Source organism: Neofelis nebulosa, chromosome 10 (assembly GCF_028018385.1).
Source record: "Neofelis nebulosa isolate mNeoNeb1 chromosome 10, mNeoNeb1.pri, whole genome shotgun sequence".
NCBI lineage: Eukaryota > Metazoa > Chordata > Mammalia > Carnivora > Felidae > Neofelis > Neofelis nebulosa.
In genome coordinates, this window is record NC_080791.1 from 71,894,949 (window position 1) to 71,966,820 (window position 71,872).

At 45.8% G+C, this 71,872-nt stretch overlaps 4 long non-coding RNA genes across 5 annotated transcripts in view; all 4 read right to left on the reverse strand.

Annotated features, from left to right (window-relative positions):
• Window positions 1–6,545, reverse strand: part of LOC131487535 (uncharacterized) — a 12,393-nt gene extending 5,848 nt beyond the window's left edge. Inside the window, exon 1 of the long non-coding RNA XR_009249808.1 lies at window positions 6,364–6,545. This is a non-coding gene — a long non-coding RNA (uncharacterized LOC131487535). The remainder of the gene's footprint in view (window positions 1–6,363) is intronic.
• A 12,500-nt stretch (window positions 6,546–19,045) lies between these two features.
• On the reverse strand, window positions 19,046–28,685 carry LOC131488730 (uncharacterized). Its single transcript, XR_009250270.1, has 3 exons — window positions 28,397–28,685; window positions 27,095–27,200; window positions 19,046–19,852 (listed from the first exon to the last, which is right to left on the reverse strand). It is a non-coding gene; the product is annotated as an uncharacterized LOC131488730 (long non-coding RNA).
• Window positions 28,686–30,723: 2,038 nt separating this feature from the next.
• Window positions 30,724–35,208, reverse strand: LOC131487536 (uncharacterized). Its single transcript, XR_009249809.1, has 2 exons — window positions 34,729–35,208; window positions 30,724–32,919 (listed from the first exon to the last, which is right to left on the reverse strand). It is a non-coding gene; the product is annotated as an uncharacterized LOC131487536 (long non-coding RNA).
• Window positions 35,209–43,300: 8,092 nt separating this feature from the next.
• Window positions 43,301–60,432, reverse strand: LOC131487537 (uncharacterized). 2 transcript variants are annotated; one of them, XR_009249811.1, is made up of 3 exons: window positions 59,581–60,432; window positions 52,285–52,512; window positions 43,301–45,719 (listed from the first exon to the last, which is right to left on the reverse strand). It is a non-coding gene; the product is annotated as an uncharacterized LOC131487537 (long non-coding RNA). The 2 variants fall into 2 exon arrangements; XR_009249810.1 differs by lacking the exon at window positions 59,581–60,432 and adding an exon at window positions 56,980–57,137.
• Between the last annotated feature and the right edge of the window lie 11,440 nt (window positions 60,433–71,872).

Sequence of the window (71,872 nt, forward strand, 5' to 3'; positions counted from 1 at the left end):
TTGCCTGAAGGAAAGGGGTGATATTCCAGCATCTGTTTGATAAGCACATCAGACAAGCCCACGGATCATGGGAACCAAGAGAAAATGGCACTGCGGGGTTACGTGAGCCTCGGATGCATTCCCAGACACAGCAAGTGTTACTGTGGGATGACACAGACCAGAGCTCAAAGCAGATGCTGGTTTGTCCTGTTCTCAGAGAAAATGCCTGCTGGAAATCGATCTTTGAGACAGGGTCAAAAGCAGCAATGCTCTTTCTGGCTGGTAGCCCTCTCATCCAAGCCTTGTCTCCACAGAATTTCACTGGGAAAAAGACAGACCCCAGAAAAATCTATGTGACTATCTTTAGAATTAATCGTGATTGATGCTCATCCAAGCTAGTGACTGGATCCAGGACAGGGAGAGAGATGTCTGACCACAAGCCTGCGTAGGATATTTCCCAACTTTGCTTTCTGTCCCATTAAAATCTCATCAGGACAAACCCTTTGGGAGACCTAAGACAGTCCCCCCGGAAGCATTTGGAAAAGCAGATATCTGGGCAAGAAAGAGGGCGTCGATTTAGATGTTCACCACTGGACGGGGATAATAACAAGAATGGGGCAAACAATCATCAGAACTGATGAGAACCTTGGAGATCCTCAAATCCTGATTTTGGAAAGGAAGAAAGTGGGGCTCAGAGAGAAATGAGGACACGTCCAAGGTCACACAGTCACGAGGTGTAGGGGGAAGGTGAGCTAGGACGCGGACTCAGTTCTGCGGACACCCAGCCCAGGCCTTTTTCCTTTGCACTGAGCCTTGAAGGACAGCCTAGGAATTGGCGAGGACGCTGCTTCCCTTTTCTGCTGCTCTGGGGCTAGGGAGAAATGGTCCAGGGCCTAAATGCAGCTCTCAGGGAAGTCTCTAGCAGGTTGTCAAGTGCTCCTGCCAGTGCTGAGCTGGCAAAGGAGGGTGGGGAGAAGTGCTTAGAAATCCTGAGCACTGCAAGGTGGCCTGTAATTGTAAAATTCCATTTCCTTTCAATTAGCAGCTGATTGCATTTGATGAGCTGCAACATTGTTTCCTCCGTGTAGATTAGGAGTCAGAGCAGTCAATGAGCTGTGAAATTCTCTCCCTGCTGAAACAATAGACAGTGATTAAAGCGCAGCTAATCCGATCATTATAGCTAGAGCCCACTGATCATTAGCTGCTAACCAGATCCCAGAGAGCAGCTCCAGCCCAGCCGGCCAAGGCAGACGGGATGCTGCAGGTAAGTGGTACTGATGTGCTGGCTTCCCTCCTCTCCATTCCCAGAAGTCTCTGGTGGGCCCAAGGGCCAGGTGAAAACCAGGATGCCACCGTGGAGGCGGGGAATGGGCCTGACAAGGACAGGGAGGCAGATGTAACAGATATGGGATAGAATTCCAGCCACCCCCCTCCTCCCCCCCCCACCCCCGTACACACACTCTGTTGTTTGTTGTTTAACCTCTGAGCCTGATAAGTTATTTGCCCCAAATCCTCAATAATACCTTCCTTGTGTGGTTGTTCTAAGGATTAATATCACAGCCTAGGTAAGATCCCTGGCATAATGCTAAAAGTCAGTAATAACACTAACTAGCATTTCGAGTGTTTGCTACGTGCCCAGCACTGTTCTAAGGGCTTTATATGGATTAACTTGTTTAATCCTCATAACAGCCCTGATAAAGTAGATGCTATTATTATCCCCATTTTTTTTTCCCCCAGTGAGGAACACAGAAGTTCGGTAATGTGCTGGAAATCACTGAGTGACAGAGCTGGGATTTGACTCAGGCCAGGGCAGAGGCCCAGCTATTAACTACCCCACTTTGCTGCTTCTCAGAAAACGTTAACACTCATTGTCTCCTTTTGCTGGGCCTTCAGTTTTGAAACTTTGTTGTGTGGATTAGCCAGAGAAGGTGTTAAAAATGCTGATCCTCAGCCCCAAGCCCCAGAGATTCTGATTCGGTATGTTAAGGACCAGAAACAGGAGCCTGGGCGTTACTAATCTCCATCCGCCATGCTGGTGCAGTGGCCCAGGACCTCCCCGGAGAAGGTTCTGGTGAGGAGCGATGTATCTGCATCTCCTAGCCTGATGAGAAAAGCCTCACTGCACTTATAGAGGACTAGACAGAGGCAGAAAGCATAGGCTCTCGGCTTTGCAGCTGTTCCTTTCCTTACAAGACTGGCCATATAAATCCTCCAGAGCAGGACACCTTTAAGAGTAAAAGGGGGAATGCTTATAATTATTTCCAGACAACAAGCACAAGGTGGGATTTCCAGGCAGACTGGGCATGGGGCACTGCTGTGCCCTGCCCCCCTCCCTTGGTTCTCGCCTCCAGTGCTGAGGTTCTGTGACAGCGAGCACCTGTGGAGCAGGACCAGCCTCGAGCACTGGACAAGCGGGAACAGTAGAGTTGATGTCCCCAAAGCAGCATCAACCAATGACAGATAAGGAGGCTGTGGATAAATGCCCCAGCATCCTGGCCTTCTTGACTGGAATAATCACTCTGAAAATGTTCTGCTCCGTTTTCCAGAGTTCCCCCTCAGGGCTGAACTCCGGCTGTCCACCATCATAAATCAGTTAGAACTTAAATGTTGTTGTCTTCCTTCCCTTCGCTATTTTATGTTTCACATCTTTGCCGGTTACTTCCTGGAATCAGCTCCCGAATGAGTTACGTATCCCCCATATCCCTTCCCCAGAGTCTTCTTCTGAGCTCAGAAACGGTCACTGTTTCTGTTTCCTCAAGAATAAACTGGAAATAGGGGCGCCTGGGTGGCTCAGTCGGTTAAGCGTCTAACTTCGGCTCAGGTCATGATCTCGTGGTTTGTGAGTTAACCCTCCGCGTCGGGTTCTGTGCTGACAGCTCAGAGCTTGGAGCCTGCTTCAGATTCTGTGTGTTTCTCTCTCTGCCCCTTCCCCACTTGTGCTCTACCTGTATCTCTCTCTCAAAAGTAAATAATAAAAAAAAAATTTTTTTTAAAGAATAAACTGAAAATAACAATTGTTGACACATGTAAATCATAGGACATGGCAAGCACTCAACGGAGGAAAATGCACAGTTCTCTTGTGACTGTAAACGGTGAGAATACAGGTCACTGCTCTGGTTCGCATCTGGAAGCATCTTTACTTCCGATGCTGCCATTGCCTCTTGTTCCTCCTCTGGATTGTTGCAACACTCCCCCGCGAGGACACCTGCTCCTCTCGCATTCAAGGTGGCCTCGAGGCCACGCCAGGGTGCTGTTCCCCTTTTCATCACTACCTGCTGTATTCCAGGCAGAGTGCTAGGCTCTGAGAAAGTGTAATGTAGTGTTTTTAAATCTGTTTTGAGAAATGACTCAGGATGACCACTTCTGAAGGAGAACACAAAACTTACATACTGAATGCAGAAATCTAACACTTCCATGAACATCAGTACACATTTCTAAAGTCCCGAGTTTATCATCACTCTCTGAAATACCTTTCATCACTGCCACTGAACAAAGTCCGCATGTAGCTTTCAAGGTCACTTCGTAACCTCTCAGCCACCCAAAAGCTTCGCTGACACTGTTTCTGCTCAGAGGCCTCTCCTCGCAGAGAAAATGCCGCAGAAAACCCCCTCTGCAAGGCTAGCCCTTCTTCCCACTCTTCGTTCAAGTGAGACCAATGCGAGGTATGCTCGCCTACTCCTTTTAATTTTTTGCCAAGCACAGTTGAACAGCTGATTTCAGTCATTTCTACCTATGGTTTCCTCCTTAAAGCTAATTAGTTTCTTTTCAAGTAATTGCAAATAGTACATTTTCCAGGCCCTTGGAGTCAAGGCTGACAACTAGCTGGTTGGAGTGGGCTCTTATCAATAGCTCACGGAAATTAGACGCGCAAACATCACACTGGGTCCCCAAGGGTTGCTCTGAGTTGTTGAGAATAAATAGCTCATGGAAGTCCCAGGGCTCTTTTATGAATGGTCCCGCTGATGCAAAAGCTCTGGGATGGTGTGGGCAACGGGGTAGTCGGGACATTCCCTAAGCGTCAACAAGATCAGCTCCCCATGCACAGGATTTGCTGTGCCCTAGACACTGTCCTTGAGGCTGACTGTGGTCCCGGAGACAGGTGCTGCAGGGTGGGGGCTGGGGGTGGAAGAGAAGAGATTGGGAAGGTTTCAAGAGGTGGGCAATGATGTTCCCTGGAGAAGGAGGGACAGACAGGCTTCATGGGCTAGTAACAGACCAGTGAGCCTGATTGGCCATTCCCAGTACCTCTAGCAGGTACCCTCCAGGAATCAAACATGGGTTCAGGCCTATGAAGTTCTAGTTCAGTCTTTGGGACATGATGAGAGCTCATTCCCAGATCTGCTGTTCCCGTCCCATCTGGTGTTATGTATTGAAGGGATTTCTTTTATTCTTCTTTCCCTTCAATTTTAACAGCGGTGTCTTAGACCTTGGACGAGGAGGGCAGACTTTTTCAGACTCCACAGTTCAATGCATGTTGCGTATCATCACAAGCCCATGCAAGCCCCTTTACCCTTGGGTTCATTTCCTAAGGCTGCCATAACAAATTGCTACAATCAGGCTTAAAGCAACACACATATACTGTTTTATAGTTCTGCACACTACAAGTCTGACTTGGATCTCCCCGGATAAGATGAAGGTGTTGACAGGGTGCCTTCCCTTCTGGAACTCTCTAGAAGAGAATCTGTTTCCTCCCCTTTTCTAGCTTCTAGAGGCCTTCCACCTCCATCAGCTCTTGGTCCCCTCTCTCCATCTTCAACGCTGGTAACTTTGGGCCTAATCCTTACTTGTGCTGTCATCACTCATAAATAGTCACATCTCTCTCCGACCCACATTCCTGCCTCCCTCTTCCACTCTTAGGGACCCTGGAGGTTACACTGGGCTCACCTGGATAATCTAGGCTAATCTCCCTACATGCTGATTAGCAATGTGAATTCCATCTGCAACCTTAATTCCCCCTTGTCACATAATAAAACAGATCCACAGTTCTGGGGATTAAGTTGTGGGCATTTCTGGGGGTGGGGGCATTATTCTGCCTTCCACAATCCCCAGTCTTACTCCCGTTCCTTGTCCTTGTCAGCATCTACTCTAATGTGCACATGTATTTAATACGTGCCCTGAAACACACGTTTCCTTGTAAACATACCATCAGTGTAGTTTTTTGAGAGAGAGAGAGAGAGAGAGAGAGAGAGAGAGAGAATCCCAAGTAGGATCCATGCTCAACTTAGAGCTAATCATGGGACTCGATCTCACGACCTGAACCAAAATCAAAAGTCAGAAGTTCAACCAACTGAGCCACCCAGGCGTCCCTATGTACATGTTTTTAATTGGCATATATGGTATTGTTCTATGTTCTGTGTGTGGTATTGTTCTTCCATTTGTCACTGAACACAATTTATTTTTAGAGAGAGACAGAGAGAGAGCACAGGAGTGTGTGTGCACAAGTGGGGGAGGGGCAGACAGGTAGAGAGAGAGACTCTCAAGCAGGCTCCACATCTGACCATGAGATAATGATCTAAGCTGAAATCAAGAGTCAGGAGGTAAACCAACTGAGCCACCCAAGCGCCCCATGGACACCACATTTTTAAGGTCTCCCGCGTCATTCTGGACGCACTGAGTTTGAGGCTGCTAATGACTGCATGCCGGTTCATAGTTTGCGTTGGCCTTGGTTTACTCATCCACTCTTCCATGAGTGACTCCTAGCCCGCCATTACCCACTCCACACAATGTCATGACAGACATCCTTGCTTGGGTCACTGTGGACCTATGTAAGCATTTCTCTGCAAAACACATCGAGGCTAGGATTGCTGGGTCCCAGGCTATATATCCCTACTTAATGTCACCAGTGAATATTTGATTCTTTTGGTGCTGTGCTAGCTAGACAGGGACCAGTATAGGCTCAACTCCTCTTTACCATGATAGTGGTGCAGTGTCTTCCCATATCAAGCCTCTTGCCCGGGAGCAGAATGCCCGCTTTGCATGTCTCTGATGTGGATTTTTGTGTCTTGCACAGGTTTCAGAGTCACTAAATTGTCTGTCCTCTGGTAACGTTTGGAGTCTCCGTCTGCTCTCCTTCTTCATGTGTGAAGCACTGTGCCCAACCCTGGGCTTCATTAGAGAGGTTTGTTCTGTGGCTCTGTAAGTTCAGTTTTATTTCCAACCCTTCTCCTACATCTTCATGCCTCTGGACTCTGGCAATTCAACAAATATTTCTTGAGCACCTATTGGCTGGAGTATGTTACCCCCACTCCCCACGCTGGACACTGAGGATGTGGAAGGAACAATTAAAGGGCTACTGTGTGGTGTCCTGTCAAGCTCCAAAACTCAGCTTACATCCATTTACCTCTCCCCAAAACCAACTTAGACCAAGCCAACATCACTGGTCACCTGGACAATTGCTTTTGTCTCCTACTTGGTCTTTCCATTCCTACTCTTTGCCCCATCTAGTTCTTTCTCCAACCAGCAGCCAGAGTTAGCACTTGAAAATGTAAATCAGAGCCCATCATTCCTCCATGTCTGTTGACATCCTATTGCTTATACAATAAAATCCATATTCCATGGCCTTGTTTACAAAGCTCCATGACAAGTGGTAGAACATTTGACAGCAAAGTTCCATGACGGCTCCCTGCTGCCTGTCTCTCTGACCTCCTCCATGTTGCTCTCTTCTTCATTCACCAAATCTCAGCCACATTGGCCTTCTTTCTCTTTCTGGAATAGGTCAATCTGTTCCTGCCTCTTAGCCTTTGCATTAGCTGTCCCCTCTGCCTCAAATGTTCTTCCTCCCGAGATGCTAATGGCTTGCTTCTTCTCATTACCCATACTCTGGTCTTGTTTTTGTTCTCTGGATAGTGCTTATTTATTTATTAGCACTATTTATTTATTCATTTATTAATGGTTTTATTGCCTGCCTTCCTCCATGGAGTGTGAGCTTCACGAGAACGATTTTATCTGCTGGTTCGCGTCTCTATCAGCATGTAATATACTGCGTGGCACAGAGCGGGCACTCCAGATTGACTTTTGAAGAATAAATGAAGGAGTCTCAAGCAGTAGTCAGGCTTGGCTATTGTCATCTGCAGAAAACTGTTAAAAATACTGGCATCCAGGTCCCACCAGACCAAATGAATCAGAATCTCTGGGCGTAGGGCTGACACTTTGAAAAGCATCCCAGACAAATGTGCATCTGGAGTTGTAAGCCACCCATTTGAAAGGTAAGTGCCCATCTCAAGCAAGGCAATTTAGGAACTTTTCCCGGGATGTTGTATCTAAACTCAGGAGAGTGATTTCTCTTGATTTCTGGCATTAAGTGGAGGTGCCATAAGCCTGGAACTGTCTGCAGCCACATCAGCCAGGACTCTGCCATCATCCCTGGCTACAAGGAGGAAACCCAGTTGTGGGAGGAAAGACAAGGATCAACTCACAGAGAAGTTGAGCCATTTCAAGAGGGAGGGCGGGCATGGCAGGGAGAAGTCAGAAAAACACTGGCGATGTCGTGGAAGTCCCCACTGAAATGTTTTTTGTTTTTTGTTTTTTGGTTTTTTTCTGCTCAAGCTGGTGGGGGCCGGGTTTCCGTCCCTTGCAACTAAAAGAATCCTGACCAACACTCCATCCAAGCAAATAATTGTGGGCCAGAGAAAGACGATTTAAATGGAATCCAGAAGACAGAATATTACGGCAGTGCCTTTATCAATAAATCCACAATGCCAAAGACAGTCTCTTGCGAAACTAGAAATAATCCTTCACTTCTCTCATTTCAGCCCATGTTAGTGTGTTTACAAAGTGTCAGCGTTAAGCACTTCCACAGCCGAATGAAAGGTATTAGATCACTCACTGTTCTTAATAAAGGGAACAGATCGGCGGTGGGGCTGCTCTGTATATTCATCACACGGCCCTGCATCGCCCAGCTTTCTGTCCTCGGGGGCTCCTCTCCCAGCGTGGCACACAGACAGAACTCAGCACACGTGGTCGAATGCTGAGCCCTCTCTTATTTCCCTGTCCTCCGTGATCTGAATCGCGTCTACAGAAGGATGCTGAAAGGGTTGAAGCTGTGGCTCCTACAGGCTCTGATGAGCCTGCACGGTCCTACCTCAAGCAGGGGAGGGGTAGTTCGGTGAGATGCCAATGTCCAACGGGCGCCAAAAGGTTTAGAGAAATGGAAGAAGATGGAAAAGATTTTATTTAAGGGTGCTCCTCTCAAAGAGAATACCGTATGTGATTGAAAGGTACTAGGCTGTCCAGAGCAAATGTGAGGTCTCACATGCACTTTGGGAAGTAAATGCCTAAACTCCTTAAGCCTTGGGCTGCCAAGCCCCACTTCATGAAATCCCACGTGCGCCTTATTCCTGCCCCCTTTTTGCATTGCCCCAAAGATAAGCTACGAGAAAAAGAGAAACAGCACCCCCAAAAGATTTTCTGCCGGGTCTGACTCCCACCCGGAGGCACTGATCAGGAATAGGACACCTAGAATTGCACAGGGAAAGTATGTAAACCAGGTCTCCAAGCTGGAGGCAAGAGCCAGGACATATTGCTAACATTCGGTTAGGCTCCTGTCACAAACAGCCCCTGTGTTGGATAAATAGAGCAAACCCTAGCATTAGCCCAAGTTACCAGGCTATTGTAGTTGATTTCTTGTACTCCTGAGGCTGCTTTTTCTCTCTGGTGATGGGTCAGGGATTGCAGGGAGCTGTAGGGAGCTATTAAATTGGATGGCAACCCGCAGAGGCGCCAGCAAAACAGAGCCGTCGACCTTAGGACACCGTTCAAAACAGAGATATTTCATCAGCCTCTTAGTACAGCACAAGATCCCCCAAACCTGTGCTAAGCAGTGTCCTGCAGGTGATGAATCTGCTTAACTGAGGGGCTTTTGTTTTGTTAAGGGAAGTACGCATGTTTGGGGCCAAGCAGACTATAGTAAAACCTCGGACTGTGAGCAACTTGTTCTGCGAGTGTTGCACAAGACGAACAAACATTTTTAATAAATTTTAACTTGATAAACGAGCCATGTCTTGCAATACGAGTCGGATGGGATGCCGAATGTCATATGACCATAACTGAGTCAATGGTTCTTGAAATTCGCTTTGATATACAAGTGCTTTGGATTACAAGCACGTTTGGGGAATGAATTATGCTCACGAACCAAGGTTTTACTGTAGTGCCTTATGGTAGAGGAGAAGGCAGCCCAGCCCTCGTGGTCTTCACTCCCACACCCCTCATCCTTGTGCTCAGCTTCTCTGGCAAATAGGTATTGAACAAACGAGAGCCACATTCTTACCTGCCTAAGGAAGTGTGTATTACGGTTCTGTCCTGCTCAAGGACATTGGGCAGCCCCCCTGCTTCCTGAGGTTGGTATGGCAGGGAGGGTGGGGTGGAGAGTCACCCCTCCCAGGATAAACACGTTGAAGAAAACTGCTCCAGATTTCAGCCTATAGGCTGTCTCTTTATTGCTTTTATATTTCCAGTTTTTGAACTCAAATTGCCCCTGGTCCATTAGCACTGCCTCTTGGGGGCTTTCTGTGAAAATGATTGTATTTTGATGGGGCTAAAACCTGAGCAGAATTCCCCACCATCAACCAAAGCCCTAAAACCAATGTCATATAAATCCCTCCATTTGACAAGCTCTCTGGGACCGAGACCCACATTACATATTCTGTGACCAACTCTCCAACTGGGATGAATTTCTACATAAACCCCTCCACATGGAGCACCAGCCTTCCAGATTGGAAAGTAGAGGTCTGGTGATTCCATTATCCTTCATAATTTACATATCCTTGCTAATGCAGTCACCGACCTCCTGACACTACATTCTAAGATCACTCCCTTGTTTAATGCCACACCTCTAACATGCACATCCACACACACATACACCCATCATTCAATACAAATAGAGAAAGAATGGAACAAAAAACCCCAGAGCTGTAAAACAGGTCAATAAAACGAGATTATCTTTCTTTTAAATTTTAGGGGTGTAATCTAGTGGAATCTCCCAGTGTGATATATACTTCTAAATATTCTTCTTCTCCCCGGTCAGGATTGGTCTTGGCCGCCCTACTTGCTTTCCAATAAGATCTGAGTGGATGTGGCATGAGCAAAGGCATGAACTAGCTTGTGTGTCTACCATGACCATGAAAATTACATGTCTTAGCCAGCCCACTGATCCAAGGAGGGTGAAGGACACATAGAGCGGAACTGAACCAAGGTATAGCTTAAAGCCAAGCACCATTGTTGTTATTATTATTTTAATGTTTATGTATTTATTTTGAGAGAGAGAGAGAGAGACAGCATGAGCAGGGGAGGGGCAGAGAGAGAGGGGAGGAGAGAGAGAATCCCAAGCAGACTCCACACTGTCAATGCAGAGCCCTACTCAGGGTCAAATCCATGAACCATGAGGTCATGACCTGAGCCAAAATCAAGAGTCATACGCTCAACTAACTGAGCCCCCCAGGCACACCACACACCCTATTTAGATCAGCTAATACTTAATCCATAGATGGAGGAATGATTACACTCTTAAGCCACTACATTTTGGGGTGGTTTGTTATACAGTTTTATTGCGACCATAGCTAAGGTGATAATAAAGATTTTCTAAAGCAAGATAGGAAATGCAGACATCGAAAGAGATGATACTGACAGATTCAACCACGTACATTCCTAAAGCTACGTATGGATTTTTAAGGCGACAATACCATAAATAAGCTTGCAAAATTCATCTGAACCAATAACGAACAAACTCTCTTTAGCAGAGTTGGTGTCGAGAGGTAGGACTATGCAAAGAAGGACAGAATGTGTAAAATACATGCGCAGTGATGGTTCTCATCCCTGTCATCTGCGGCACATCATGCCTCTGATAAAAGGAATGAGGGCAATTATTTGTGAGCCATGTAAGGATGTTCACGATGAATAGAAATTTCAGAACGCATGATTGGTAAGATAATATCTTGAAAGGGGATTTAGAAGGAAAACCACTCTTTTTTGTTTTTCCTAGAGATTGGAATTGGGAGAGGGGAAGTGAGGATGGGGACTTTCAATCTGACCATGATTGTATCTTTAGTCCTCTTCTAATGACGATGCATTAGGTCTGCATTTGGTCTCAGATACCCTTTTGTCCAAGCACTCAATATTATAACTGCACCATTATCGTACAATGGTCCAGCCCTGTGTGGAAGACCTCCTCCAGGGACAGGAAGCCTACTCCCCTTTGACATTGCCTTTTTGGATAAATGCAATTTCCAGAAAGTTCTTCCATGTATCTCCACATATTTAGATAAAATCTGCTTCCCTTTCTCCAGATTTCAGTTTAACTTTCTTCAGACCATCACTACATCTTGTTTGTGCTTTATTTTTCCCAGAGTGAAGTTTAGTTCGTAGCAGGTGCACCTAATATTGGAACATACAGAAATGAGGGTGTGCAATTTCACTCTCCAGTTATAGATTCTGGGAACTGCAAGGGAGATCTCAGATCATCCTGTTAATCTCCGCCCCCCCACCCCATTACTTCCCTTACAGAAAGGAAAATGAGGCCCTAGAGGGACAATGTCTTACCGAGGTCCCAGAGCTGGGAAATCAGATCCAGGACTCAGAGGCAGTGAGGCAACTTCCAGCACAGTCTCCCTGTCCTTCTTCTGCCAGATGCCTCAACAGTCCTCTTCTGAAAACCGGTTTTTCTAGGGGCTGGGAAAGCAGGGAGATAGCCAGATATATTGGAATTGGACAAATGTGGATTCATATTCCAGTTCTGGGATTTGTACAAACTATAACATTGGGCACATTACTTAACATCTCTCAGTCTCTGTGCCCTCACTTGTAAAATGAGGTGGTAATAATCACCAACAGAGTTATTGTGAGAGAAAAACAAGACAAGGTTTATAATGCACGTAGCACAGTGCCTGGCAGAGAGTAGGAGCTAATTAAATGTGAACTCCATTCCCTTTCTCTGTGGAATACCTTGGTAGCTGAAATACTCTTTTATCCATCAAGGAATTAACACCACTGTTATGAGATTAATTCACGGCAATGCACATGAAAACAGTGATTCAGATCGTGGCAAAAAACTATAATTAAAGTATCTGGTATTGTTTGATTACAGGGTTGGCTTCACTCACTTCAGCACTTTGTGGGCAGAGAGCAGGCAGCCTGGGGCAAAGCAGCTTTGTTTTCTGGGAGGTTTCTGACCACTTCTCAGGGCCCTGCTGGGAGGTGATGATTCCTTGGATTCTTGTTTTGCACTGAAGAGCTGGAACCTTAGTGGGACAGAGTAGAGAGGGGACTTCACATTTACTGAACATCTACTATGTATCAGGCCCTTTAAAACACTTACTCTTACTTTATTCACCCAGAAATCCCAAAAGGTCAAAACTTGTAACTGTATTGAACAACCAAGAATGTTGAGGCTCGAAGAAATTCAGTAATGCTCAAGACGTCATTCCCAGTAAGGGATGGAGCTGGGTTCAACTCAAGTCCACTAGACTCCAAAGGCTATGTTCAATTCACCATACAGGCTGCCTCCACCAAACTGACAGCCAACTGAGTAACAGGCACCATTTTTAAGTACTTTAAATGTTACAACCACACTGCTAGTTAGCTATCCAATTGTATTCTCCCCTCTTTACTCATGAAATCCTAAGTTTTTATTCTAAATACCAATATGGCCATCTGCGGATCATTTCCCAGTTTCCTTTGCAGCTAAGGAAGCCCAAAAGACCCAAGAAGTTGTTGGTTGTAACTACCGGGAAATTTCCTAAACAGATTACCAACATCCTTGACACACACAGTTCTATGTCCTCTGTTCCCTCTACCTTTCCTTCTGCTTCCCGTCTAGAATATAGGCTGAGAGTTGGTGCCTGGCAGTCATTTTGAACCATGAGGTTCATGAGGTGACCTTGAGAATGGAAGATAGTGCCAAAGACGGGAGAGCAGAAAGCTAGAGGAAGCCTGGGCCCCTGACAACTATGGAGCTGCCATGCCAATACTAGATGAACAAGTTTTGAATTTCTTTTAAATGAAAAGAAATACACCTCTACTCATTGAAGTCCCTTTATTTTTTGTTATCCCAGCTAAACAGAATCCTAACTTATACACCTATAATACATTGGTCAATCCTCCAACAGGTCTATGAGGTAGGCAACATTCTTGTTTTTCAGGTGATGTAACAGAAACTCAGAGAAGTTAAGTGACTGGCCCTGGATCACTGAGCTAGTAAGTAACAAGAGTGTGGATTTGAACTCAAGCCGACTTATACTCCTAATAATTATATCAGACAGCCGAGTTGGACTTAACATCAAAGACTATTTTTCTAAGCTGAAGAACTTTCATGTCTCAGTGGAATTTTCCTTGAGAATCAAACTTTATTTCTGATGGCTTGAGCCCTATTTGCATCTGGCATGAGGTTAGTTTTTCACTTTGTAAGAAATAACATTCTAATGGGTTTTTAAGGGCCCAGAAGACTTGTTAGCCATTCCCTGGCTGCCGCAGGACAAACTCATTAAAAACATCTGAACAAAACCAACAGAACTTGAAGGGCAACAAGAAAATGAAGAAGACGCTGTGTGCATGGGGTTAGAGAATCTGTACAGCAAATCACGAATGTCAGAGGGCCCACTCACCCGACCGGAGTTGGGACTCTGTCCAGGACATTTAACCTGTTTGCATTCCCAGATCCCATAGCTTGGGGATGAGAATGGCAATCACATATTCATTATACTAGAATTTCTTCCAGTGAAACAATTTGGATGTTCCTGGAGTTTTCTCTTAACAGGATTTTACCTTTGTGGAAAAGAGTTTGCCAAGCAAACAAAGGAAGCAAATAAATTGGAGGAGAACTGTTTAGTGAGCGAAAGAGAACAAATCGTTTTGTGGCACCAGGAAAGTACCCAATTACAGTAAAATATGGTTTATCCAAGGTTCTGTTGATTGGGACTTGCTATTAATTGGTATCTGTAATAAGGGGATAATCACACAGATGTGCCAGGGTGGAGGTGAGGAATACTCGAGTATGCCATGCAGAGGTGACTTAGCACAGTAACTACCACAGAAGAGAAAATACATCTTTTATGGAGCTCTAGGACCTAGAGCTGGCCACCATGTTCCCTCTCCCAGCTTTTGGGAAGCAAGCTATAGATGATACAAAAACAATTTTAAAAATAGTGAGTGGAGAAAAAGCAATAAATTCTCCCTCCAGGACTGATGTCCTTAACAACCCAGGCAGAGAGCAGAAAGCATTAGCCCCAGTAGCTGCAAGTAATTTTGCAGGCTTTCTGGCTACCTGGCTACCTTTTAGAAGCCCACCTGATCAAATATCAAGAGGCAGAACAGCATGTATTGTCTTGGGTTTGAATCCTTGCTCTTCACCTACTTGGCCAAGTTAGTTAGATGTTTGCAAAATGGAGAGAGTAATAACCCCCACAGTTGGCTGCAGTGAGGGTTCAATCGGATAATACACGTAAAGTGTTAGAATATCTAGCACACAGTTAAGGGTCAATAACTCATGGTCAGTGTCAGTGATTAGAGTTATCAGTGCATGGTCTGCCATGATTTTCTTCCTCCCCTTCCTTCCGTGACAGCCCCATAATGGTTGTTCTCACTCTCATGTGGTGGTGGCTAATCAGGCTTCCTAAGAAAATCAGGAGCCCAGCACAGAGGTAGACCAGGGCAGGCCCTTGGTTGGCTTCTGTTAAAATATTAGGGCTTAAAATTTGGGTTTAAAATATGGGTTTTAAAATAGGGCTTAAAATATGGGTTTCGATCCTTAATTTTCTGACGACCTGTTGTCTCTGTGACCTTAAGCAAGATCTCAGGAGCTAGGAATACACATGTTTATCTATGGGTGCCTGTGAACTTTTGCTAATTAAAAAGTGTAGTTAATAACTCTTCCTCTTGTGAGTTTTAAGCCTTGTATCTAGTGCCCTGCTCACTATTAAGACTGGATGGACAGGTTAGTTAGAGGAATGGCCCGTGCACTTTAATTTGGAGGACCTCAGCCTAATAAACCATCCCAAACCTTAGCAGCTTAGAACAGCAACCATTCACTTAGCTGATTATTCTGAGGCTTGCCAATTTGGTTTAGGCTCAGTTGGACAGTTCTTCTGTTAATTGCAAATGGGTTCACTCACCTGCTTACAGTTGACTGCCAGCCAGCTAGGTGACTCTGTTTCTGGGAGTTAGCTGGCTGTTGGGTGGGATGGTGGAAGCAATATGGGCTATATGTCTCATCATTCAGCAGGCTAGCTCTGGCTCAATTACATGGGGGTAGTCGTGGGGTTGCAAGGGAATCAAGAGAGAGTTAGGTCCCAATGCATAGCACTTTTCGAATCTCCATTTGTACCACAGAAGCCAAAGCAAATCACACAACCAAACCCAGAGTAAGTATGTGGGGGAGCTCCCCAAAGGCATGGATGCAGGGTGGTGTGAACCTATCAGGAGCCATTACTGCAACAATCTACCATAAGCACCACGGAACCCGCTCTGGGAGAAGTCGTTCTGAAACAGGCACTTTGTATACATGAGGCCAAAGTGACTTTCCTCTTAATGAATCCCAAGGAGAAATCATTCAGTCCAGTAGTCTGGACAGTTTGAATGATAAAATTCTCTTCCCAACCAATTGAAAGGTTGACTTTTGCACATAGATTCCCTTAATCTGTGAATTAGGGCACCAGAATAGGAGGTTTCTAAATGCTCTTTAAACTCTGACATTCTGTGAATCAATACTTTTCTATTCCAATTAAAGAATAGCTAAAACCTAGCCCAGGAAAGCTCTGTTTTCTCGTCTGATGAAGTAGACAGGAAATTTCAACTAGAAGCAACGGGTCAACTGTTAAGATTGAGTGACCATAGATTCAAATGCCTCAGGAAATAGTGAATTCTGTTTGTTGAAGGTGATCAGGCACAGACTGGATAGCTGTTTATTTGTTTGTTTTGTGTTGTTTTGTTTTAATCATGTGAAGTTGTGGTTTTTATGGTAGGTGTTTGAAGGGACATCGGAATGTTCCTGTTGCTCCTAGCGATTCTGATGCTCACCCCAAAGCAGACCACACGGAGAAGTGGGATTAGTCCTTGCATCAGGTAAAATGTTAGATTAGATTCACTCAGCAATAAGAAGGACAAATGAGCACTTACCGTAAGTAAATCGAGATGCTTTTACATCTTACTTTTCGACTCTTTGAGTACCTGCAACTTTTTTTTACAAAGGGAACAAAAACTCAGAGAGGTAAGAACATTTGCTAAAAGTCATTCCCAACTAGGAAGTGTCTGAGTAGTTCTTTCCCTACGTTCCTGGTGATCTGTTTTCTTCCCTCCTTCCCTTCTATCATTCGTTCATTCGTTCAGTCTGTCCCTCATCTGGAGTTCACGCTTTGTGAAAGTTCTATGAGTTAGGAAAGACAGCCATTCATTATTCCTAGAGCGTGTGTGAACCTCACGTTCCACACCTTAAGATTTGGGTGTGAATGACATTCGATAATACATGTAAACTCAAGCGGTACCTGGTGACTAGAAAACACTCCCTGAAGGCTGGCTAGTAGTATTTTAGGGGAAATGATAGGAAGCTTTTGACACTGAGCCTGAGCTCAGAGAATCTGAGATGTGTGTTCAGAAGGAAACATTTACAAAGGGTTAGAGGACGATGACCAGAGCCCTGGACCCTTGAATCCCGTGGTTGCTGCAGGAACCCTGAGGAGAATGAAGGACACCCTGAGCAGTGGACACCTCCAGGGGGAGCCGGCGGGGCAGGAGCGCAGCCCTGTGTGCTCTCCTCCTCTCACAGTGCAAGCCAGGACCGAGAAGTTCCTTGAAAGGGCTGTTCTTTGGAAGCATGGTGCCTTTCTGGAGATTGCCAGAGAGCATACCGCCGAGACCACACTGGAGACGTCTGCTCTCTTGAGGTGATGCCCAGGGTAAACATGAGATGAAGGAGTTCGTTGTCTCCCTGCTCTGTGCTCCCACAGCCCCTCCCGATAGCCCTCTTGGACAAGACCTAAGACCACACAACTCACAAGGGGCCAACATCTGGTCTCCAGAAAACGCTCAAGAAAGGCTTGCCCTGGCAAACTCCTGGAGTGCTGGTCACACCCAGCAGCTGGCCACCTTCTCCTTCACTCTGAGGACGTGACAGATAGCCAGGTCCCACGTGGGTCCATCATAGGGCAAAAGCATGCCATAGCCTGGCCACCACACAGCAGGAGACTCGTATCAGGCTTTTTGCGGGGTCTCCTGGAAGTCCTCTCCCTTGCCCTGGATGCAGACATCCATGCAAGAATATGCTCTCTGAACAGGGGTGAGGCCAGGTGGGGGTGGGGGGGAAGGACTGAATATTCTCTAGAAAAAGATCCTTTTCTGCAATCGTTTTAAAGGAACATGCCGATAAGGCAATTCTTGGCAGTGTTGAAAAGAGATTAGAGGTAGCCAGAAGACTTACGTAACTGGAACATGAGATGGAAACAGCACAGGTGGTTCACCTTCGAATGTGCTCCCACTGGCCCAGCCCTGCCTCCAGGTCCGCTAGCGCCTCCTGATGTTGACGCCTGACTCTGTAGCCCAGACCTACAGCTCCAAGCTCAGGCCCAGAGGGTCCCCTGAAGGAAGCCTTTCATTCCAGAACGCTTTGCCACCTTGGAGCCATTGCTGTTACAGAAGCAGTTGCAAGGACCCCAGATAAAAGTCTCAGGGGAAGACAACTTCAGCATTCAGTCTGGTTTGTGCTTTCCAGTGTGCTAAGGGCTTTTCGTATGTAATGCCATTTAAATAGAAAAGCCAAAAAAAAAAAAAAAGAAAAGAAAAAAGAAAAGGTAATTCTGTGCCATCCTTGGAGCAGCTTGGGGTATTAATTTCATTTTTTTCTGTTCTCCCTGCATGGTTCTCTGCCCTGAATGCTCTTCTCCAGCATTTCCACATCTGCAAACTCCATCAGTCCTTACAGCCCCAGCTCAGGTCCCACCCTCTCCATCCATGAAGACTTCTGGGATCCCCCTCTCTGCCGCCACCACCACTACCCAGTCAGAACGATTTCATCACATACTAATTCGTTCCGTGCCGTAGTTTCCTCATCCGTGAAATGGGCATCACAATAGTGCCTGCTCCATGCAATTGTGGCGATCAGTAAGAACGCTTAAAATGAGGCTTAGCATATCGACGAAGCTCGGTAATAATAATCGTTGTCGTTGCTGTTACTGGCGGATGTGACTTCTCTCCTTTGTTGTACTGTGAGATTGTGGAGACGGGGCAGGGACCAGGGCTTATCCGTCTCTGAACCCTAGAGGTCAGTAGATGGCCTCGATACCCAACAGCTCTTCAGGCTCTGTAGAATAGCTGTGAGACGTGTGCGTACACGAGTGGCAGGGGCCAAAGGCGAGAGCGACTCGTGAGCCAACAAACACACCGCTCATCACCCTTCCATCTGCCTGGCCATCTTTCTGGGCTACTGTCACTATCTGCTCAAAGCCAGCCAACCCGTCCTGGTGCTGGCTGCCGGCCTCCTTGCCTCCAAACAGCCACCAAAGAGGTGCCGTTACTGTCGTGCAGGTGACAGCATCGCGGAAGCCGCCTTTGGCAATCTGCCTCGTGGGGGCTGGTGCAGGTAGAACCTGGGCCCCTGGCAAAGCGGGGGCTTGGTGTGGCCGCAGCCCCAGCCCTGCCTCGGATACCCATGAAAGCAATGAACGCGGCGCGCCTTTGACTCTTTACCTTGTCTCTTACGCTTCTTGCAAGGCATGGACGGTTCTAATGGATGTCAGACTTTGAATTTCTTATCATGTTGTTTATATCTAATAAGTGACTCGCCCTGTTTTTTTAAAAGTCAGCTTTTAAAAATACTGTGTTTGAACATCTGTCAAGGGCTGGGGATTAGTTGAATAGGCAGTGGATGCCAGGATATTATATTCTCTCTTATCCTTTATACTGTAATTATCTTGATCCTCAAACAACTCAGCGCCAGTTACAACCACTTTCGCAGACTTGTTGTTGCTGCAAATTCAAAAAATTATTTTATTTGAATCTAAATTAAACTGATATGTAACAAGGTTTTTTTTTTTTCATGCGAAGTCTCAAAAAACAGTATCTGCAGATGATTAAAAAACAGTAAAACATGGACAATTTCAAAGTTTATTTCAAGAATAAACTCATGAAAATTCATCTAATTACGCAGCAGTGTACCAAAAATAATCTTTTCCAAACCTAAATGTGTTTAACAAAACACACAGTCAGCTAAGCCAAATGAAAGCAAACGTGTGTTTCTGCCACAGTCACCCCCTCCCCTTGGTGCTCGAGTGGGCAGGAGGGCTTGGCAGGGTTTGGAAGCCTGTTGGCGGCTTCTGTGTCCTGAGCTGCGCTCGTCAACGTTTCCAGCGAGGGGCCGTTGGCATCCACTGGTCACGGAAATAGGCCCTGTTGTGAGTGGTCTCGGTTCCCGGCCATGTGCACAGCTGGGTGTGGAGAACTTCGAGCATTTTGGTCTCAGGAACCGTCTCGGGCAGAAGACACAACCAGACTATCGCGCGCATAAGTAACGCACAGCCGGGCCTTGGCTGCCACTGAGTCACAGTAATAGTGGCAACGTCTACGACGTAATGTGCCCTTGCTGTGAGTCAGGTATTTACTCGAGGGCCTTACATTCATTTTGTCAACTGATTCATAGAGCAAGACTGGGAGGTGGTTGTGGTTACCCTATTTTAAAGGTGCAGAAACTGAGATTCATAGGTAAATACCCTTCCTAAGATCACTCAAACAATTGGTTGAGCTGAGATGGACTCTGCCTGCCTTCCAAAGCCATGTTCACCTCTGCTCTATCACGCTATGTTAGCTTGGTCCTGGGCTGGCTTCTTTGGGGAATCCGTGGGAACCTAGCTTTCCCAACCCAGATAGCAACTTGTCCTTCTCTGCATCTCAGTATGTTCACCTGAAAAATGGAGAATGCAAGCCTTAGGACATAGTAAGAACTCAAAAAGTCATGAAAGATTATTGTTCCATTAGACTATACACTCTCGGAGAGCAGGAAGGTATCTATTTTATTCATAATTGCATCCCTCAGACCTTCCACATAGTAGCTCTTAGAGTGTTGGCCATATACTAGTCATTAATGCATGGGAAGTAAAAAAAAAATAAGAGAAGTGTCCTTCCTATAAATTGTTTGTGGCATATTTGGGAAAAGAAGACTAATCCATGTAAGCAGAGGAGAGACCCACTCCAGTGAACATTCTGTTATAAGAATATTGACTAGGCTCATCAATAATGTCATATTGGAAGCATACCTTGCCATGTATTAGAAATTGGGTTCCGGTGGGGCGCCTGGGTGGCTCAGTTGGTTAAGCGCCCGACTTCGGCTCAGGTCATGATCTCGCAGTTTGTGAGTTCGAGCCCCGCATCGGGCTCTGAGCTGACAGGTTGGAGCCTGGAGCCTGCTTCAGATTCTGTGTCTCCCTCTCTCTCTCTGCCCCTCCCCTGCTCATGCTCTGTCACTTTCTGCCTCAAAAATAAATAAAGCATTAAAAAAAATTAAAAAAAAAAAGAAAGAAAAAGAAATTGGGTTCCGGACCCAGTGCTCCAATTTCCTAGCTGTCCAGCCCAGTCACTTTTTTTTTTTAGGTTTATTTCTTTATTTTGAGAGATAGAAACAGAGAGAGGGAGGTAGGGAGAGAGAGGGAGAGAGAGAATCCCAAGCAGGCTCTGCACTGTCAGCACAGAGTCCAGTGCAGGGCCCCATCTCACGAACCATGAGATCATGACCTGAGCTGAAATCAAGAGTCAGTGTCAGGTGCTCAACTGAGTGAGCCACCCAGGTGCCCCCAGGCAAGTGTTTGAGCCTCTCTGAGCTTCTGTCAGGGAAGAGTCATAATGATCTCACTCTGCTTTTCTCTTTGCATGGTTGTGAGGATCTCCCAAAATACAGTAAGCACTGTCATGTGCTGTATGAAATGTCATGACCATCATCACTTTTTGACAGTGAGAACAGGCAGATGAGGTTGAACTCACTGGAGGAAATGGTTAGAGGTTTGAAACATGAAGGGGGAGCCACATTTCATTGTGGATTATAATGGATTTCCAGGAGAAGAACTAAAATCAAGGATCTATATCAGATTCAAATCCTATGTTTCCAGAAGCCTATATCATCCTGGGGGTTCTCACTCAATCATTTGCCTCCCAGTGGCAATATTAGACACTCCCTAAATGTTTTTCAAATGTAGCTCATTTGTCTTAATTGTGATAAAAGAGTTGGATTGAATTAAAGGAAATAGGGTTGAAACTTAATTACAACCCACCCACCCCCAAACACACAAATAAAATCACCAAATCAACTGTCTTCATGAAGTTCTGTGGTCTGCCCCACCTCTCTACCTTTTCCTTAACTGAAGCAGAGAACAAGAGGAAAGAGCCTGGCTGCTAGAAAGGGTCGTAGGAATGCGTCCTTGGACACCCAGGGGGAAGGAACCTGGGACTTCCAGGAAACAGGAAGTCCCCATCTCCGTTCAACTCCTTGAAACATGCTTTCCAAGATTGGCTTAAAAAGTGAAGGTTTTTATCTCAACATTCAGCTATCGATTCATGGAATATTTCAATTTCTGCTGTGTGCCTGGCACTGTGCTAATCCTTGGGTCTCCAGGCTTTTCTTATTTTGTATCTCTGTGACCTTGGGCAAGTCCCTCAAAGGTTCTGATCCTCAGTTTATTTGGAGAACTGACATCCTTTTTTACATGCCTTCCAAAGTTAGTAGAATGATTGAATTAGGTTAAAATGCTTAGCACACTCTCTGACCTAGAGCGATTACTTTAAAAGAAATAGTAAAGAATTGAAGATTAAAAGGAAAGAAAGAAAGAAAGAAAGAAAGAAAGAAAGAAAGAAAGAAAGAAAGAAAGAAAGAAAGAAAGATTTCTGGATATAATAGTGGGATAAGCCATAGAAAGAACTAATTATAGTTAGCAGTTGGAAGAAACACATGCATGTTTTGCATGCATGTGCAAAACACAGACTGGATTCTGCTAGCCCCTTCTCAAACACCCTCCGTGTCTGCCACACCATTCCGCAGGAGCCCAAACTCCTGAGGCCCTGGCCACCCTCCAGACCCATCTCTCACAACCCCGACCCTAGCCCCCACTCTTTTGCCATGTGTGGGTTCTCTTGGCTGGCTCTTGAAGAGACAGTGTTCTTTCGGGCATCCCCACCTTTGTCCAGGCTGTTCCCTCTACTTGGAAAAGCCCCAGTCATTTACAAGACCCAGCTGAATAGCAGCCCCTCTAGAAGACCCCCGGTCTTGTCCTCCTGTCCAGGCAGAGTTTTGTTCCCTCCTCTTGTCCCCACAGCATTTGGACAGTTGACACAATGTTCTTTTTGTGACCGGTTTTCCAGTAGACCACGGGCTTCCTGACTTAGGAGCCTCCGTCATGGAGGGGTCTGGCCTAGTGCCTGACATGGGGGCGTTTAGTGATGGACGAGGTAGAGAGAGGTAAGCAGAGAGGCAGGAAAAGATCAAGAAATTCTTGACAGTGGTTCCCAGAGGTGGGGGGTGAGTCCAGGGATGGGCTACTAAGGCTCACCTGGAAAAATTCTGAAAACAAAACAAAACAAAGCACACATATATTACGTCCTCCTAGGATTGCTGGTGTGTGGACCCAGGTAAAAATGGATTTACCTGGAAGCTAATGAAGCTTATACTTTAGGAACCTTCACTTGCACACCATTCCAGCACCTGGCGAGGTGCATTTCTTGTTGATAATTTTTTTGTTTTTTTATTTTTCTAAAAGTTTATTTATTTAGGGAGAGAGAGCCCAGGCAGAAGGGCAAAGACAGAGGGAGAGAGAGAATCCCAAGCAGGCTCCATGCTGTCAGCACAGAGCCTGATGCAGGGCTCAATCTCACAAACCGTGAGATCATGACTTGGACCGAAATCAAGAGTTGGATGCTCAACCAATTGAGCCACCCCGATGCCTCTATAATGTTATGTTTCTTTAAAAAGGTCCCTCCATACAGAATGAGCTCAGGCCCCATAAAACCTGGACCACATCTGGCCCCAGGACCTGGAGTTTTAATAACTTGCTAAGTGATTCTGGTACACAGCCAGGGTTGGAGATCACTTGCTACTCAATCAATTTACAGACCAGAAGCATCAGCTTCACGGGTGAGTGTCTTAGGAATTTAGAGTCTCGGGATTCACTTAAGACCTATTATATCTGAGTTCACATTTTTACAAAATCTCTGGGCTGACAAATGTCCATTGACAGATGAATGGATAAAGAAGATGTGGTGTGTGTGTGTGTGTGTGTGTGTGTAATGGAATATTACTCAGCAATAAAAATAATGAAATCTTGCCATTTGCAACAATGTGGATGGAACTAGAGGGTATTATCCTAAGCGAAATGTCAGAGAAAGACAAATACTGTATAATTTCACTCATATGTCGAATTTAAGAAACAAAACAGATGCACATAAGGGAAGGGAAACAAAAAGAAGATGAAAACAGAGAGGTAGACAAACCATAAAAGACTCTTAAATACAGAGAACAAACTGAGGGTTGTTGCAAGGGTATTGGGTAGGGGGATGGGCTAGATGGGTGAGGGGCATTAAGGAAGACACTTGTTGGGAGGAGCACTGGTATTATATGTAAGTGACAAATCACTAGATTCTATTTCTGAAATTATAACTACACTATATGTTAACTAACTTGGATTTAAATTTTTAAAAATTAAAAAAATAAATAAATGACAAAATCTCTGGGCTGGTTCACATGAAGAAATTGCATTCAAAATAAAGTTTGTGAAGTGTGGCTCTCATTTTTTTCTCCGAGAGAAATATTATTTCCAGCCGTGAGATTAAGGAGGCCTTCTTGGAGGAGGTGATCTCCGAACGCGGCCCTAAAGTAGAAGCACTGTTTGGGTGTGTGAAGTATATTCCAGCAGAGGGAGCAGTGTTAGTAGACTCACTGAGGTGGGGAGTATGGGTGTGTACAAGTGGTCCAGGGACTTTGGGCTGGAATTCGGCAAGGGCAATTGCAGGGAAGCTGCCTGGAGTGGAAATGGGAGCGGCAGGCAGGCCATGAAGGCACTCATGTGCTGGGTTAAGGCCCCTGGATTCTAACAGGTAGGAATGTGGAGGTTTGGTGTTTGGTTCCAAAAGATATGAGAGATTAAGCTGCAAAAGCAAGACTTTCCCTGGAAGACGGAAGGGGCCACAGATATTCATGCATGCTCAGGTACAGATCACTTATGCCCCAGCCTTTCCTGAAGAAAGTACTGGAAAGGAAGGGACAGGAGGCCAGAAGAGAGGGCTGAAAGAAATTACTGGAGGCCCTCATATTTATTTCCACCCTGGAGGGCTGCTGAGAGTCTCCACCTTGCTTGCATACTGGAAACTCCATGACCATTGGCTGATGGAGGTGTGCAGAGGGGAAGGAGCTGGTGTGGTCCAGGCTGAGCCCTGTGAATTCCCCATCACTCCCCATTCCTTCCGGCCACCACCTGCAGCTTCTTCTAGTTCACTCATTCCCGTGGCCCCAACTAAACCTCCTGCAAGGTTGGGCCGCCTGGGTGGCTTCCATGGGTTAGGCTTCTGAATTCGGCTCAGGTCATAATCTCACGGTTGGTGAGTTCGAGCCCCGTGTTGGCCTCTGTGCTGACAGCTCAGAGCCTGGAGCCTGCTTCGGATTCTGTGTCTCCTTCTTTCTCTCTGCCCCTCCCCTGCTTGTGCTCTCTGTCTCTCTTTCTCAAAAATAAGTAAATAAATAAATACACATAAAACAAACTAACCTCCTGTAGGTTGTTAGGAAGGTTAAAGAGGAGAATATAGCGCAGTACCAGGAATCTATTAGGACCTGAAAAAGTGCATGAAATCCTTTGAAACTTGGCATCAGAGCTCATGGCCCATGCATTTTTCTACCCTATACCTGGTTCAAATTCTAATACATAGTGGATTTTCAATGAATGACTCCTGGAGAAAGTGGCCAAAATACCAGCTAATGGGAAACTCATTGCCATTTGGCCCCGGAGAAGGTTTTGTTAAGGGCTGTGATATTACACACACTTTAATAATGCACACCAGTCACAATGTAGTCGGCATTTACTGTGCCCATCACTGTGCCAAGCATTTTGCCTCTATCATTTCATTTAGTCCCATCCTACTGATGAGGAAAGGGGGCCTGAGAGATGCTGAGCATCTGGCTCAAAGTCCCGCTGCCATGAAAAGGCAGAGCTGGAGACAGACTGAACATCAGTGGGAGATGAGAGCAGCATTCAAGTGCAAAGCTTCTTTCCAGTGTCCCTATGGGGTCCCATAGGGAAATGCACATTTGGTTTTTCCCCTCCCCCACCTCGCCTTTCTCAGATGTTAGGGAGAGTCAACATCACGCTTCATACTGGTGGACTTTGTACACTCAGTGTCAGAGAAAACACAGAGAAAACATCCCGGATGATCTAGTTCAATGCTGCTGTCTTACAGATACTAAAATGGAGGCCCAGAGAGGTTGCCTGACTTGCTCGAGGTAACACAGCATTGAGAGTGGGAGGGCTGGGCTCCATGTTAGATTTTCGGCTCTCATCATATGGTTCTTACATTAAGATAAAAACAGGGGAGCCTGGGTGGCTTGGTCGGTTAAGCGTCCGACTCCGGCTCAGGTCATGATCTCACGGTCCGTGAGTTCGAGCCCCGCGTCGGGCTCTGTGCTGACAGCTCAGAGCCTGGAGCCTGTTTCGGATTCTGTGTCTCCCTCTCTCTCTGCCCCTCCCCTGTCCATGCTCTGTCTCTCTCTGTCTCAAAAATAAAATAAAAAAACGTTAAAAAAAATTTTAAAAAAAGATAAAAACAAACATTAAAACAAAGGTTATATTTCTCACTCTGCCTTCACTTCTTCACATCTTTCTCCCTTTATTAGCCTTCCTCTTCTCTTTTACTTCATTCAGCTCTTTATTGGTTCAGCAAATATTTAATGAGGCACTGCTCTAAGCATTTTACATGTACTAGGTTATTTAAATCACGCAGAAACCTTGTGATGCAGTCACTATTATTATTCCCATTTTACAGATGAGGCACGTGTGGCTCAGAAACCTTAGATAAATTGCCCAAGGTCAGAGAGTTGGAAGGCGCTGAGGACCTACAGAGATATCTGTGTTGATATGTCCTCCAAGTGCCTGATGGCCACTGGAGGTGAATGCCTCCAGGAGGGACAGGAGGGACAGATGTTCCCATGAGTCTTTTATCATATTTCTCCTTAGTTGTTTTTTGGAGAATAATCCTCACGTGGTTTGCCCCAGGGCATGAAGGGGGGGACTGCACTGCACTTGGGGCTGTGGGTCATGTGGTTTAGAGCCCTGAGAGCTGAACTTAGCTGTGTCTCTGCCACTCACTAGCTATCACATAGGATGAGTCAATTCATCCCAATTTGCCTCATCTGGAAAAGGGCAACAATAGTCAATTCTACCCGATTGTGTGTGCATCAGAGGAGTAAACTGAGGTAAAAGTAATTTATAATACCAAAAGGCAGAACCAAAGAGAAATCAAATAGCCATCAACCTTCTTCTGCTTTTTTTGTATAGATGTTTGTTAAAAAAGGAAGAAGGGAACTCTGCGGGGTGCTTGAGTTTAAGATAAGGATGACCAAGAACCCAAAAAGGAAGGAAGGCTCTGGAGATGATCTCTCTGTGGGTAAGGGTAAGAGGATGGATCATTTTGGAAGAGCCCAGGGGATAGTTAATGGTCTCTGGTTAAATGGATGGTTGTAGTCATTTATTTGTTCAATAAATATTTATTGAGTATCTCCCATGTGCCGGCCACAATGCTAGACAATGGGGTGGAGTGGTTTACAGAATAGACATAACCCAGATCCTCATGAAGCTTACAGTCTACTCAAAGTCGGACACAGAACAAATGCATACAGCATCTAAATGCATTATTTTAAACTGTGACATGTTTTCTATAGGAGAGGAAAGACAGCATTGGAGGACTCAATACCCTACCTCCCCCATTCTCCCCTCTCTAGTACCCCCCGTGCCTCCCAGACGACCCCATCTCCTGCCACCCACCAACTGCTTTTCAAAAGATCATAGGCCTCTGCCTATACAGGTTTATATTTTCTTGATTCAGTGCATATCTTACTTAGTTCGCTCAGGCTGCTATTATAACAAAATTCCCAAAGCAAGGTGACTTATAAACAACAAACCTTTAGTTTTCACATCTCTAGAGGCTGGCAAGTCCAAGATCATAGGGCTGGCAGATTCATGTGGGGCCCCGCTTCCTCACTGATGGCAGTCTCTCTGCACTGTAACCTTGAGTGGCAGAAGGGGCAAGGACTGTCTTTTCTGAGGACACTAATCCCATTCATGAGGGTTCCACCCCCATGACCTCCCAAAGGTCTCACCACTGAATATGGTCACCTCGGGGGTTAGAATTTCAACAGGAGAGCCTGTTAGGGGTGGGGGGGGGGGGTGGACACAAACATCAGCCCAGGGACAATGAACAATCTTTTGAATGCCCAAGAAAAACCTGTACACGTATCTCCAAGGGTTCGGCTGCTTTCACAGTCCGACTTGACCACAGCCCTCTTTGATGGGCTTCCAGCATATTATTAGTCCCACTTTACAACTACAAACAATGTTCAGGACAGTACAATGACTTGTCTAAGATAACACGGCCAGTAAGGCCACACTAGAGCTCAGGATTCATGCTCTAAGAAAGGGTGACATAAAGGGATCCAGAGCGAATAGAAAAGGCTGAGAGCATGCCTGACTCAGAAGGTCGGACCTCCAGGACAGTGAAGTTCTAACCCTTAGGAAGCTAGAACGGAGACAGCAGCCATTCTTGGAAGACCCACGTCCAGTCCACTTTGGGCGGCCAGAGAGGGCCCTTTAGGCCCAGAAGCAGGATTTTCAGAGCTCTAAAGGGAGCCATAGTCAAGTCTGGGATGGGGAGCAAGGGGCTTGCCTGTTACTCCAGTCTCTGTAAGGGCAGGGCCCCAGTCACCCCCATAAGGGCGCACGCCAGAGGACCAGGGCTTCGGGTGGCCTGGCTGAGTTGCTCCCACACAACCGCCACGCAATACTCCCCGGGAACGGGGTTCCAGGCATTGGGACCTGAGCTGGTCTGGGGGTCGGTCGGCCCGCCCCATGGCCGCTTCCGAGGCCGGCCGGGCCCGGCCGTGCAGTTCCCCGATGCGGACAGTAGGTGGCAGTGGGTCGTGAGAAATCTCGGTCGTCGCCGGGCAGGGCGCGGAGACCCAACCCGGAGAAAAACGCGGCTGGGCTTGGGCCGCGGCGCCGAGAGAAACGCGCCCCGGGGTGGGGCGTGGGGGCCGCCCCGGGCCGTCGGCTTCGGCCGAGCCGAGTCTGCGAGGACCTGGGAGGTAGCGCGGGACTGGGACCTGAAAGGGCTCCCCGGGACTCCTGGCCTCCCGTAGGCTGCGCGGTCCTGGGGCGCCCTGGGGACCCTGGCCCCCTGGGGAGGGCCCTGCCCACTGGCTCCTTACCCAGAACGAGTGCCTAGCGTGGGAATTTACTTCCTGAGCGAATAGCTTTGTTGTTTTGTTTTTTAAGTGAAGGAGAAACAGCCGTTCAGAGAGGTTAAGGGGTCTGGCTGTGGCCACAGCGCGCGACCGTGGCCGGGCAGGATTCGAACCCTGCTCCGCGTGCCCGGAGCCCGCGCTTCCACCCGCTGAGCAGCACCCGCGGGGCCTCTGGCGAGAGGAGCGCCCGCTGTCCTGCGGGCGGCCTCCGTGGCCTTTCCGGTGACGGGCTCTGCTCAGCGGTGCTGTGGCCCCGGGCTGGTGTGCGTCGGTTCTGGGGCACTGTCCCCGGAGGGGAGTGGCTGCGATGGCCTCTCCTGCACTGCCAAGCCCAGCGGCAGGGGCCCGTCTCCCGCAGAGGGGGCCTGGCCCGAGCCGCCCCCTCCTGTCTGCCTCCTCTTCTAAGGCAGACTGGCTCTTCCAAGCGCTTTTACTCTTGGGAATTCGTTACATCTTTACTACCCCTCCGGGAGGCAGGCAAAGAGGGGCTTGCATTTACAAAAGAGAAAACTCGGGCTTCCGGAAGAGGTGATCCGCCAAAGGGTGCAAAGCTAGGGCATGGTTGAGCCTGGTCTGGAACCCCAGTCCTCCCAGTTGTCCCCCTACCCGCCTACCCCCAGTCAAGGCAGGGCAGGGGGTGCGGGTCTCCCGCAGGGGAGGCCACTTCTGGCCTCTTCCACTCCCGCGGCAGGCAGGTGGGGAGCAGCGGACAAATTAATTCACGCTATCTTTACATTATGTATAATGCTGCATGATTTTATTTTGCTTCATTCCCGAAATCTTTTACAGTAATTAGTAGCCGAGTAAAATATAAAAATCAATGCAATATAACACTTTAATGGTAATAATACACCATCCTGTCTAATTAATAAAATCTGTTGTTTCCAAGCTCGATTATTTGTTTGACAAATTGATAGCACACATCGTGTTCATACCCTCTTCCCCGGCGCACATCCTCTCAATTTATTGAATAAAATTGTAGCAGGAAAATAAACAGATTGTCTTCTGACCTGACAAGCAAGTGAGAAATAAACCCCTCACTCATACATCCCTAATTGTTCTCAACAATATTCCCGAACACATGTCCAGATTGGTTAGAGATGAATCTCGGCTTCTTCCTCCTTAAAAAAAAAAAAAAAAAAGCTTCTCCTTATTTCATGAAAAAGAGCCGGTCGGAGCTTTCCTTTCCTCTGGGCAGTGTTTGCATTGGGCCAGTTTGGGGGACTGAATTTTGTGACTGTGCTCAGAGACTCCGAGGACAAGGAACGGGGCAATTTTTCTGGCTCTGGGGAGAGGAGGTCTCTGATGATTCAAGCTGCCCCTGGAACACTGAACCCCTGTCAGAGGCAGCAGAGAGGGTCAGCAAGGGAGCAGGGAGGAGGCAGATGGAAGGGTTGTCATCAGGAGTTGGGAAAACAGACCCCAGAAAAGGGTTAGGGCAGGATCCTCAGGCCCGGCGATGCTTGTGGGTAGGGGCAGGGGCAAGGAACAATGTCCAGGGTTTTCCTAGGTGAAACGTGGGATGAGACACTGATCTAATTACAAACTCAAATGTGTGTTATTTTATGTAACATGGGGACATTTCATATGCTAAGTGTGAAAATATGAGAGCATTTTAAGCTATAAATAGGGCCTTAGAGATAGAGGCAGAGATACCAACACAGAGACAGAGACACAGACAGAAAGCCACAGAGAAAGAGCAAGACAGAAAGAGAGAAAAAAAAGAGGGAGACTCACCATCTGCAGGTTATTTTGTAGCATTTTTCTCTGAAAGAAAAATTGTGATGTGATCTGTGTTTGGGGAAAAGCTGTGCTATCCTCAGCTTTCAAGCTACATTTACTGGAATAAAAAAAAAAGGAAAAAAAAATCTCCAAGTGCACACAGGTGAAGGAAGTCACCCTCTCATGGAAACAGGACTCAAAACACACACAGAGATGTCCACACCTAAACATACACACGCATACACACACAGACTCCTTTCTGATGAAAAGTTCTATGACCCCATGTGCACCAGGCCCATCACGCGTGTACACACACACACACACACACACACACTCACTGCAGATATGCAACGACAGACATACCACAAAGGCACACGCACCCTGCTGAGCCCGGGCCATTGCATCCAGGCACACATGCCACATTGCTGAGACTTTCTGAACTGCCACGGCAGCTACCATATTCCCTTGAAGTTTGAATACTCTGATCTTATTAAACCTCCCCAGGTCGTCTCATCTGATCCATCCACCTCCCACTCCTGCCACCATTTTGTGCTAATGTCTTATTTTAATAATAATAATAATAATACTTAAGATAAAATTTTCCCAAGAGCATTTCCTACTCTCTCTGGAAGCCCATCAAGTAGGTGGTCACTTCAAGCTTTTTGCCAACACACAAATATAAAGAAAAGTGATCAACAAGGGCAGTTGGGGGTGCCTGGGTGGCTCAGTGGTTGACTTTGGTTCAGGTCATGATCTCACGGTTCATGGGTTTGAGCCCCACATAAGACTTTGTGCTGACAGTGAGGAATCTGCTTGGAATACTCTGTCTCCCTCTCTCTTTGTCCTTTCCATTTTCTCTCTCTCCCTCCCTCAATCTCTCTCTCTCTCTGTTTCTCTCTCAAAATGAATAAATAAGCCTTATAAAACATAAGGGCAGTTGGGCTACTTTATCTTGTATAAAGCATTCCCTATGAATTGTTTTAGGACAGGGGTTCTACCCCCATTTTATGGATGAAGAAACAGGTAGTTTCTTTCCAAGAGAAAACAGTTGGGGTATTCATTGAAAACTAATTTTCACTGAAAACTTTCCATGGGTCAGAGACTATCTAAATGCTTTACAGGCAGTATGTCATTTAATCCTCACAATAACTCTGAGAGAGGTCCAGTTATTACATCCAGTACGATATGCAGAAGGCTTGGGTAATGTGCCCCAAATTATACAGCTAATACACGATAGGGCTTGGATTTGAACGATCGTCTGTCTGGACTGGTAATCCCTCAAAGCTGTGTTCCAGTCCCAGCACTGAGAGTCACTGGCTGAGTGACTCTGAGCAAGTAACATATCTGAGACTCAGTTTCCTCAACTATAAAATAATGAAAATTCTCTCACCTTGTGGGATTGATATAAAGGTTAAAGGGGACATGATTATAAAATAATGTGCCTCGTAGAGTGGCAGGCACGCATTAGGAGTTTAATAAAGACCACTTTTTCCTTCAATTTCTCCTTTTGTTCTTATGTGAGCCACTCCACCATAAATTGCTAGAAAGAGAACTCAGTAGGCCGGGGCTGCACCTAGTAGAGCTCGGGGTTCCAAGCTTTGGTTTTACCATTTGCAAAATAAGGAAAGAACAGCTTTTTGTGAAGACAAAACGGGTTAAAGCATAAGAGGGCAGGACAGTGCCTGGTATACAGTTGGTGCTAAATAAATATTTGTAAAAGGAAAGAAGGGAGGGAGGACAGAACCTGGCAAATGGTGCCCAAGTGCTCAAAAAGAAACCGTGCCCCAGCAGCTGTCAGGGCCTGGGACAGGTCCCACACTGGCTCCACCAAGCAGTGGGCAGGAATGTTCCAGCGGGTGGTGGATGTCCTGTGGACCTGCTCCGTGCCATCGATCAATATGTTTTATGATGGGTCTAATTAAGCTCTCTAACGAGAGATCACAAGATGACAATTTATCCCAGAGCCATCACTCATTAAAATGCTATTTCAGGAGATGACATCGTTCCAGCCTTAATTGGAGGAGTTCGCGTGACTGGAATCCCTTGGGAGCCGAGATGTCCCTTGTCACTCCTCACCTCTGTGGTGAGGGGCTCAGACGGGGCCTGAGAGGCACATGAATTCCTCAAGTGTTGCAACAGCCCGGGCCCCACCTCCTTTATTAAGGTTGTTCCCTCCAGCAGGTGAAACACCGGCCGGTCACCAACTGGGGGCAGGCAGCCTGTGGCTGTGCAGAGGCTCGCATCCAGAATCCAAAGCTGGGAACTCTCTCATCAGCTCCACCAATGTCTAGTCACATAGGCTGGGGAAGGGACTGTCCTCTTTCAAGCCTCGGTTTCCTCATCTGTAGAGAAGCCATGATGATGCCTTCCCTGCCCATCTCACTGAGTTGTTCGGAAGATTAAAGGAGGTTGTGGAGAGGCTTACAGAACAGAGGAGTGGAAAGAGCGCAGACGTTGAGTGGAAGTCTGTAGGTCCAAATCTCTGTTCTATGACTCACTAGCTGTGTGACTCTAGACAAGTTACATAGCATCTCTGAGACCTGATGTCTTTGTGTGGCAAAATGAATCAGTAATAGTACCTACTTCAACAGGTTGCTGGGAGGATTTCAAGGATTTTATATTCAGCTTGGTTTCTCAATATCCTGGGGCCACAGAGATGAGGAGGCACGGCAGTTTTCTGAGGGACCCTGTCATATCTTAGTGTCCACAGAATACACCAAGGACGAATGACAAATCTGAAGTGGACCTGATTCAGCCATGCAATCCTAGAAGACACAAGGGAGGAGGTGATATTTTAGCTAGACTGGCAATAGGAGATCATCTTCAGTTGAAGAATAAAGGAAAGAGCATCCTGGGATAAAGGAGCAGGCAGCATAAGTAAAGGGACTGGGGTTGGAGAAAGTTGGTGTGTTCAGAATACAGTGAGCAGAGGCAAGTAGTCTGTGGGTGAATAAAGGGCATGGCATAATCAGAGAGGGAAAGAAAGCCAGAAGGGCAAGCAGAGAGCAGGTTTTAAGGTCCCCGAATGCCATGCAAAGCATTTGGGTTTTATTACGAAGGTCACTGAAACCTCACCAAAGATGAGTCTGATAAAACATCATTATAGAACATGGACCTCGGAGGGGAAAAGCAGATTCAAGTGCTTCTGCCAACAAAGGTGGCTTGGAGCCTGGAGACTATACAGCGTGAACCTCATCTGTCCACCAAGAGCAGGAAGCCCAGAGCCCTGTGTGCTAAATGCCATGGTCGTCCGGGGAGCGCATCAGGAAGCAAAAACTGTGATGGTGCCTTGAACTTGAAACTGCTTTTCTCCCAGAGAAGGAGAGGGAAACTGTACTCACTGAGCTGCTCTCATGCTTCCGGGATGTGGCATTTAATTCTGCTCGCACTCTCAATGAGGGGTCACTGTCCCCGTTTACCAAACAATGCATTTAAGTCCCAGAAACGGACAGCTAATAACGAGCATTCACATTCGATGCTTAGTCAGCTGGTCCCAAGACAGTGCCACCACCACTGCACGCTCTCTCACAAAAAGTTGTCACATCTCGGACCTCCAACCTTCACTGATTTGAGGTATGGGTAATTTATCTCTATTGTTCAGAGGAGGATCCTGAGACACAGAGAATTCTCCAAGAAGCATCTTGCCCATGGACACCTTCTATCAGATAACTTTCTGATAAAAAACAGAGCTGCAGCTCTTAACTGATAGCTATGGTGCTGAGGAACGTGTTTTCCTGGAACTCTGGGACAGAACTGATGGCCTGATTCCAATCCGCCTTTCCAGAAGCCATTTGCCTTTGCTCATTCCTGCCTTCAAGGGCATGTGTGGCCACTCCTGGCTCTTTGATGTTGGAATGGGTAGAGACAGGGAATGGACACCTCTTCCTATGACATAATAAAATCATTCCCTTAATCAAAAAGGTGGGGAGGGGTCCACCATTTCCAATTAGAGTGCTTTTCAGGAAAAAAAAATGGGGAAAAACATAGTTAAAAACATTTGAAGAAGGAACGCACCCTGAAATGTGAAATTGTTTAGAAAGTATTTGTACTAGGATTCAAAGTGTTCATGACAGCCACTACTTAAACTGTTTAAAAAGTTGCAATTAGTACCAAAAGGCTTGGATGAAGAAAACATCATATCATAGGCATATTTATAAAACAACTTCCATCAGCCAAAGGAAAAATGGACAGAACTCTATTACAAGCTTTTTATATTTGAAGAGCAATTTCTAATAATACATCGAGAAGCCATTTCTGAAATTGACTTAGTGTGCATGATCTGGGATTAATGTTTCCTGCAAAATCACATGCTCGTTTGAACGTAAACATTTTGCACTTCCGTTCCACCTCCTGGTTCAGAAGAATGCACCTCCAATGTGTAAAATGATCTATCAAAATTAATTGTGAATGCCCTAATCCAATCAAGTCCACCTCATTAGGCAAACATTTAAATTATTAAGTTAAATAGTGGGGTATTTCAATATAATCTTGTTATGCTATTTTTATGGCAATACAAATGCTGTCTACAGATGGGCTCAGCTTCTCGGCATCGTTCTTATTGTTAATGCACTTACCCTCTCCATTTCCGGCTTTCATCCAAATGTGTGACATTGGTCCACAACCGCTCACTCTCTCGCTGCTTCATAATTACTGAGGGAACACCTACTATGGGCTAATATCTGAAAGCTGGAGAAGACCTTCAGTGTTATCTAGTCACCTCTTTTTGCAGATGTAGGAGCCAAAGTTCTGAGAGGCTGGGTGATTTTTCCTGGATCACACATGGCAAATTTGTGGCAGAGATGCAAGGAGAACGCTGAGTTCCTGACTGCATCCACCCTTCTGCTCTCTTCTTTTCACTCTCCTGAATTGGTTTCTCTGTCTCCTTTCTTCTTTGACTCGGATAAAAATATAGAAATAAAATAGATCGGGGGGTGCTTGGGTGGCTCAGTCAGTTGAGCGTCTGACTCTTGATTTCAGCTCAGGTCATGTTCTCAAGGTCTGTGGAATCCAGCCCCTCATCAGGCTCCTCGCTGACAGTGCAGAGCATTCTTGGGATTCTGTCTCTCCCTCTTCCTCTGCCCCTGCCCACCCCCACTCTGTCTCTCAAAATAACTAAATAAACTTAAAAAAAAAGAAAGTAGATCAGGTCCGTGCTGGACCTATTTTAATAATTACTATTTTGCAAAATGACTTTTTTAAACCTCCCCATATAATACAAGACATATTCCCAACCTGGTTGTTCTTCCTGGAGCTTTAAATAACTTGTCCTTTCCAAATTCCTCCAGTCAGCAAACAGCTATTCATCATTCGATATTTCCTTGAAGGCCAGCTCAACAAAGACATGTTTGGAAGGAATTCTATCTGGATGTCTCAGACTCCAGCCCTTAAATTAGTCTCTGGGTATGTGTATGTTGTGGAGAGGAAGAAAAAAGAAGGAACAAATAGGAATTAAAGCAGCCATCAAGACCGGCTGGATGCCCATGTTGGGATCCTTTTGGGAGACAGAGGACATGATTCTGTCCTTGCCAGAGCTCCCAGCCCATGTGCCTCTTGGGAGTTGTGTCCATGGTGTCTAAAGATTCAGATTTCACCTCAACCCAGAAGGCAGGTCTAAAGGACCATCAGACTCTACCTTACTCTTGGCCATAAAATGCAATGAAAAAATTTCCCAGTGTACCCCTTTTAGTGTTTGGCTCAAATGTGGACGTGCTTCTCTCTTCCTTAAACCTGGGGCATGACTGAAACCGGGCTAGAGCTATCAGTCGTTCCCAAGGGGAACTAAACACAGCACCATGAATCTGGATATTCATCTTGCTCCTTTTAGCTGGTTCTCTGATTCAGGCTGCTGGACCTTATTATAACTTCCATAAGCCCTGGGCACTTTTGCCTTTAAGGGTTCCTTCCTCCATTAAAAAAATGTTTTTTAAATTAAAAACAAAATTATATTTATGAGTTTATTGACATAAAGAATATTAATATAATAATAATATATTAATATAATAGAATAAAACATTTTCTTCTACCCAAAAGTTCATTTTTTTTTCTGATTTTAAAAGAATTTAAAATGTTTTCATGAGTCCCTAAAGGTATTGTGGGTCCTGGGAACTGAGCCTACTATGGCTAATAGATAAATTGGCCCTGCTTGCCAGGCCGAGGGGCGTCAGCTCAGGGAGAAGAGAGCCACCCATTCTGCCTCCGTTTGGTGAATGGGCCCCAACTATCAACCCAAACGCTCTGAAAATATCTAGCTTCTTTGGATCTGGACAAGAAGGAAGAGTTTTACCTCCTGTCCTCTTATTTCCCATTTCCTGTCTGGGGACAGATTAAAAATTGTTGGGGTGTAAGAAAATGCCCTTAATACCAATCAAACTCAGGCTCTCCAAGTTTATCATTGAAAGGGGGATGGCCTTTGCTCCTTGTCCTCTTGGTTTGATTCATTCTGCCCCCGTCTTACCAAGCCACATTCTTCACATACTAAAACATGGCTCAGTTAGGGCTAGAACTGTCAGAAAGACCTTCCCAAGGGGAAAGTAAACACATAGCATACTGTAAATTGATGATATGAAAGGGCCCACAGGAACAGAAGATGTCAGTAGCTAAGACTCAGCCGAAGGATCTGGGTAGCCTTTGTTTAAGAGGCTGTGGAAATTGGAAACTTACACAGTAGTGGTGGGAATATAAGCTGTGGCACAACCACTTTAGAAAACTGTTTGGCAGTATCTACTAAAGTTGAACATAACGTCTTATGACCCAACATTTCTACTTAAAAGTAGCAGATCGAACCACATGAAGTTGCCAACTTTTTATTGTTTTTGACCTACAAAAATGGCAACTTGATTTGATTCAACCTAATGTGTAACAGAAATGCATACACTTGCTCATCAAAGGTCATATATAAGGATGGTGTGCTCATAATAATCAGATACTGGACACTGTGCAAAAGCCCACCGATCATAGAGTGGACAAGTAAGCTCTGGTTTGTTCATATAATAGAAAAGGGCATGCAAGGAAAATACAACTATACCCCACACATTGCTGATTGAAAGAAGCCAAACACAAAAAGGTATGTATTGTATGATTCCATTTTTATAAAATTCAAGCACAAACCTTATCCATCCACAGTGTGAGAAGTCAGAAAGGAGTTACCCTAGTCAAAGGGGACTACGTATTGACTCAAAAGGCACACGAGGGGCTCTTTCTTGATCTGGGGACCGGTTTCAAGGGTGAGTGTACATTTTGAGAAAATTCATCCAGTTACAACTTATGAGTTGCATATTTTTCTGTATGTGTGTTTTCCTTTCTTAAAAAGTTTAGCAAAAAAGAAAAAGAAAAGAAAAAGAAAAAGGAAAAAGAAAAAGAAAAAGAAAAAAAAAAGAGGGCCGCAGAAGGACTCAGGCAGCTGTTGGGGCAGAGACAACAGCAGCTGGTTCCAGGAGGGCCAGCACTGCCCTCTTGCTCTTGTTTGTGTCTTGGTAGATTTTTTGACCATTAGGTAATACGGGCTCTGTGCCAGCTGCTTCCCATGCTTTATCTCACTCAATCTACGACTCAGCACTGAGGTGGCTCCTATTATTATCCCTATCCAATGGATGGAGACACTGGGGAAACGGATGCTTAAGGACTCTAAATAACCCTCCCAAATTCACACAGCTATTAAGGGGTGAGCCAGAATATGCCCCCAGGACTGTCTCTCCAAGCCCTCCTTCCTGTCCATGCTCCAGAATCTAAGGAATTGGGATCACCCGGGACAACAGGAAGGTACAACTAACTCCCTTTGATTTGGGTCCAGATCCTGCCTCTCTGGCCCCTACCTTCTCCCACTGGCCCCTATTCTTGTTCCTTCCCACCAGCATGCATGGCCACCCATGAACCCGAAAGATCCCTCAGAAGGGGCCAGGGTCAAGCTCCTGGAGATCGCCCACCCAAGCCAGCAGAGATATGGTTTATGCCAAGGGCATCCCAGCACCGTCTTCTCCTGCTTATTGCCCTTTTTTGACTTTGGTTCTGAGTCAAAGGTATCTGTGCCAGTTTATGAGGAAATACAATATACAGAAAAATTATGTAGCTCTAGGCCACAACAAAGGCAAAACTCAGCTTCTGCCTTCTTCTCTGACCAGAAACTCAGCCTTCCGCATCCCCAGCTCTTCCCACAGCCCCGTTCAGTTTGAGTGTGGGAAGAAGTGCCAAGAAGAAAGACAGGAAGGAGCACTTCCTGAGTGTTTGCAGTGGGAGTCCATTTACATACTCTTTCCCCTCAATACACAGGACACCCTTGGGAATTGGGTATCGTTACCATTATTCTACTGCTGGGGAATCTCAGGGCTCTGTGGGTTAACCGTAAGGGCTGCTGTTTCCCTGGTGTGGGACGGTGAGACATCAGAACAAACTAGTGAGTGTTCAGGGACAACCAAAGTGCCTCCTCCCTCAGGTCTATATCCTGACCTCCTGGAGTCCCTGCATTGGGTGTGGACATACTCACAGAGCTTGTGTCCAGTGATTTTGGTACAGGGACCGGGCATGATCGGTGCCATTAGCAAGACAGGTGCTGCACTCCCGAAGCACGAAGAAGGGGGCCAGTGCCTCCTATGAAGGGCAGAGGATGAGAGATATTAGCAGGCGGGGGTTCTAGTTCCAGCTTGGCCACCTGTTCCAGGTGGCCTTGGAAAAACTCCTCCCCCTCTCTGCTCCTTAACTTTCCCCACTGTGCAGTGAGGGAATGAGGTTTGTTGATATCTTCCAGCCTTCCCAGTCCAGCCCTCTGGCATCTGTGAGGAGATGTTCTTGGGTCTGGACCCTGAGGTGTTAGTGTCACTGGGGAAATCCTTGAACTCTCCCTCAGAATAGAAAAGGCAGGAAGGAACTTTCCCCCTTGGCCCGTGGCTCAGGTGGATGTCTGAATGGCAGGTGGGAATAAGGGACACGAACACCTGCAGGGTAGCTGCGGGGTCCTGTGGGCCCAGGCCCACCAAAGGCATGGGGTACTAGGCAGTCAGAGGAAGGGCTCAAGAAGGCAGGTCCTGACAGTTCCACACCCAAATCATTGTGGCAACCTCCTATTTTATGTGTTCACCTCCTGGCCCCCATGCACCCTCACTGTTTCCATAACTCAGCACTTCTTAATCTGGAATTCATGCCCCTTGAAGTTGTTTGCAAAATAATACATGTAGGTGAGTATGAGAATTTTTCTGGGGCAAGAAGCCTTGATTAGATTCTCAAAGAGCTTGGGCACATGCACTTACATATACACAGAACCGCTCTTCCAATTCAAACGCATCCTTTCTCCAACTCTACCACCCGTGCCGGCTTCAAGCCCTCATCGGGGGTATCTTGGGCTATTGCAATTACCTCCTGAGGAGCCTCTTTGCCTCCAGCTTCATCTTCCTCCAGTCTGCTTCCACAGAGCCTTCAAGGTCACCTTCTTCAAATTCTGCTTTAACAACCTTCCTTGGCTTTGCATTGATCGCCTCCAGAGACAGTTCTGTGTTTAGCCTAGCTTGCAAGGTCCTTCCAAATGTGGCTTTGACTTCTCCAGTCTCACCTCCTGACAATCCCCTTCCTTGAGCATCTGGTAGGCATGCCCTTCCTCTTTAGTTTGTTGAACTCTTAGGATATAAAAAGGCTTAGTTTGTTTCATTCACTGCGCTATCTTAACATGCAGTGAGTGCCTGACATGTGTAGGCATTTAGTAAATATTTTCTGTAAATGAAGAATTGAGTGAATGTATCCTTGGGGATCTAGATCAAGAGTTCCCACCTCTTGAAGCCTTCTCTCTCCCCCTTAGTATAGGTAGTCATTCTCTTGGATTCATAATTCCCTGTATTACAACTATTTTTATATTACATCTGATATCATGAGTTGTCATTATATGTGTCACAGATGTAGTTTGATGTTTCTTTATATTTCTAGTACCTAGACCAGGACTTGGCACCTATCAGTTGCTCCAAATACAGTAAATGTATCTTAAATAGGAGAGAAAATGCCTGAATGCCCTTTCAAACTCAAATGCTAAGCCAGTCTTTGCCCATCAAAAGCCTATCCATTTTGGGTGGACTGTCTCAAGTTCTCCTTCCTTCATAAATCGATTCCTTCCCTTGCCTTCAATAGGATACATTTCTGGCTTCTCCAAGCTCCCCTGGCGTTTTTTTGACCCCATTCTCGTGGACTGCTATCCCTCTCCCTTGTGCTAAGAATTTACCATGAAGCTCTGCCCTACTAGTCTGCACACACCTTGAATCCTGGAGACTCATCTATTCTGTTCCTTATCCACCCCCACACTTGTCTGCTAACCCAGCTGTAGCATGGTGCTCAAAACTGGTCATATGTTATGAGGCTATTGGCAAACTCATTGTTAAATTTTCCCAGTTTTGGCTGGATCTCCAATTCCTCTCCTTAGACATGGGGCAACTCCAGTTTTTCACAGAATCCCGTTCTACAGAGAAAGATCCACTGGCCTGTATGCAAGCTTCCCTGGAAGCATTAGCCCTTTGCGTTCTCCCAAGAACACATGGCCAGCCGAACCCTCCCCAGGAAACCTGACACAGCCAGGCATTCACACTTCAGGAAAAATAAAGATGAAGAAAGGGAAAAAAAAATCATTATGGGCCACAACCATTGCACAGTGAGAAGCACTAATTATTCTGTGTAGCCTGAGTTTTTCTTAGTAGGCAAACTCTTTTGAATATTAACAAATATTTATTTAGGAATTAATAATTGACATCTATTAAAGCATAATTTATGGAGAGTGAATTCCTCTTGGTTTGGGTTCCCACTGCTCAGTTACATCTGGCTGCTCCAGGAGTGACTCTTTCTTTTGTTAAAAGCGAGAGGCAGTGCTGGGGATGAGCTCCAGCAGGGGACAGGGACGAGCTTCAGTGACTGCACAGAACAGCTCAATCAGGGGACACTGGGTGAACACTCAGTCCCAACTCCGTCATTCCTTTCCGCATGGCCTCGGGAGAATTTCCTACCCTCCCCAGCCTCCCTTTCGAGACCAAGAAACAGACATCTTTATGTCTACCTTTATTTAGATGGATATGCTTGGTTGCAAGTAAAGGAAATTATTTTGAGTTGGCTTCAGCAATAAAGAGGGATTTGGATAAGGACATGGGTCATCTCCCGATGGGTCATCACCCTGCATGAGGATATGGCTGAGCCACAGGCATCGCTGGGAGCCAGGCTGGGTAAGCTCTCAACTCACTCTCTGCTTCTCACCTCTGCTCTTGTCTGTGCACCTAATGTTCTTGTCCCTTGATTGGTCTCCACAGCAAAAGCCTAGCCTTCTCACAGCTCCTGAGCATCCCCAACATGAGTGCAGCCACAGAAGAGCATGTGAATGTCCCTTTTTGTCCCCATTTCCACTTGGCACCTGTGTGGTCCTCACTGCTTAGTGGAGAGGTGCCTGTCATACAACCGAGCATGGACAGGGGCACAGGATCACACAGAAGGTCACACCTTCCAGGCACCATTTAGTCATTCACGCATGCATTCATTCATTCAAGAACTGTTGACTAGAACCCAATGTGTACCGGGCACTTTTTGGGTGCTGGAGATATGGCAGTGAAAGAGGCAGAAAGGGGCGTGGGTCAGACAGGCCACCCTTGTCTTGGAGGATAGGCCATTCCAGGAGAAACAGCACTGGCAAAGAATCAAAAGGAAACTACTCACTTATCCAACTCTGCAAGGCTGTTTGAAGAGCACAATGAAAGCTCCAAGCCTTTGTGCAATTTTAAGAGGTTATTATGATATTAGACATTTTTAGGGAGAACTGATAAGAAGCTAGAAAAGGAAGAAAAGGAGGAAAGGAGAGAGGGATCAAGGGAAAAAGGAAAAACCACAGAAATAGAAAAAATATCATTTTTCTAAAATGATAGGGAGGTCTATTTTGGACCAAAATAAGAATTAATCTTATGCTTGGAAGCTTTGAAAAACATAATGGACAGTGGCGAGTTTTCCATTACTAGAGAGTATTCAAGCCAAAACTAGATCGCCTCCAGTCAGAGCTGATTTATAGGTCACTCATTTGATGGGGAAAAGATGGACAAGGTGACCGAAGAGGTGCAGTCCCATCCCACAGTTTGGGAAACAATCTTTATAGTCAAACCCAAGGTCTTAGGAGATGCCACACCTCTGGCATTCAAGGAGAGACGCTGCCTGTCACCTTCCCTGGCCTCCCAAGACAAGAGCTTACACCTCATTTTAACGTGAAATAAAAACAGCATTTCATCTCCTCTGGAATGCAAAACTGTGAATTTGAGTGAAATATGCAGTTTTCATTATGTTAAAAGATCTACTCATTACAATCAAGATAAGAGGATGTGAATAAGACAAATTGATCACCACTTTAAATGTATTAATCAGCTTGCAACTCTTGTCACCAGTCAAAACAGAACAGCCAGACATTTATTCTGTCTCACTTGTGTTTTAGAGCCCATCCCAGGAGGTCACGGAATCAGTGAGCTTCCCTACACAGTTTACGGGCAAACAGTCTCAACACACTGCAAAAGTTCTTGCCTGCTTAGAATCGGACTAAGAAGACACAATTAAATATGTCTACTCATTCTGCAAACATTTATTGAACATGTACTATGTGCCAGGCATTGTGTAAGGCTCTGGAGATACAACAGTAAGTCAAAGCTGGTTGGCCCTTGCCTGCCACATTCCCATAGTTTAGTCAGGGTGCAGACATGCAAAGAAACAATTATAATACAGAGTAATTGGGGTTGAATCAATGGTCAGCATGAAGTGTTATAGGACTGAGGACCAATCTGGAGATTGTGGTTGAGGTCGTATGGCTGGGTATGAAGGATCTTCTGCACAGATGTGGTCTGAGCTTTAAGTCCAGGAGAGAACAGAGGCTCTAGTGAGAAAAGATGCCAGCCCATCTCTAGAGTCAGGCCATCAGAGATGTAGTAAAGAAGGCCCAAATACTTCATTCAAAAGAACGTGCCTTTTTAGTCTAGCCTGTTGGGAAAATTTAGGCTGGTATCTATGTTGGTTGAACTATCACACCCAGTCCAAAGGAAAGCAATAAACCTGGACCCAAACCCCTCCCAGACCATGGCTTCATCCTCTCACTATTCCCACCACAGTGTGGCCTCAGAGCTCTGGAGGCTGAGGGGTGGGTCAGGTTGGGACCCAGGAGAAAGGAGTCGAGGGAAGGATTTATTTAAACAGGAGGAAGAAATTGAGCTTCCGGGGGAGGTTGGATAGGAAGGAAGTCCCCGTGGCTGGCTTGGATTCAGCCCAGTCAGGATTCCCATCCCTGCGATAATCTCCACTCTCAGAGGACACAGTAGCAAGACAAGGACTTGGGTGCAGGGGATCTGGGAACAGAGTCACTTGCACGAGGTGGCAGCTTGACCAGAGTCAGAGCATGCCACGAGCCGGGTTCGTTGCTCCACTCCAGCACCTTCAATCCTTCCTGCCTGAGAACAGAAAGGCAAGGCTGCAATGTGTGGGTAACTTACCCTTGGCCGGGTGGTCAGAGATAGAGGAACAGAAAATCTGCCCAATGTCTAGCAGCTCTCTCTTCTTCCTGTCAAGGCTGTTTCTCAGGAGAGGATCTGAAATCCTGGGAATAGACTCATAAGAAGCCTGGCATCTGCCTGAATTGAAACACTTTGTTTTGGGGCTGCAGACTTAGGTACCAGTGGGAAAGTGGGATGAGGAGATGGAACCGCCCAGAAAGGAAGAGCTGTCCCTAAGATTTCTTTCTATGCCTTTGCTCCAAGCCTCATGGAAAATGTGGAGGAGCTATTTTAGGGCCAAGGAAAAACAGGTATCTTTTGGCATGATCCACTTTACTCCAGGGAATCCATAAGGCCAAATGATTCAAAGTGGGTTGAACTTTACAAGTTAACTAATTTTTTTTTTTTTTTTTAACTTCAATAATCTGTTGTTGACAATTCCATTAGGGAGAGGGAGAGAGGTGTAAACTCCGTGTAAGGACCTTTGGAGCAAGGCATTCATCTGGCTTTATGAGGCTTTGAGAGACCATAATGCATGTTTTATGGGCCCATTCTCATTTTTAATCTGCCTCGATAAGATCACTATGCTGGAAGGATACAGAAACTCACTGGCAGAGACCATGATCCTGGCTTAGGAAGGTTTGGGCCTGTGGGGAGTTCCCTGAATGTGGCCTCTCAGGATTTGGCTCAATCAGGGCAGTCTTGTCCCACCCTCCCAGCTCTCTCCTCCACATGGATCCTGGGTGGTAGCAGGCACGAGAGGGCACAGACCTCATGGTGTGACAGAGTAAATCACTTTAACCCCTCCTCCAGGTCACAGAAGTAGAAGCATTTTCCAATGAGTAGCACATGTAGAGAATGGGAGAAAATGGAATCCCCGTGACTAGAAACAGACATGGTTCCAGTCACAGATTTCTGATCCTAGCTCTCAAAGGTTGATTGAATGTCATCATCCCCAGCCTTGACCCTCTCCAATCGTCTCCCACTTGGATCTTCCAATCCTGTCTCATCACTTCTCCCGTTGGAAGAAGGAAAGACCATGTGCACCTGCTCACGAGGCAGGGACAGTCACTCTTCATGAAGCCTCCACAGACTCCTCTCCATCACCGGGTCTCCTCTGCAGCTGGGCTGGGGCCACACGCCAGGTCCTTAGGCTGGGAGTGGCAGACATTTGTGTGGCTTCCAGTTCAAAGTTGTCAGGGGCAGCTGTGAATTCTCCACACTTTCAAGACCATCAGGATATCACTGTTGGGAGGGGGCAGATAGTCCTGATCCAGGAAGTGCTCTTGGAAAACTGTCTCCAATGGTGCCTGACCCCTATGGCACTTGGTGGAGTTATGTCATTGAGATGGAGGCGTTGTTTGTTCTTGCCATCTAGTTTAGCCCAGCCTTACTAATATACTGAGTACTGTACATACTTATGAAAGTCTACTCTGGAGAGTTTTGGTCTAGTGCAGTGTGGGGATGTTATGGGATCCTACACTCCCCAAGATTCTTCTTCTTCCTATGTACCTCCAGATCTTATGCCAGAGTCCCTGACTCTGGAGACTCTTGGGTTCTGCCTGTTCTCAAGACTTCTGAGAATCCAGGCTGTTGTCTTGATCTGGGAGGTACCACCTTTTGCCTTGGACTTAGTCTCTGGATACTGGAAGAGTCACCCTTTTACTGAATTTAGTTCATTGGAGGGTGACTGAATAGTATATAAAATATTAACTGTTCAGTTAGACAAATCTGAGTTCCAATCTTAGTAACACTTTACTCATTCATGCATGCATTCACCACCATACAGTGCTGTGAATGCCCACATGTGCATCTCTAGCTTGGACTGCTACTCTAAACTCCAGATCCAAGTACCCTGCTGTCTGCTGGGCATCCCAGATACAACTAGAGCTCTTGACGTCCAGAGCTTCCTCCAGGCTCCCCTTCTCAGTACGAAGCCTGGATGCTCAGGTCAGACGCTTCTTTCAGTCATTGTTCTCCCTTCTTACCCTGTAGTCCAACCATCACCGAGTTCTACAGATTCTATTCCAAATACCCCGTGAGTTCCTGTCTGCATTTCCACATCCACCATGCTGGTCCAAGCTCCTCTCTTCTCCCACCTGGAATAGATAAATAGCCTCTTTGCTCTGCACTTAATTGCCCTGCTCTATCCATTCTCTGTCCAGCAGCCAAATGAACTACTAGAACCTACTGGAGGTTTTGTAATGCCTTAGGGGGTAAAATTCCAAATTCACACGCGACCTTGAGTGACCTGTGTACCCTCTGCTGACTCCATGCCCTTCCGTCCAGCTGTCTGTGCCAGGCATGCCGGACTTTCAGTCTCTGATCAGGTCCTCAGAGGGGCCCCATCATGCTTCTGCCAGGAGTGTTCACTTGCTCCTGGCCCGGCCACCTTCCATCATTCTTTTAAAACTCAACCGGAAGGTCTCTGTCTCGGAGATGCTTTCCCTAAACTCCCAATCTAGATTTGGTCCACCAGTACAACTTTTCATCACACCGTGTACTCCTCCTTCACTTTATAGTTTGTAGTTGGATATTTGTGTGTTTATGTTCTTAATCCCTTCGTTTGCCTCAGAAGCTCCATGGGGCAAGCTACCCACGGTGTCTGGCAACCTAGTATGTTCTCAATATCTGCTGCTGGGTAGGGAAAGGTGTTTACTGACTGGAAGGTGGGGCGGGGTGCAGGGAGGGACCAACTAAAGTGTACATGTGCAAGCACCCTACTATAAGACAAGCTCTGAGATGTCCACATTTACAAGATAGCAAAATGAGCCGGTGATTGATGTAAAAGTGGAGGTTAGTACGGGCTTCTTCTCAGTAATCATAAATAGCTAATATTTACACAATGTTTCTTATGCATCTGGGACTCTCTATAAATCTCCACAAAAAGACTAGGAGGTAGGTTCTGCTTTTGCGCCCATTTAAAATGAGGAATCAGACAGAGAGGTGTAGTGACTTGCCCACGGTCACACAGCTAATAAATAGCAAAGCCAATATTCTGGCTAGGGTTTTCAGTACGCATGGTCTGTGCTTAGCCGCCTTGTGCTAGGCTAGGAAATGTTTCCTGGGTTTCTCTAAAATGGAAGATGAGTTTTAGGCCCGCCCGCATCTCAGTCAGCCACCTAACACAAGGACATGTCCCTGGGCTTCTCAGAGGGAATCTTGAGTCGCAGCCAGGAAGGACACCGCATTTGCCGCCCAGGGTCCAGAAGCTGGGTAGACCTGGCTTCCGGTCCTGGTGGTCACCAACTCACCGTGCGGTATCGGGCAGGTCATTCTAGTCTCAGAGCCTCTGGTGCTTCTTCCCATGTAAGAGCAAGGGGATGGACTCGTCTTGGGAGTTCCCTAAGATTTAGTACTCTAGAATCATGCAGGCTCTACCGGAGCAATGGATCCTAATCAAGTCCCAACTCCCCTTCATTCATTCCCAAGAAGTCGACCAGAAGCACGGGCTTCCCGCTCATCACTTAGGTACAGGGCTGAGCTGACTTGTGAATGGGAGAGGCAGAGGCTGGCGTGGACTGGAAGAAAGAGGAAGGGGGGAAAGAAAATGGGAGGGAAAGGAAGGAGGCGGAGGCAGAGGAGAGGAATGAGAGCGAGGGCAGAGAGAAGCCAGGAGGGCAAGGCCGAGGAGGGCGGCCACCGGCAAGGCGCCCGTGAGGGTGCAGATTGGGCCCTTGCTTCTAACAGTGCCAACCACCGGCAGCGGCTTTTGACTTGCTCCGAGCCAAGAGAGAGGAATGAAAAGGCTGATTTAAAAGCCACAAACAACGCAGAGCAGAGATGGCAGATACAGAACAATAACTGTCCTGGTCAAATTGCCGATTGGAGTATCTGTGTTAGGCCGCATTTGTAGTCTCTGCGAGCGAGGCGATGGAGAGCCTAGATTGTGCCCGGGGAAGTCACACAACAATGGGGCCTGATGTTTTGTTTCCACTCTTCAAAGGCGCTCCTTTTTTTCCTCCCGGTGATAAGGCCCAGGAAACGGTTAGTGACATGCTCGTGGGAACCTCCGGAGAAGAATACCCAGCGTATCAGCGGCACGGCGGCCGGCCCCGGAGCGGAGCGGGCGGGCGGGGCGGCTGCGGGTCCCCGGCGTGGGCTGGGGTGGTGAGATAGCATTGAGGAGGCTGCCGGAGCCACGCGCCCCCAGTCTGGGGACCGAGCCCCTTTATCCAGCCAGAATGGGTGGAAGGCCAGACAATGTAGCGCTATATTTGGTTTGACAACAAAGGGCCGCAGGAAGATTTGATAGTGCGGGGAAGGCCGGGAGGGCGGGCAGGATGCAACACAATGAGAGCTTTGCAAAGGTATTTAGCCGGGCCCTTGGTGCCAGGAACATGGCATGGCACGGATGTCGTCGTGATGTCTAATGGCTTTTGTCTGGGCCGCAGTTCTGTTTACTAGAGTGAGCCCCCCCCCCCCCCCCAGCAGGGCTGAGAGAGGCGCCAGGGTGCGCCTGCTGCCTACACTTAAGGGCCATCAGAAGTCACACTCCACTAAGGCCAGTCCTCTCCTTCTCCTGAGCCCAGGCTCCAGCAGGCCCAGAGAGTCCCCGGTCAAGGGGAAGCCAGAACAGGAAGAGCAGGAACGGGACCTTTGCAGGGTGTAAGCAATCAAATGAGACCTCGCATCCAGAAAGAGGAAGCTCCAATTCCATTCTGGGCCAGGTAGCACAGAGAGGAGCGTGCCACCACCCAGGAGAAGGAGGGAAGGATGAAGGTAAGGCTTCAGAAGGGTAGGGCAGGGGACATGGAAGGGCACTGTGTACCAAGCCTGGCCTTTCTGGGAATCCCAGACAGAGGTAGGGCAACAGGCCCAAGAGGGCTATGCTTCTGGTAGTAAGGCTGGGGAGAGTCAAGGGAAATAGGTCCAGGGTGGGGGGCAAAGGCGGGAAGATGACTTTTCCTGCCCTAGACTCAAGCCTTCTTGGAGGAGGGGACAGGTGAAGACAGCGACCCCAGAAACACAGGGGGCTGGGTGGTGGGGGCAGGAGGCAGCCTGGCTGTACCAGTGAAGTGTTCTAGACCAGCAGTATGGAAACAGGGGCTACCACCCGATGAAGACCCTAGTACATTCAGGGCTTCAGTCCTCGGAGGAAGAGCATCCCTCACTATTTTCAACCTCCATTCTGGGTTTTTTATTTGAAAACTCCTGCCTGAATGCCCTCATACTGATTCCAGGAAAGGAATGTGGCAACCAAGGCAGGGGTGGGTAAGTGGGATATGGGCTAGGACTGAAACAGGACAAGACCTGGTGCAGAGTCTCTTTGTTCTTCCAGCGTGACCTCAGGAGTCATGGGCCCTATCAGCTCGAAAAGCCAGGAACGATGCAATCTCCCCTGGTGGAGAGATTCCTGGTTTGGGCACAATTTCTTCCTGTTGCCCTTTTTGCAAAGCAAGATTAACTGCCAGTGGACGGAGCCTGGAGCAGGGCTTCCCCTCTGAGAGGCCTGTCCAACACCTCTCTGCTCCCTTAGACTTATTACCAGGACCATGGGATCCGCCACAAGCGTTTTCTAGTGATTTCCTTCCATTCCATTTTCATCAGTTCCATCCGTCCTTCCATATAACAAGGATTTACTGCACTCCTTGGCACCACGTGTTATGCCAGATACTAGACACAGAATATGAACTCTTGAAGCCCAGCTCATGAGTCCTCAGACTAGAAGGAAGATAGCGGCTTAAACACATAATGACCATGACAAAATTCGCACAGCGGTTATTATGGCAGTACCAAATTCTCTGGAAGAAAGCCAAAGCAGTCTTCATGGACAACGTGACACTTCAACGACCTGCATCTATGTGTATTGTGGGCTAAACTGTGTACCCTCCAAAATTTATATCATGAGGTCTTAATCTCCAGCATTTCAAAATGTAACTGGATTTGGAGACAGGGTCTTTAAGGAAGTAATTAAATTAAAATGAGGTCCTTAGGATGAGTCCTTATCCAGTATGACTGGTGACTACCCGACGAGAGGAAATTTAGACCCAGACACATACAGAGAGAAGATGATGGGAAGACACAACAAGAAGATGGCCATCTACCAACCAAGGAATGAGGCCCAGCAGAGATCGTTCCCTCGTGGGCCTCAGAAGGGAACCTGCTGACAGGTTGTGTAGGCCACCCAGTCTGAGGTACTTTGCTATGGCAGCCCTAGCAAACAAATACAGCTGTCACTCCAGAACATTGTGACATTCTTCCTGAGGGTCTGGCCTAGTGCTTGACACACAGTAGGTGCTCAATAAATGCTAACCTCAACGGGACAGCCCATTCATAATTTAACTCCAACTATACCAGCCTCAAGTAGAACATGCGGACCAAAGAGTACACAACCCTGTCCCCAGACAGCGCCTAGTCTTTTACCTCAGCATGCATTATCCACACTCAGTCAGTAAGTCAGTCAGTCATTTACTCAACATATATTGAGAACTAATTATGTGTTAGGCACTGGGAATTATAATAGGAGGAAAGTTCCTCCTGGACGATGAAATTCCTTCTTTGCTGCTCCCCAAAGCAAAGAATGCCTCTCAGCGGGGTCACATCTCTGTCTGCCAGAGGGCCCATGTCTGGCACACTCTGGGTTGAAGTCCGTGGCCCAGCCTGGCCTTAGTACGGGCTCAGTGGAGGGCTGAGGTAGCAGGCACAGGAGCCTGGGGCTGGCAGGAGAGACATTTCAGGTGGGAGTAACTGAACTTTGTGAATTCCTCCTTGCTGGCTCTCGGGAGTATTCTCGGTCCTGGGGTGAAGCCAGGGTTGATGGGACAGAATGGTGCATCCCCTGGATAATGTCAGGAGTCCCTGCTTCTAACTGGCAGGCATCCAGATGCTGGGACAGCTTAGTGATGGGAAGGCTGTGGAGCAATCGTGGGTGTTAATGAGGGCTGGGGAGTCAGCCAAGAAGCAAAGAGGTGGCACCTGCCATAGCACTACTTGCGACACCTGCAGCTTTTGAGACAAACACGATAGGTCACCTCCACATACGTTCACACACATACATGCATTACACGCCAACCCATGCGCCCTCAGACACTCCTGGAAGCATGCACATGGGTCAGCATGTAAAACATGTTGACGTGGTCCCTGCGCATAGCACGCTGTCAGGAGTCATGAGCACAACATGCACACAGGGCTGCACACGCTCGTGGGCACTCACCCGCCTTATATTTCAAAGATTCACTGACATATTAAAACTTAACTCAGGCTGGGGCACTGGGGTGGCGCAGTCGTTTGGCATCTGACTTCGGCTCAGGTCACGATCGCACGGTTCAGGAGTTCGGGAGTTCGAGTCCCACATTGGGCTCTGTGCTGACAGCGTGGAGCCTGGAGCCTGCTTTGGATTCTGTGTCTCCCTCTCTCTCTGCCCCTCCCCCGCTGGTTCTCTCTCTCTCCTTCTCTCTTTCTCTTTCTTTCTCTCTCAAAAATATTTTAAAAATTAAACAAAAAATTAAGTCAGGCTAATGTCCCAGCCCGTGAAAGTCACATAAGGGTTACTACAGCATGTAAGATTCATCTCTCAGCAGGGTGTATATCCTCTTCGATGCTCCAGAAAGCCCTCCTGAGACCAAAAACTAGCACAGTGTTTTTCTTTTACCATTTGGGTTAGGGGTTCTTGTCTTCCCTACAGGTCTTTGAGAAAAACAGCTGGAAGTTTCTCAATTCCTTTAGGAGACATAAAGTCCTGCTAACATGTAGGGTTACCATTTCTATTTCTGAGTTTTGGAGCAGAAAGACGAGGTGCTACCAGTGAAATAGCAGTGGACGGGAGAGCAGAAGATTTAGATTCTAGTCCCAGTTTTGCCTCTCTCTTGCTGGAACATTGGTTTGGATCAAGGATGACACATTTCTTCTCTGGTAACTGTGTTGAATATTCGGAGGTTATGACAGGCTTGACAAGGAGGAGTACCATGTGTGATTAGTAATAGAATAAGGTTGTTTCTTACCCTTCTTTTTTTTTTTAATTTTTTTCAGTGTTTGTTTATTTATTTTGAGAGAGAGGGAAAGCAAGCAGGGAAGAGGCAGAAAGAGAGGGAGAGAGAGAATCCCAAGCAGGCTCCCTACTGCCAGCACAAAGGGCTGACATGGGGCTCGAACTCATGAAATGTGAGATCATGACCTGAGCCAAAAGCAAGAGTTGGATGCTTAACTGACGGAGCCACCCAGGTGCCCCCATATTAGTACTCATTTAGAGATGAGTAAGTGGGGGCCAACCTGGGATTTGAGGCCAGGTATCCCACTTGTGCTGATTCCCATCTTGGCCTTCAGCTAGTCTGATGAGGGGCCAGACAGTCCCTCCAGTCCTGAGTGTGGGCGTAGCCATCCAGGTGTTCTTCAGAGGGGCAGAAGCTAGGCGCTGTGTGGCCTTTCTCCTGTCCTGTGGTGGAAGGCAGACACTGGTCTGATTGGCAGGTTCTCCCCAGACCATCTCTGGGGCAGTAACCCTCCTGTTTTAACACTCTTTAAGTCTATAGTTCAGTTATCAGGACTCAGGAACTAGAGGAACAAAATTCAGCCCGCATCGAGTTACTTCTCTACGTCACTGCCAACTTATTAGTCAAGACAGGGACCACACATGCATCTCTTTCTTCTCCCTCTTCTATCCCTCCTTCTGTTCCTCACCTTAGAAAACCTCTGAGTCATTCACACATTTTTTAGTTTTGTTACCTGAATGGCCTCCATTGAGACTTCACCACAGTGGCCGAAGTCATCATCTTTGTATTTCAATGGAAAGATGTCCTGAAGGGAGGACTCCCCAGGGTTGTATATAAAGGGTCTGTCTTGTGGTTGCCAAGACAGGTGGAGGGCCATCTCATGTGCAAGTGCACAGTATAGTTCCCACTGTAAGTCTGCGAAGCAGTGTTTGCCTCTTGGATCTGATGACAAATCTGGTCCCTGAAAAACATTAGAAGCCTTCAGGCTCTGGTTATGATTCAGACTGAGATGAGAAGGGGCAGTAGAAAGACTGAGACCCCTTGTTTTTCTAACAATACCGACAGAAAAAGGCAACAACAACCAAAAATCCAGTTCAGGCTAACCTAGGACTTAAATTCTACCTGCTGATATGCCAGCCCTCCTCCACGAGGTTAAATGGGTTCTCAAGAGTAAATGAGATGCTCACCATCACTCATCATCAGGGAAATGCAAATCAAAACCACAATGAGATAGAATCTTATACCTGTCATAATGGCTAAAATAAGAAATACAACAGATATCAAGTGTTGGCAAAGGTGTAGAAAAAAAGGAACGCTTGTGCACTGTTAGTGAGAATGTAAGTTGGTGCAGTTGCTATGGAAAACAGAATGGAGGTTCCTCGAAAAATTAAAAATAGAACTACCATATGATCCAATATAATAACATATAATAACAAAAGTGTCAACATTTGGGTCACTGGAGAAGGAAGTGGAACAACATTTCTAAATTGTTGAAAGAAAGGAGTTGTCAACTTAGAAATACAAATATCCTCAGTTGGTTGGGTGTCTGACTTCAGCTAAAGTCATGATCTCATGGTTGGTGAGTTCAAGACCTGGGTCAGGCTCTGTGCTGACAGCTCGGAGCCTGGAGCCTGCTTCAGATTCTGTGTTTACCTCTCTCTCTGCCCCTACTCTGCTTGTGTTCTCTCTCTCAAAAATAAATAAATAAATAAATAAATAAATAAATAAATAAATAAAATTTTAAAAATTAAAAAAAAAGAAATGCAAATATCCTTTAGGAACAGAGGTGAAATAAAGAAATTTGTTGCCAGTAGACTTGCCTTAAAATAATTGACATAGAAAATCTTTAAGCAAAGGGAAATGATACTACAGAGACATTTGGAATATCACAAATGAGGGAAGAGCAATGGTAATAGTAAATATATAGTTAAATATGATAAACTATTGATCTTCTCTTGAATAATTTAAATATATGATGGCTGAAAGCAAAGATCATAACACTGTTTGATGGGGTTTCCAATACATGTAGACATAACATGTAGAAAACTATAAAATACACAGAGAAAGGAACCTATGTGGAGATAAGGTTTCTACATTACACTTGTAGTGGAAAACATTGATTCCAAATAGACTGTGAGGATACAAGTATGTATATTTTAATATCTTAATAACCACTAAATATAAATATACAAAAAATATATAGTCAAAACCACAACAATTAAACTGATTTGGAATGATTTTTTAAAAATTTTCAAACAATCCAAAAAAAGAAAAGGAGAAACAAAGGCAATAAATCACAGGGAACAAAGAGAAAACAAATAATAATGTGGGAGGCCTAAATCCACACATATCAATAAATACATTTAAACGCCAATGGTCCTAACACACCAATTAAAAGTCAGAGATTCTCAGAATGGATTTTTTGTTTTTATAAAAGACTCACTAAAACTGTCTACAAAGAACTCACTTTATATACAGCCGTATGGGAAGGTTAGAAGTGAAATGATGGGAAAAGATATACCATGCAAATACTCATCAAAAAGAAAAGCTGCAGTAGCTGTAAAATATCAGATAAAGTTGATTTCAGTGCAAAGAAAATGATAGGCAATATAGAAGGATATTATGATAAGAGTCAATTTACCAGGAAGATTTAATGATTTTAAATGTGGATACATCTACCAACAGAACCTCAAGACATATGAAACAAAAATGGTCCAAACTGAAAATATAGGCAAATCCACAATTATAGCTAGAAATTTCAAAACTTCTCTTTCAGTAATTGACAGGACATGTAGAGAGAAAACCATCAGGGGTGTATAAGAACTAAATAAATAGCACCACTGGATGCCCGGATCTAACGGGCATTTAGAGAATACTCCACCCAACAGCAGAGGCCACATTTTCAAAATCTACAATGATCAGTTACCAAGATAGACCATATCTTGGGTCATACAGCAAACCTTCACAAGTTTGAAAGCATTGAATCATATAAAGTGTGCCTTTCTATTAAAATGGAATTAAACTTGAAATCAGTACTGCAAAGATAACAAGAAAGTCTCTAAATACTTGGAAATTAAACCACATACTTCTAAATCACCTATGGATCAAATTGGAATTCTCAAGAAAAATGAGAAAATATAAATACTTGGAAATTAAACCACATACTTCTAAATCACCTATGGATCAAATTGGAATTCTCAAGAAAAATGAGAAAATATTTTGAGCTGACTGAAAAATAAAAATACAACAAATGAAAATTTGTGAGATGCAGCTAAGGCATTGCTTAGAGGAATATTTATAGCTCTAGATGCTTATAGAAGCAAGGAAGAAATATCTCAAATCAATAAGCTAAACTTCCACATGAAGCAGCTAGAAAAAGAGCAAAATAAACCCCAAACAAGCAGAAGAACAAAAAATAAAGAGCAGAAATAAATAAAATTGAAACCAGAAAAAAATAGAGAATTTCAGTGAAACAAAAACCTTGCTCTTTGAAAGTATCAATAAAGTTAATACACCTCTAGCAATACTAACAAAGGCAGGAAGATAAAAAAAACCTACAAATTTATGGTAACAGCAGTGAATAGGAGGATATCATGACAAACCCCACAGACATGGCAAGCCTAGTAAGTATTTGTAAAACAACCCTACACATATAAATTTGACACATTAGGTGAAATGGACCAATTCTTTGAAAACCATAAATTCACCACAAATGAAATCCATCATATAAATAGTTTTATTATAACTATTAGAAAGCTTGAGTTGGAAAAAGAAATCTTCAGTTACACATGATTTTTGCAAATCCAGCAAATATCTAAAGAAGAAATAGCACCAATTCTACATGCTGTCTTCCAGAAAGTAGAACAGAAGGGAAGACTTTCAATTCATTTATGAGGCACACATTACCCTGGCACCAAAACCAGACAAAGACATTACAAGAAGAGAAATTTGAAACCAATAGCCCTCATGAACATAGACACACAGATCTTCAACATATAATTAGCAAATCAAATCTCAATTAAATAGTAAAGCCATGATCAATGGAGCTTATCCTGGTAGTGTAGGACCAGTTTGATATTCAAAAATCAATCAACATAAGCACCTTATTAATATTCTAAAGAAGAAAGATTATATGGTTTTATCAATCTGACAAAATTTTTCAATCATGATTAAAAAAATAACTCCAGAGGAAAAAAAAAAAAACAATCTCTCAGCAAACTGAAAATAGATGGAAACTCTCTCAACCTAATAAAAGGAATTTACAGAAACAAAGCAAAACAAAAACAAAAAAAACCCCTGCAGTTACCATCATGCTTAATGGTGAAAGACTGAATATTTTCCCCCTAAGATCAGGAACAAAGGAAGGATGTCTGCTCTCATAACCCTTGTCCAACATGTTGGAAGTCCTAGCCAGTGAAATAAGGCAATAAAAGTAAATAAGAGGCATAGACTTTGGAAAAGAAAAAGATAAAGCTGTCTTTATTCACAGCTGATCACTCATCTATGTTAAAAATCCATGAGAATACACCAGAAAAGATCTCCTAGTACTCTAGAATGAATGAATGAGTTGGCAAAGTGACAGTATACAAGGCCCTTTCTGGAGCCTGACCTTGGAATGGGGTTCCCACTGGGGGACACTCCAGTCCCTCCTTTCTCCTTGATCCATTTCCTCCCCACCCCTCCTGGTATGTCAAGTCCCCTCCACTGGAATGGAGAGCGAGAGAAGGCAGTATAACATTTAAGGTGGCTGCTTTCAGGAAGGATGCTTCTGAAAGGGCATGGTGTTTTTGAAGGAGAAAAGGGAAGATGCTGATGGAAAAAATAACAGCCCCGAGTTTCGGTGGGTCTGGTTTTGATCCTGACTTTGTCATGCATTTGCAATGCCAGCAAAGAGAAAGCAGTGGATGGAATCACAGATCATCTGTCTTTACCCATCTTTGGACTTTAGCTGTCCCTCTCTAAATAGGGTGGTAAAATCGTGTGAATAAGTGGTTTCCCAGAGTGTATCCAACTCTGTAATTCATGGGCTTGGTAAGAGCTAAGGCAGGAGTGGGGCTGCTGGTGCACTGGCTGGGACACAGGCTTTCCCCACTCTTGTACACATATTCTCTTCTCTCCTGCATTGAAATGGATCCTTCCACATCTCACCAATGAGAGCAGTACATCTGCCATCCCCACCACAGCCACCATCTCCCAGCCTCGGGTGGAAGCTCTCATCCAGTGCAGATGGGAATTCCAGCACTGCACGGATTGTTCTGAGTCAATAATGACAGTTATCACAATAAACACACGATAGCTGTACTTGCCCTGTGCCAGGGACCACACTAAGCTCTTTAGCATTCTATGGACTCCTCACAACAAAGCATGATAGTCACTGTAAGCATCCTATTTTAGAGATTAAAAAATGAGGTCCAAAGAGGTTACTTACCATTTTACCCCAGTTCACTCGTTGGAAAATGGAGAAGCCCAGTTTAGAATCCAGTCAATCTGACTCCAGAGCCTGTGCTTTCCACGACCATAAAAGCTGGCTTCCTATCTCAACCTTAATTGCTTTTTTGTCCAGACAAGTAGAACATTTTATTGTTCATTTCTTAGGCCAAGAAGAAGAATAGTCCTTTAGTGACTACTATGTGCCACTGTGCCAAATATTTCACATCCAAGCATAGCAATGGACATCCCAATTAGGACTTCCTCTCCACTTTAGTGATGAGCAAACTGACGTTCAAGGAAGCTCAGAAACTTGCATAGAGTTACACAGCTCATTATGGGCAGAGAGAAAATTTCAACCTATCCCTGACTCTGCCACTATGCCAGCTACTACCCTAACACATTTTGATGCCAGTTGGCTGCAGGGTAATTCAAAGCATATGTAGAAACCTTGCCTGCAACCTGCAAAACTCATTAGCTTGCATCCATCTTCCCCCATTGTCAATAACTCATTGTCACCTCTGCAACTTTGCTCACACTGGCTTCCCTTCCCCCACCCACAATGTCCTCCCTGCTCCTTCCTGCCTAGTCAATGTGTCTATCCGTAATGGAACTTGAATGCATTGCCTCCTTCACAAAGCTTCCCTTGATTTCTCTGGGGCAGGGACTTCTTCCTATGAGCTCTAAGCTCTCAAAGAGTGCCTCGTTCTCTTACTTTGTGAAATAGCCCTTTTGAATTGTTAGTTAGCTTCGTCCTTTCAATTTTTTAATGTAATGCATTGTTCCTAAAGGCACTGAAATTTCCTAAACGATAAAGATGGTGTACGAACCACACTCCATTGCATTTCTATGCATATGGCGTGTGATGACAGTTTCTTCTGAGGGTACTTTCCTGATAACCCTACCTAAAAGAGTGGTTCACATCACTTTCTCTCTTGCCCTGCCTCATTTTCACAGCTAGTGTATCTGTAACATAGCCTTGTGTAAGTTTCTTTATCATCAGCTTTCCTTGCTAGAATGTAAGTTCCATGAGGGCAGGCACTCGGTTCTGCTCACTACTGGATTCTGAGAATCTTAAACAGGACGTGGCTCATAACAGCTTGTTCAAAAAATGTTTTTCAAATGGCTGACTTAATGGATGAACAAACAGCAGACCCAAGAGTAGCAGCCAAAGGACCACACACAGCTGCTGTCACTTGGAGTGACCACAGTGGGGGATGGTGGTCGTGGAGCTGAGGGGATGAGACTCATCAGAAGCATCAAGACCAGAAACCATATCCAGCATATGTGCTGGATATTTTTTGCTCTCTCTGTCCTTACTCTCTGTACCCTGGGAATATGAGATTGACAGACTCATTACCTAGATTCCCTTGCCCTTTGGTTTTTGGTTGAATTCAGGTTCATCAGTAGATCAGAATGTAGAAGAAGGGAGAAATTGGGGCACTTACTTCTCCAGCTCCCTTCTTACCATGTTTTTCTACGTAAGATCTGACCCCTATCAGGAGGTCTCTCTTACAGCCATAGCTCTCCCTGGGTCTGATAAACTGCTCCCTCTACTAGTAACACCTCCCACAGTTGCTAGACTCAGGGCACCTCGTCATCCTTGTTAGTTGCCTTAACCTTGTCTGGTCCTTTGTCAATAGTCCCTTCATTAAACTCTCAATCATTCTTTTCAGGAAGGACCTTGCCAAACACATATCAAAGAACCCTTGGCTGGCAACAAGAATGAGATGCAAGCAGGCAAGGATGTAAAGTCAGAGAGAAAGGGAATCATGGAAGAGCCGAGTCTCTGCTATAAATCCCTATGACAAGGGATCAGACCAGTCCCAGGTAAAAGGCTAATCCCTAAGACAAACTCCTAAAGCAGTAACATGGCCAAGTCTGGCTTCCAAAGAAGATTCTATCCACCATATTTGAGTTCTTTCCCACCCAATTTGGAGAGGACACACTCCCCCAGTGAGAGTGGGAATTAGATGAGAGGATCAGCCTTGAGGCAGTATTCGTCATGCTCTGCTTCCTCCCTAGACCTGAACCCAGCCAAGCCCACCCACGCTACAGAAATACAAAGGCCTCTGTGTGGTTAACATCTAGCACTAGACCATCCCCTGTCTGCTGCCAACCATATTCCCATTTCAGTGTGTCCTGCTCTTGACCCTTGGCTTTTAGTTTCTTTATTTTTCCTTCTTGGCCTTGATCCTGCCTCTTGGACATAGTGACTAAGCGTAGTTTCCCTGCTTTGACCTTCGATTCTTTCTAAGGACTTTGGCTCACACTCACCACTGTATTTCCACTCCTGGATGCATTTTCAGGATACTGTGACCTAACAGCTCCTGGATCACTGAACTACTAGCACCTAGGGATGTGTGTGTGTGTGTGTGTGTGTGTGTGTGTGTGTGTATTTAAGCATGTGCATGCTCACGTATGAGTGCATGTGTTGGGGTGGGGGAAGTATGCTTTCAAATTGCCTGAGTCTGAATCTTGGCTCCCCCAGTTATTAGATGCAAGAACTAGAATAAGTTACAAATCCTCCCTATTCCTCAGTTTCCTAATCTGTAATCAGCAAATCTATAAAATGGAAAAAAAAAAAACTTTGAGTATCTACCTTACAAAGTTGTTGTGTGGTTACCATTTTCAGTAAACATTTCCAGTTGCCACATCGCGACTTGTGGGACATAGACTCAGACTGTACCTCCTCGCTCCCTAGTGGGAAGGGTCATGAGGTTAGTCCTAGTCAACAAGTCATGAGCAGAAGTGATAAGTGTCACTTAATTGCTGATGTAAGATCTTCTGGAACTTCTCTGTCCTCTGCCAATGTTCCAGACATGGGCTGCTTAGCTGCTGGGACCCAGAGTGAGGGTGACGTGGAACAGGGTTCCCACAAACATAAATGGACATGTAGCAAGAGAGAGAAATAAGCTTTGTCATCGTAAACCATGGAAATCTTGGGGTTGTTTGTTACCATGTCATAACCTAGCCTGTCTTGACTGAAACAGTTGTTTTATGAAACTGAGATCATTCATGTAAAAAGCTCTTAGCAGAGTGTCCAGTACATAGAATATACTCACCAATTTTCAGGTATTATCATTTATATGATTGTGTGGATAGGGGTATACATGTGTGTTTCCTTTGTTAAACCAAACAGTTGAGTAATTTCATTCTGAGCACTCGAGAAGTAAAATGGGGTGTGGTTCTAAACTACGGGGATAGTGTAAAGGAAGAGTTTCCTTATCTGAGGCATCCTTGAAAAGGTGCTCTGACTTCAGTGTCACAGACAGACTTGTAAATAGGCCCCAAACACTGGAACAGGCCAGTCACATCATAAACTGAACTTCTCCAAAGCAGGCTAACGTTGTAGCACACCCAGACACTGCTCCTCTGGCTATGGATGAGAGACAGGAGAGAGGCTGTGTTGGATGATCCTTTCATACAGTCTGAATGATTGTTGGTCTGTGGGGACCACAGAAGACCTCCAATTAATTATTACTGGAGAAGATGAAATCATAAACAAAATTCCTTGTAATAAATTTTTCAAATGAGAGCGCATGTTTTATTTACAGTACTGGCCCATTTTGGGCTTTAAATCTATGAACAAAAACAAACATGCTTTTTTATCAAACAGACGGGGAAAAAAGTACTCAATAGCCTTTCTTTCTCTCCTTGCCAAGGAGAACATGCACTCAGAGCTACAGAAAGGAAGGCAGACCCAGGCTCTTGTCGGCTACGAGAATAAATGAACTTATTTTGCTTCGCAGAGGAAGATTTAAGCTATAATGATCCTTCCACATTGAAGGGGGAAAAAGAAGGAAAGAAGAGGGGAAAACAAAAGGTCCTGCTGAGGTTCAGATGTTTATACTTCCTAAATTCAGCATGACACCTGGGTAGAAAATAGAACATATGCAAAGCGTAAACTTCTATAACTAAAGCTGCTACCATCAGGCATGTTTTTATAGCTAAAAATCAGAAATCTGCTTGATCTGAGCATTCTGCAGAGAAAGGGAAGGAAGTAGGAGATCGATTACGACTTAATGTCTCATTTGCCCTTTGTCTACCGGTAGCCTAGTGAGGGCCTTCTGCACCTAGGGGAAGAGGCTCTCATGTAAACTCACACCGACTCTCATAACTTACGATCTGCTGAGCTCAGAAGTGCTATCGTCAAAACTACTATAAAGATCTATTTCCTGACAAGTATTGTTGATGAATCAGAGAATGCATGTCTATTGGAACAATAGAATGGTACATCAAAACCGAGCTAGGTACCACTTTGGGGAGAAGCCCTGAGAGGTTAAGCTATTTGTTTCCAGTATGTGGTATAAGAATAAACCAGGGTCGCCTGGGTGGTTCAGTTGGTTAAGCTTCCAACTCTTGATTTTGGCTCAGGTCATGATCTCATGATCGTGGGATCGAGCCTCACATCTGGCTCCATGCTAAGGGTGGAACCTGCTCAGGATTCTCACTCTCCTCTTTCCACCCCTCCCCTGCTCGTGCACGTGCTCTCTTTCTCTCTCTTTCCCTCAAAATAAATAAATAAACATTAAAAAAAGAATAAACCAGAACATCGTATAGCACCATGTCCCTGTATTTATTTCCTGTGGCTGCTGTAACAAATTGCCAATATAGTTGATGACTTAAAATAACAGATTTTAATTCTCTCACAGATCTAGAGGCCAGAAGTCTGATATCAATATCAATGGGACCAAATCAACGTGTTGGCAGAGTTGTACTTCCTACAGAAACTCTAGGGTACATTATTTCTTGCCTCTCCAAACTTCTCGTGGCCTCCAGCAGTCCTTGGCTTGTGTCCCCATCTTCCAGTCTCTGCCTCTCTCTTCTGTCTGTATCTCTTCCCCTCTACCTTTCTCTTATAAGAGCACCTGTGATGGCACTTAGGGCCCAGCTGGCTAAGACCCTTAACTTAATTACATCTGTAAATATTCTTTTTCCTTATCAGGTAGCATTTACAGGTTCCAGAAATTGGGACTTGATATCATTGCAGGCCATTATTGAGCCTGCTGTGGTCTCCAAGGGCCACAAAGTAAGGGTCCAGGAGGCAAAAGTAGAATTGAATCCTCCTACTTCCAGTGACCAACCTGCAGAATTTGTGCTTCCTGTCTCCACACTTTAGGTCCTTCTGGGTCAGAGGATCTGGTTCCAAGGGAAAGAGCATTTCCAACAGGGAGCACAATAAGGGTGCCACTGAAGATACGCCTGTACCTTGTCACTTCGGGCTCCTCATGCTTGTGGATCAGCCAGTAAAGAAATGAGTTCTTGGGGCACCTGGGTGGCTCAGTCAGTTAAGTGTGACTCTTGATCTCAGTTCAGGACACGATCTCACAGTTCATGAGTTCAAGACTCGCATCAGGCTCTGTGCTGATGATGCAAAACCTGCTTGGGCTTCTGTCTTTCCTTCTCTCTTCCCCTCCCCTGCTTGTGCTCTCTCTCTCTCTCTCTGTCTCTCTCTCTCCCTCTCTCTCACTCTCTCAAAATAAATAAGTAGACTTAAAAAAAATGTTAAAAAAAAAAAGAAAGGAGTTCTTTGGAGGGACAAGTATTGCTGCTACAAAATGGGAGCAATGAAGAATGTGGAGGAATGTGGCTAGAAACCAGAGGATTCAAAGAGTGTCTTTCAGTTTTTTGTACCCAGGGGAAATGGCAAGTGAACAAGTGCACATCCAGTGAGAAAGGCTACTGAAGCTCCACAGCCCTCAAGAGGAAAGTCTACATCACTGCAAAGGACATGTAGCCCTGAGTAGCTGCAATGCTTATCACAGGAGACGGGAACCTAGAATAGGTGGGAGAGGAGGGAGATGGCAAAAGTCAATTAAAAATGCCGGTGGTGACTGGAGTGTATTTAGGCAAGCCTCCTATAATAAGCATTTTCAGAGTGTGAAGCTAAAAAACACTTTAAAGGCTCAGTTGACAGAGGAGGTAATGGGAGCCACCTCCCATTGATCTGAGTTGATCTGAGCTGTGCCAAGGGTAGACTCTGGAGATGCATTTGGTGCTTATAGTGGATGCGGGGGGCACCACCTGGATGCCTGCTCCAAGGTCAAAGTTCTCCTTCCCAAGCTGCTAAGAGCATTGCCTGCCATTGGCTTCTGCCGGGACCCTCCCTTGGAGTTGCCATCTACTGGAGGGAAACCCAGTTTATGCCTTCTCTCTGGAGCAGCACACATTCAATAACTGATTGATGTGACACTACCAAGGACAAGGTGCCCTGACTTGATTCAAAACATTTCTGAAGGGCCATCCTAGCTTCAGAGACCCTTCTGGCACTGGCAGAAGACCCCTGGTGCTTTAGTGATTAGCATTCACTTCTGCTTCTGCCTAATCCCACCTCCCTTACTCTTCTAGAGTTATTGTTGTCCCGAATACTTCCCATTTCCGCCTCCACTCTGTTTCCAGGAATCTCCACCCAAGACCGTGCCCCACATCACACCCTCTGAGACCACCTCAGACTTGAGTCCCAGCTTCAGTGGACACTTAGTGCAAACTCAGACTCTCCTCAAACCACCCAGGTCCCTCCTCAACCATGTGCTGTGCATCTTTTCACTCTCTGCCCCAGGGCCCTTGCCAGCTACATGAGAAGCCTCTTGGCCTTTACATATGCAGAGCCTGGAAGTGCAGAGGAGCTCATGACCTGACGGGAGCAGACCCTAACTGAGGGTACATGTGAGCCAGAAGGTAAATTCCCCAGCCACCTGTCCTTCAGATGAATCATCCTGAGAGGTGTTCTGGATGCTATTCAGAAGCTTCCAGTGGAGGGTCACCTGGGTGGCTCAGTCAGTTAAGTGTCTGACTTCGGTTCAGGTCACGATCTCATGGTCCATGAGTTCGAGCTCCAGGTCAGTCTCTGTGCTGAGAGCTTGGAGCTTGAAGCCTGCTTCAGATTCTGTGTCTCCCTCTATCTCTCTCTTCCCCTTCCCCCCGTCTTTCAAAAAGAAATAAACATTAGAAAAAAGCTGCCAGTGGAATATGGCCCCTAATGCCCAAAGAGGCAACCTCAATAATGTATTTTATTGACTTTTTCCCCAATCCTTGTTTACCAGAACCATCTCCTTACAACTCTTGAAACTAAGTCCCCATCTTTGCTCTGCTTGGGAAGAAACCAAACATCTAAGTCCCACCATCAGCTAGGTGGTTGTTTCCGTCTCCTATAACTTGATCTTTCTCAAAGCGTGGAAATTTGGGAGCTCATAAATTCTCCTTAATGGCTATATGATAAAGGGGGAAATGCCATGTGTTAAAACCTACGTACTAGGATCTCTGCCAGGGATATAGCAATGAATAAGATAAAACCTTATCCCCGAGGCAGCTTGCAGCTCAGTAAGTGTTGGGTGGCTAGAGTAGCAAGTAGGGTTGAGATAAACATTTAAAAGTAAAGTGGGAAGAGACAAAGGAGAGAGCGGTTCCATCTCATTGGATAAATCAAAAGGGGCTTCATAGAAGAGGTGGCATTTGAGAAGGGCAGAGTGGGGTGAGGAAGATCTGCCAGGTTGGTGGAACAGGGTGAGCAAAGGCCCAGGAAGAGGGAAAGGCAGGGCTGGGTGGGTCACTTGGAAGAGCCCAAATGTGATGGGGTGTTAGGCATGTGGGATGAAAGCCACTAGAGATTGTGTTGGGGACACTTGGGTGTCAGAAAGGGGAGTCTGGGCTTTGTTCTTCTGTGAGAAGTGACCTGGCATGTGCTGGCATTGACAGACCATTCAGGACACGCTCTTGCCACTTAGCAAGAAGGGGAGAGGTATCTTGATATACGAACCAACTGGATTTTTATTGGTTCCAGGAGAAAGCAGGTGGGGTAGCCTGCAGGCAACTAATCAAAAGAGCTAATTAACATTTATTGAACACTTACGATATGCCAAATCCTGATCTTTATTCACATTATCCAAAGTAATCCTCACAACAATCTAATGAGATAGGTACCGATACTATCTCTACTTTACAGGCAAGAAGACAGGTAGAAACAAGCTCAGTAACTTGCCCCAAGTACAGCTAGTAAGTGGCAAAGCTGTTAATGTGCCTGAGGCAGACTGGCTCCTGTGCCCAGCACTAAACCACTGTGCTGGCAGGGTGGGGTGAGGGTGAGGCAAGACTGGCAGTCAGCAAGAGCTTCTGAGCAAAGCACTAATTCCGTCAGAGTCTTCTGCTCATCATGGGGGGGATCATAGCACCATTTTTGGCATTACTACAAAAGTCTCCCTAGTCTTCTGTAGGTTTGAGCTGATCCTTGTGTTTCCAAGCCTGCAAGTTGGGTAGGAATCACCATTCTGGGCTGGGATTCTGTAACTAACCTTGTAGCTATTTGCAGTCATTGATGTCACTGGATTTGAATCTCCAAGTTCTATCTCCTCAAAGAACTTTATCTTGAAGTAGCCCCATTAAGGTCGTAATTACTCATTTAAGAAGTGTCTCCCAAACATAGATCCAGCTACTCCATGGTGTTTACTCATCAATAACAACAATAGCTAATACAAATATCTACACACGTTGTATCATTAAATTCTCACAACCTTATGAAATAAGTACATTCCTGTTTTATCTTCATATTTCAAATGAGGAAATGAAGCTATAAAGAGGCAAGATAACAAAGTAAAGTTACTCAGTTGCAGAGAGGTGGAGAAACTGATGGAGCCATTTTATTAGGTCTCCTTGAAAGCAACTTAAAGCTGGTCAGAACTCCACTGCGGTGATCGCGAGATCTCTGGGCTCAAATCTCTGGAAGCCTATCCCATCAGGCATCACTCTTACCAGCAAGATTCATAAAGATAGTCTTCTTTACCAAATGCCTCTTATGAGCCACACCCTTTTTACACATTGTGTCATTTCACCCTTACAATACTCTGTGAAGAAGATAAGGCTATGGCTATCCTCATTTTATAGATGAAGAACCTGAATCTCAGAGAGAATTATTAACTTAAGTTTACACAATTGTCCTCAAAGGGCTCATAGTCTAAACAGGGGTATAAATACATTTAAAGAAATGGCTAGGTACAATCCATCATGGCCAGGTCATTCTTAAGTGCTATGAGAGCCCCCAGGAAGGAACAACTGACTCTACATGGTGGCAGCAAGAGATGGTGGGGGGCAGGGAGGGGTAGCAGAATGGTCTAGAAAGGTATCACAAAGTGGCATTTGTGCTGAGTTCAGAGGATAGGAGGCATGTTTTAGGGAGGAAGTGGGGGAAAGGTGTTCCAAGCAATCCAGGGAACAACTGTCCAGTGAGAGAGTGGTAGGTATAGGCTGGCACATTCTGGAAGGATGAGTGGTCAGCCATGGCAAGAGGGTTGGGTACAAATGAGGACAGGTGAGAGAGGAGTGAGGTCAGAATCAGATCACGCAGGTCCCTCTGAGTGATTCCAAGGAGTCTGGATGCTATCTTTGAAATTATGCAAAAAATTTTAAGTTCTGGAGGAATGTGGTAAGATTTACCTATGCATCATCCACAGAATGGAAGTGGAGATACAAAGAGAGTGGAGGGGACAAACAGGAGAAACATTTAAGGGGTCAACTCAGTAAGTCCTCATGATGGTTTGGGATGTATATATAGTGACTATGAGCAAGGGCTTCAAGGATGACCCTCCAGATTCCATATTGGATGATTGGGCAGATGGATGGTGGCATTTACTTAATTAATGAAGAGCAACTTGGGGTGCTTGGGTGTCTCAGCTGGCTAAGTGTCTGACTCTTGATTTTGGCTCAGGTCATGATCTCGTGGTTCATAAGTTTGAGCCCCACGTTGGGCTCTGTGCTGATAGTGCAGAGCCTGCTTGGGATTCTCTCTCTCCCCCACCACTCTCTCTTTCTCTGCCCCCCCCCCCCCAACTCATTCTGTCTCTCTCAAAATAATAAATAAATAAAGATTAAAAGAAAGGAACAACAACTTGAGGGAGCGTGGCATAGAATATCATGGTTTGAGGACCATGCAACTCTAAGGGGAAGATGCCCAGAAGGCCAGTGGACCAAACACGTAGTAGGACAGAGGGATTGAATTAAGCCTTTGGGCAAGTGTTCATGTGCTCATGTGTTCATGTGCTGTGTTCAGAGCTGGTTATCCAGAGCGAACAGCTCAGAATCTCACTCAAAGACCGCACAGTCTATAAGGGGAGTGGACCAGTAGGTACCCTACCATGTCATAGGAACCAACGCGTGTCCTAGGTCTAGAGAGGAGCATGAAAGAAGTAATGGCTAACTGAACTATGTGGTGAGTGATTAAAAGCTTTTTATAGGAAGGGTCTGAGATTTAAGTCTTGAAGAAACAGAAGGTTTTCACAGGCCATCAGTGCAGAAGATGGTATTCCAGGCAAAAGGACAACAGTGTCAAGCACATAAAGGTGCAGAAGAACCTACATTTCCATGGCCTGTAATTAGCCCAGTATGTCTGGAGGGTGGGCACATGGGAGGTGGGAAGAGGAGTTAGGATACTGAGGAGATAAGCAGAGGACAGGTGGGAGGGAGCCTGGAATGCCATGTCAAGTGGTTTAGACTATTCCAGGGATAATGGAATCCACCCAAAGAATTTAAACAGAGGAGTGGATGATAGAATTTGGGACCTGGAAGTCAGGGAGTGCAGTTAAAACTACAGGACTGGACATGATCTCTCAGGGGTGGGGATGGGGCAAAAATATTGAAGATGGAAGATTTATTGCACAGGTAGCAAAGACTTTCATGGCCCTGTGCAGGCGGGCCCTTGTACCAATTTAATCTCCATAATAATCCTACGAGGTAAGTTAACTAGAATGGAATGGGGCCATGGGATTTGAACCCAGATCACACAGCTCCAGAGCTGATGCATCTTCACCACTCAACCATGCAGCCTCCTTGCAGTGATAACAGTCAACACGTCAGGGCTTAATAGGTGTCAGGCACCTTACGTGCACTACCCACTGTGGTCCTTACAACAACCCCATAAGAAAGGAGAAAATGGAGATACAGAGGGGAACATGCAACTCACTTAACTCGCCCAAGTCGGGACAACTAATAATTAGCCAAGTTTAATTGAAGCTTTCTGGCTTGAAGAACTGTACATGTAATGACTTTGCCCTGCCGACTCTGTAAGTGCTCCATAAATACTAGCTGAATCCATAAATGGGTGGTTGAAAGAGCAATGTTTCTAAGAATTGGCTTCTGCATCCTGAGGTTCGAGCATCACCAGGCCAAGTGCCCAGACGGTGACTTTCCACAGAAGCCAGAGTATAGGGAGTAGCTTGGCTGGCTCCGACCCCAACCTGCCTGCTTCTGCAGCCTGACCCTTCCAGGGTGGGGCGGGCATCAAAGGCTGTGGGGACAGGCTGGGCCAGCCTGCAGCCCCCTCATTGGCCAGGCCCCATCAAAGGCTCCTGTGCCAGGCCCTGCTCCACTCCAAGGCTGGGCAGATCAAAGGGCCCTGCAGAAGTTGGGTTTCTGGACAGCTCCAGTCCTGATCATCAATTGTCACTTTGGCAGTGACAGCAGAGGGTCCAACATGACAGGACTGCCACAGCCAAGGCTCCTGGGGCAGACATCAGAGAGGCAGCTCCAAAGGCCAGGAAGCTGCCTGAAGCCCCTTTGGGCATCGACCCCTGGTGGGAAGAGAGGGAAGAACTGGAGAGGCCCCTAAGGAAAATGTTTGGAGCAGGATCACTAGAGGAAAGTTGCTGCAGGCAAGAAATCTGACCTTGGCATTTCTATTCCTGCCGTGGAACCGTGAATCGGATTACCTCATGCAGCCAAGAGAACTGTTGACATGCCCACACGTGTCCACTCTCATTCATATATACATACATGCAAACACATATACACACACCTAAATATATACACACACCTGAATCACCCACCTGGACGTGCGTGTGCTATAAACACACCTCCACACATGCAAATTCACACACACACCTAAACAAGCAAAATACTCATACAACATGCTCCCTTCCACTCATCATACTTGCCTGCAAACACACTCACATGTGCACACACACACACACACACAGAGCCATACACATACCTAACAATGCAAGCACATAAGCACACATATATACACACTCACTCATACAGGAGCACACGCTCTTTATAATATATTCTGCCAGCTTCCAGGGCCTGAATCCAATATCTTACTCCCAGAAAGGTGAGAATCATCCTCATAAGTAGGCTTTAAGTGCAGAAATAGCTTATTACACAGATCCTGATGCCAGCCATTCTCCAACTCCTCTGTAGAAAAATCTAGAGGAAATGTCCAAAATTGTAGCAAACAGGATTTATGTCAGCTCTTGGAAAGCCCTCCCTGCCCCTAAGAGCTATTAAAAATATCAGCACGTTAGACTTCTGTTCAATGAGGAATACTTGGTTGCCAGAAATTTGAACCAGTTGAAATATCAATTTTGCCTCAACAAATAGATATGTGTTCTGAATTAATAAATTATATACATATATATGCCTAGATATGAATCAGAGAGATTTATTATAATTTTGGAAGCTAAAAACACTTTAGTTTAAAAGGCAACTGATATCAGATTTGAATTTAGTTAAAGATTTCACAAATGAGTAAATAGAACAGTTTTGGTGCCCAAGCCTGGGATTCATTCAAATACCTTCTCTTTCATGGTCACAATCACATGACTAAGAAAAGTTGCATGGGGTCCTTTAGCACCAGCCCATGTATCAGCTCCTCCCAGAAATCCCCCTGAGCCTCCCCACACCAGACCAGGAGTGGGCACCTATAGGGACAGTGCGGTTCCTCCCCATTTCTCCCCTCAGGCACCCCTCCCCAGCTGCCTGGAATATTGGCTGCTGATGGCTCACAGCAGAATCTGTCTCCAGGAATTGCTTTCAGCAGAAGGAAGCCACCTCCCTGGGGACAGCCTGCCTCCAATTACATCTTGGAAGGGACTCCCTGGTCTTAATGGATTGGCATAGGGTATACATGTCTAGCTCCTTTGCCCCAAATGAGACAATAAAGGGTTATCTCAGTTCCAGAACTTTCCACGGGATCCACTGAGGCCGCTGTTGCAACTGCATCACAGTGCAACATCTTCCCCTGTCCAACATCCTTCCCTCACTCACAGGCATTGCTCCTGAAAGCCCTCCCCAATAAATGTCGTCATGTGCCCTAATCTCAAAGACACAGAATCTTCCAGTGAACTTGATCTATAGCAGCATCTTTCTTCAGTACTCTGATGTTCCTGTGTATTCCTCTTTCCCTCACATACCTAGATATCAGCAAATTGATTAAAAATGTAGCCCAAAACTTTTCATCTCTCATTGCCTCCACGGCTACCACTCTGGTAAAAGCCACCTTCTCTCTCTCCTTTACCATTTGCAATTTGGATCCGTTTCCAGACTGGTCACCATAATTCTGACCTCCACACAGTAATGAGGGTAATCTGTCAAAATGTAGTTTAATCATATAGTTTCTTTACTCAAAAATCTCCAGCAGCTTCCCATCTTACTAAAAAAAAATAAAGATAAAAAATACACAGTCCTTACCATGCATTCAGGATTTCCACGGCCTGGACCTCCCGCTCTACAAGTTCACCTTTTGCCTCCTCCTTTGTCCATTCCTTTCCAGTCCCACTGCCTTTCCTGCTGCACCTTGAGCACATCAAACCTGGGGCTGCCACAGGATCTTTGCACTTGATGATCCCTCTTCAATAAGGACTCCTGGGACTTTTTCTTTCTCTTCATTTGATTCTCTCCAAAATGCTATCTGTGTCTTTTCTCTCATTTTAAATGTCACTGTCCCACACCTGCCATATTTTGCACCCTTCTCTTACTGACATTTCTTCATCACACTTATCACCACTTAACATATTATTTATGTATTTATAATCTGTGATGTGCCCTCATATTTGCCCCCTTGGCCACCATGGCAAGCCACTCCCCCTCCCCCCTCCCCCTACTCCTAGAACGTGTTCTTCTGGGACTCCGGTGGAGATATAGATGTGGGGACCTAGATTCCTCTGAGCAAAGTCAGTATCTCTACCACCTCACCCCTTTAGCAATGGATCTTTTCCATAAAAGCTTTCTTGCCATGCTTAGAGCCATCATTTCTTCTTCTGGGCCTTCATCAGGCCCATTCCTGACTATAGAATTGAACATGCAATGGCTTAGGTGGGAGCCAATCTGTGCCCCGCCCCTATTACTGGGGTTCTCTGGCTCCTGGGCTTGGAATGAACCCTAGGCTGAGCCACTTTGGTTTGCAGCAGGCTTTAGTGTCTATTCATCTCCGAAAAAGTGAGGAGGCTAAGTAAATAACAAAAGGAAACAAAATATGGGGCAAGACCTCAGTAACCCAGTACCCTTGATTTGGCTGTGTATGCTGTAGCCCAGCATAGCCTGGCCTGGCTCCTGGTGGCTGATTCCAAACATTCTGAGAAGACTCATGAGGGATGAATTAACAACTGAATGAGACACAGAAGTCGTCCCTCTCCCTCATCCTCCACATCTAACAGTCACCAAAACATCTGGCTTCTGACTCTTGAAATTCTCTCTAAGCCAACCCCTCACTGCTTTCCCCAATGTCACTGTCATAATTCAGAACCTCAAATATCTTGTATGTATTAACAGAATAATAATCAGAAATTTTAACCTCAGCATTTTTTGATCCCATTTGCATTCCTACACATCCCTCAGTCTTCCCCTCATTAAAACTAGAACACCAATGGGGCACCTGGGTGGCTCAGTCAGTTGGGCATCTGACTTCTGCTCAGGTCATGATCTTACCGTTAGGTTTGTGAGTTTGACCCCCACATCAGGCTCTCTGCTGTCAGCACAGAGCCTGCTTGTGATCCTCTGTTCTCCTCTCTCTTTGCCCTATCCCCGCTCCTGCGCACATGCATGCACTCTCTCAAAAGTAAGTAAACATTTAAAAAATTACAAACAAAACAAAACTAGAACATCAAGCCTGAACATCCATTGCCTCAAAG